General features: G+C 42.5%; 1 protein-coding gene across 1 annotated transcript; it reads right to left on the bottom strand.

The window, feature by feature from the left end:
* Positions 1 to 1,321: 1,321 nt before the first annotated feature.
* On the bottom strand, positions 1,322 to 43,612 carry ZNF638 (zinc finger protein 638). The gene is made up of 27 exons (XM_059818191.1): positions 42,866 to 43,612; positions 42,623 to 42,823; positions 42,177 to 42,547; positions 35,552 to 35,613; positions 35,229 to 35,267; positions 32,262 to 32,569; positions 30,516 to 30,856; positions 29,450 to 29,596; positions 28,937 to 29,068; positions 28,512 to 28,570; positions 28,286 to 28,329; positions 27,170 to 27,241; positions 26,515 to 26,682; positions 26,342 to 26,413; positions 24,430 to 24,482; positions 23,578 to 23,709; positions 23,291 to 23,419; positions 22,909 to 22,950; positions 20,972 to 21,112; positions 19,843 to 19,968; positions 15,723 to 15,772; positions 10,045 to 11,470; positions 9,351 to 9,416; positions 5,750 to 6,749; positions 3,514 to 3,606; positions 2,517 to 2,635; positions 1,322 to 1,634 (listed from the first exon to the last, which is right to left on the bottom strand). The coding sequence occupies exons 1-27, from the start codon at positions 43,575 to 43,577 to the stop codon at positions 1,575 to 1,577; spliced, it is 6,165 nt and encodes a 2,054-aa protein (XP_059674174.1). The 5' UTR covers positions 43,578 to 43,612; the 3' UTR covers positions 1,322 to 1,574.
* Positions 43,613 to 55,517: the final 11,905 nt, after the last annotated feature.

Below are 55,517 nucleotides of genomic sequence, written 5' to 3'. Positions count from 1 at the left end.
GGGATGGAGCACACAACCATTTTAATTGCCAGCAGCTCTAAAATAAACTCAATTTGCAGCCCGGTTAGGCAGAGGGGGAACTGAAGTGCAGCACTGTACCTTTGGGGAGCAACATTCAGAAAACCAGTAGCAGTAATAGTGTTTGCGGGGTTTTTTACCATATTTTTCCCAGATTTCTCTTTTTTCTGGCTCTGGGCTGGGAGCAGGCGAGCAACCGAGCAGAGCCCAGGGTTTCAGCAGAGCCAAACCCGGAGCTGCCGTCCCTCGCCCGCAGCTCTTGGCACTAAATTCCAGTCTGTACCCCATTATTTCAGACAGGGTTTTTAAATTCTCTTCTATATGAATCGCTACTAACCCAGCAGCGACTGGAGAACTAAGCGAGACTAATTAAGCAGTTAAATAACATCACAGCAATCTCATCCGTACCGCTCACAGCCTTGGAGCAGGGGATGGTTCCGTTTGTTTTGGCACTTTGCTGCCCCGCAGTCTGAGGACAGAGGATTTTTGTGCCAGCTGTGGCCCAGGTATGACTCGTGACATCCCCACCAGGTAGAACGACAGCATCGCTCGTTTTCCTCGGACATGCAGGAACACGTCTTTACTCTTCCTCCAGGAACGTAACTCAGTCAAAGCCAACTACCCAAAGTTTGAAGGAGTGGCAGAGGCAATGGTGGATTTTAGGAAATGGTCTTTTAAATAAATTTCTAGTGGCTAGGTGAAAAATAAAAGCTCAAAGCAGAGTCAGTCATGATCCAGACTGCCATCACCGTGGTTAAGAGGATGCCAGCCAGAGACCCAGACTCAGCAGTGAGCAACGCTCCGGAGCAGATGACGAAGTTCAGCCACGCAGCTGAGTGCTCCACAGGCTCTGACCTACAGCCTGGAACAAACTAGGGAAAAGTAACCCAAAATAAACAAGCAAACTCTGTCACCAAGGAGAAACAGCAAGGGACAGTGACCTCCCTGGCTGACAGCAGTAACGACAGGCACGCTAGCGCAGCGCTGGAAGAGGCTTGGCTCCCCTTGATGTCCTCAGCTTTATCTTCCCGAGAGGATAAAATATAAAAGAAGAGATCTCATGAGACTGCAGAGGAAGAAGACGGCTGAAGGGAGGATGACAATTCACAGGATCACTGCAGTCTTCACCACGAGGGTCACTGCTTTGGGGCAGTACGGAGCACAGGTAGCACGTGAGATTTCACCTGCCGAGAGCTCCGTAAAGCGGCACCGGAGAAAGATCTCTGGAATGAATCCCCTCCTCATCTCTACTGAGATCCAGAGAGTTGACAAAACACAATAAATCACGCTGAACGCAATCCCCTGGCGTTAACTATACAGTAAGAACATTTATTTCATGTCGACACTTGTAAAAGAAGTCTCTCCCAAGTCAGATGATTTGATATACAAATCAAAGCCACCATACAATTCTCTTTCAGTCTGTCCACACTGAGCGCAAATTTATACAACATGAATGCTTGTTTCTGAGACAGAATTACAAATTAAATCATAACAAAATACACAAAATTGACTGGACCCTAAGTTTAATTCACTGGAAGAGTTCTTCCTTCCTCCGATCACCTTGAACTCCGCTCTTCCCCGTCGTTATCCTCATCCTTCTGCTTGGCCATGAACTTCTGTGGAAATAAGGGTAGCCAGTTAGACACGGCTGTCATTCCTCAGTCCGCGACAAGATCATGCTCTAAAAACAGCGCAGGCTTCCTAAGCGCATTGGCCGAAAGTCAGCCTACTCCCGATACCAGCAATGTGTGATAGGTACCAAAAAACACTCGGAAGTTTTGCTCACGAACTGACACACACACAGTCTTCAAGCGGTGAAGCTCCCGAGTGGAATTTTTACAGGGCATATGGCAAGGTATCAGGTATCAGGAGTTCACATGACGACAGGGACCTGTGACTGGTCATGAAAGGTAACTCAATATTCACCACGGGCGGTGTATTTATTGTGCCCACCTTACAAAAGTCTACATCGGTAAGTATTTTCCCAGTTTTCTGCCTCTCTCATCAGCACAGGAAGGGGCTGCCTCTTCCCCAGCTGGGCACACGCCGTGTCCCTGCCGGCCGGCTGCACCCCCAAGACGTACTGCAGAGGGGTGCGGGGAGTTTTGACCCCAAACCTAAGTTTTCTGGCTGCCAAACTGACCTCTTGGTCGTTTTGTATCTGCAAGATATTTTAGCCAGTCTGCAGCTTCAGCAAGCCAGGAAATCTGACGAAACCATGTTTTCAGACACATCACTGCCCAGTTCTTAAAATCACTTCTTAAAAATGAAGGGAAGACAACAGCTATCCCCACGCCTTCCTAGGAAAGGAAGGCTTTATGCAGGCGATGAGCTTGACTAATTTAACCGTATCTGTGTCCGAGTTTAAAACTAAAACCCCTTGAAGTATTAATATGAGCTCCCTATGCCACTAGGAAATTATTAGCACTCGTTAAAGCAAACATTTTTAAAACGATGTTCTTTCCACCGCTGCGTGTTTGGAGAAGCTTCAGCAATACCTCCATGTTTTGCTGATGAAGCGGTGTCTTGCAGTGATTTTTCACAGACGTTTCATCTGCGTAGAACAGCGAGCAGATCTGACAGAAAAAGCCAGCCTTTGGAACCAAGTAATCCAAATCTGAAGAGACAGCACACATTAACATGAACAAAACACAGCTTTAAAACAGCCCATCAACAAAACACAGCTTTAAAAAAAAATTTTAAAAAATCAGATTCCTTTAGCCAAATCTGTAGAATTTGTTATTAACGGAAGGAAGTTAGAAACATTTTTTCAGTATTCAAAAAATCAGGCTTCTAATCTGAGTTGGTCACCTGCTCTACTTCAATAAACAGCGGAGGACACATTTTTCTGCGAAGAGGGCAAACGACCTTCTGGATCCGAAGCTCACTGCAACCACCTCAGCATCTGTTGGCCTTAAAAGTATTTTATATACAACTCATTTGCCAAGTGTAACCTCTGTCCTGCAGTGTGTTACACAAGCATTTTCTGTCACAGAGAGTATTACACAAGCCATCAGGCAAGGATCCGTATTTTCCTCGCAAGTTCTTTTACAGTTCAAGTGTTATCAGTAGTTTTATATAAAAGTATTTTAGATGAGGATCTTAGAATATGCACACAAACACATTTTAAAAACCTTGTAAGCAGTTCCCTCATTTCTATACATTGAGAGAAAGTTGGTAATAAAACTCGTAACAGGATTAGAACAGTAGGTAAGGTATTATACTGCGCTGTGCTAATCATAAATAAATTAGCCTATATTTGTAAATTAGACTTTAGGAAGAAAAGCACTTTCAACTTTGCTGCTGCTATTAAGCCAACAGCAGAAACTTGTTAAACATGCATTTGTAGCAGCCAAGATAAAAAACACAAATTATGAGCCATGACTTCAAAGTTAAACGTGGAATGAGGCGAAGGAGGCATTTTCAAACGGGCAAGAAAGCTGTCTTCCAGCAAGAAAAGTACGGAGCGTTTGGAGTGGGCTTTTCTGGTTTTACCTTTTGGAGTACTCTGCGTCTTTGATGCATCCGAAGAAGCCGTTTTCTTCCGCTTAGGCTCTGGTTCTTTATCTCCTGATCCCGGCTGATCCACTGGAGGCCATAAATGCACATTAAACAAAGGTATCCGCTGGTTTAAAGGTATTCTGTATCTAGCTGTAATGGCTCGTTACTGCTGGAAACGAACGCCATCTGTACAGCCCTTACGGTTTTCTACGCTATTTGGTTTGTTCTTTCCATAGAGCAATTCCCAGCAACTCCTGACATCAATCCCACGGGCAAGACTTCCAAATACAGCGCCGGTGCTGCAGTGAATGACCCCAAAAGCGCTCTCGACCACACGGCACTCTTCACAGACGTGCCACCACTGCTCTCAGCTGCCTTCCTCTACAGCTCTTATCAGCAGCTTCAAACCAACTTTGTGGTTATGGTCACAAAAATCTCAACTTCTTTCTAATACAAGCTACCAAGCTGTCTTGAATTAATCTAGCTTGAGGTCCAACAGCAGTATTTCAGCTTCATTACAGAACCAGTCAAAGCCTACTGAATGTGTTATCGGATTAACCAGCTCTAAGGAAAGATCAAAATCAACATTTTAAGATTTTTCTGGAGACAAGGAGTTTGACAGTCTCCTCGATTACAAGATAAACAAGGTATTTGGTTTTTAGACCGTCGAAGCAGTCCAACTGGCAGGTGAAGAGTCACACATCAAAAATACCTGTTTTCTTTCTAATTCTGTGTTCAAATAACCTAGATACCAATATGCGCTAAACAAGGTTAACGCCATGAATCCTTCCCCTTAAGAACAAAAATCAGGACACTGTCAAGGGAACGCAACAGACAGCATCACCGACGCCCAACGTTTCAGATTTGCCGTGTGGCTCTTTACCAGCTGCAGTCTGACTGTCATCCTTTGAACCGCTGGCCTGGGGCAATGAGCTGTTTCCTATTTCGCTGCTGGAATCAGATTTTAAGACTTGAGTAATATGGTTTTACTTGCTTTAACCTCTCCTTCCCAGTTTTCTTGTTCCCTTCTCAAACTCAGGAGGAAGTAGCCCTTTCCTAAGCCCACCTCTTCTGCCTGAGGTTTTTACTATACAGAGAGGAACTAAAATCACTTATTTACTGTGTATCAAATACACAGTATTTCAGAGGCAGCTCTTCTACTTCGCCAATTTTATCTGCAGTTAGCAAGGGTTCGGCTTTCACAGATCAGAAATCAACTCAAGGGCTTGGATATTAAGAGGTGTTTTTACAGCTAACTTGCTAACAGAACATAGAAAATGTTTTGCATTTTCAGTAAATGCTTTTGTTAATCATGGGAAAGCTTATGTTCTGTAACATTAACAAGATTAAAACAATATGTAACATTTAAATATTTTTGGGTGTGTACAGAGTCAACTAATCCCTTTCCTAGCGTTTATAGAAACTGAAGTTTAAAACACTGTTTTAAGCAAGACATCTGCTGATTCTGCAGCTCCTCCCTATCTGCACTACTCAGCTTGCCTCTGCCACGCAATAAGCATGGGACGGGAGAAAAGCTTTTCCAAAACACCAAACAAAAGGCGCTGTGTCAGTGCTCAGCTACATCAGCAGAGACAGAAAGAAACTCGAGACTGGTGGACTGCATCACGTTGAGCCTTAACACACACTTTGGCCAAAACTCTCCTTATGTGTCGGTTAGGTACAGCTCTCCAGGCATGGCTCTGTGTTAGGCTTTCTTAACCCTTTGCTAATTCCACACTATACATGTTCTACATTTTTTTTCCTCTAGATCCAGCTTGGAAGCTGTTACAGCTTTGCATCTGTGTGTCTATTTCATTTGACTCACCTGTTTTAATCAAGTTCGGCCCCATAATTAAAGACTATAAATAATCTGTACAGTGTTAGGTAGTTTACCACGCCTTGCATTAAAGGTGAGAAAAGAAGCTATTTTCCCCAATTTTAGCCACCATAACCACCAAATGAACACTTCAAGTCAACGTGCAGCTTAATTTTACATCAAAAGAAAGATGCACTGTAAAATGCATTAATAAAATAGCCTACCTTCAGGCTGTTGTTCACATTCGGTCTCCCCAGTTTTTTCCCCAGTATCTCTTTCATTAACTTTGTCAAAGATTTGGGGTTTTTCAGTTTCCTCTATTTGCTGCAAGGATCTCTTTGTGTATTCCCTGTGCACTGGTTCTAAGCATCGTATTTTCTATTTCCCCTCTGGAAACTACGAGAGGTTCCTTACCTTTTGACTTTGAGATCGCAGTAATTTCTTCTTCCGGACTCATGTCTCCTAGAATTTCCATTTCTTCTGGTCCTGCAACAGCAACAATATCCTCCTCTTCTGGTCCTGCAATGGCAGCAATTTCTTCTTCTTCTGGTCCTGCAACAGCAACAATGTCTTCATCGTCTTCATCCTCGTTCAGATTTTTCCCTGGGCAAGTAACATCATCTTCCTCATCCTCCTCTCCAACTTCATCTACTGTAACGAAGTTTAGTTCCTCTTTTAGACGATTGAAATCAGCCAGAAAGTCATCTTCATCTTCGTTAACTTCATCCAAAGTCACTAGAGGGTTATCTTCGTTGTCCTCCTGTATTTCATCTACTGTCACTAAAGCACTGGGATCATCAGGCACCTGGGAGGAAGCGCAGTCTCCAGTGTCCTCAGCAGCCGCTTTATCATCCTCCTTCTGTTTCAGCACATCCTCGATATTCAAGTCTGTAGGCTCGTTCAGAGGCAGCTCTTCTACTTCACCGATTTCATCTACAGTTACCAAGGGTTCAGCTTTCAAATCCTGCTCCTCAAAAACTGACCTAGGGACGTCTTTATGAGAACCAAGGTCCTCCTGTTCAGATATCTCGTCCAAAGTAACAAGTGACTGTGGATCCTTTACTGCTTCTGACATCAGTTCTTCCTCTTCCATCACTTCATCCACTACAACCAGGCCCTGCGGGTCACTGAGCGCTTCTAAAGTAGCAACTCCCATTAGCTGTGCAGTCACCTCCTCCTCCTCACCGATTTCATCCAAAGTGACAAAAGAGAGTTCGCTTTCAGCAATGCGTGCTATGGAGCTCTTCCCTTTCCTTCTCTTGGAGCTAGGCTCAGAAGAGGAGTTGTTTTTAGCACCATCTTTTCTCTTTCCCCTCGGTGGATTTCGCCGTGTTTTAACAGGAGACTCGATTTCCTCTACGACCTCATCCACAGTAACAAATTCATCCAGGTTAAATGGAAACAGCTCTTCTTCCTAGGAAGTGTAAAAATGCGAATATATCAAAGTTTAACATTCACCCAGCGACACAAACGCCTCCATCCACAGGGTGCCTAATGAAAAATATCTACACACTGAAGCTGGCTCAAGGGGAAAAAAGAAAAAAAAAATGCAACTTGACTTCAGGGTAGAAAAAAATTTTCAGGCCTTCAGTCTCACATGGAAGAGTTTTCATTATCAGCATTTGTGTTAAGTAAGCAGATTGAATTCAAAAACCCGAAGCATTTTTCAAAAACACAGCAGATGAATAGACAAAATCTATGTCTATTAAAAGCACCGGGCTGATACCCTGAATACTTATGTGTATTTTTGCACTCACTTGCAGGAAGACTAGTGAAAATCAGAATACGTCCAGAGTGCCCTTCAAAAATACTATTATCTTGTGTCAGTATCTCATTCTCTTCCCTAAGCATACACTGTTAGTCTCCTGTTTTGTAGCAGCGGCCATGTCAGATGTTTCAATCCAGCAAAGTCATTCTGTGTCCTGATGGCTACTCACTGTTTTATCTTGCTTCTTTGGTTCCAATCTCCTAACGGTTTCAGAGAGGTTCTCTGATGGCCCTACACTCCAGCTCAAGAAAAGGCTCCCCGTACGGGAGCCTCCCTTTGTTTCTCTAAAACAATCATGTACAAGAAAATCATTTTCTCCTTTCTGTTAAGGCCTGACTAGCCCCACAGACCCTCTGGCAGACTTGCTGCTCCTCCTGTGCCAGCCATATTTCCGCAGGGGCCAGGGGCAAGCTTTCTGGCTAACGCCTTGCTGTATTTTTATGTTTAAGATGACAGAGCCTGACCCTTTCTAATTCTCCTCAGTCAGCGGCATGCTCTTACTGGAGCATGTCTTGCATCTAAAACTTCTCCTACCCTGCAGTTTGACCATGCCAGCTTCCATCATGGCTCACACAATTTATTCTGGGACCACTGGCAAGAATTAGCAGCAATTTAATGACATATGTAGCTGAGAACATCTGGAGGAGGATGTATGTATACATGTTGAATTTAATAAAAGACTGAATTAACCCAAATTACTTTTAGGTTATACGAAAGAGAGCAGTCATGGTTTTGGAACAGAGCATTATACTTTATAAACATAGAGCTAGTTTACAGTGAACAATCAGGATGGTAGGATAAGGTGGGTAAGATGGGTACTTAAGTCAATTAATAAATTAATTTTAGACATTAAAACCCATCCAAATATCCACTACTCCACAAATTATGTATTTAATTTCTTCAATGAACGATTCTGAATTTTTTTTTTTCAAAATATTCCATCCTACCATCAAATACTGGATGGTATTTAACACAAGGAGAGTGAAAAAACCCTTGTCAAAGCAGAACTTTAAGGCAAAGGCAAGATGAACTCTCCTCTGTTAGAGAGTAAGTCTGCAGGTAAGAAATACTAAAAACAGTTCTCCAGCAGAAAAAATACTCCGAAATTCAAAGGCTACATGCCTTTTCTTCCCTTTCTTTTTAAAAAAAGCTAACAAATACTAGGAATAATATGTGCCTCCACCCACATTCTGATGCAGAAACTTGAGGAATATTTAATGCAAGGTGGGCACAGTGAAGAAAAAGAAAGAAAGAATCTGGTTACATTTCAACTGAAATCAAACATTACTGTATTCTTCCTCCCATGAAAAGGAGGACACAGATCCTGATTCTTATCAGTTGTATAACAGTGTAGAATAAAGGCGTAAAAAGTAATAAACATTGCAAAAACTTTTTCAAGAGGTGTAGAATTTGCTTTTGGGGATTAACAAATACATCTGGAACATCAGCTAGGACAGCGTTCTCTATTACCATCACTACCATCAACTCCACAAACACACTGCGCTGATGACGCAAAAAGTTTATGTGGAATAAGATTAATAAAAGGATTCAGGTCTCCAACTTTGTCTCAGAAATCCCTTTTCCATAGGGACCCACTACTTACCCGGTATATCTTTGATTTCATCCTGTAACGCTACTTCTACAAACTCATCAATACGGACTTTTATTACCTTCTTTCTGCTTTTCTTTCCCAATGGCCAAGCTATCTAAAAGAGAGAGAGAGGGTATCGCTTCTCACCTTCCTGTGAAAATGCAGACTGAGCAGTTGAGCCTATAGGCTCTTCTTCAAACCAACACTGCACCAAAAACATACAGTAATCCTTGCTCTGCTGAACAACACACTGGAAATATCTTTGCGTGAAAGAGGCACCATGGATGGAGATGTTCTCACTACCTCCTGTTGTACAAAACCATTTATAAAGAGCTAGAAGACTTCAGCCTTCCCTCCTCTTCTCACGAGTGTGGTAAAACGAATAAAGATCTCAAGCAGGCAACTGGAGATCCAATGAATTAGTTCTCTCTCTCAAACAAATTATATCAGAGACCAAAAAATACATCCTCTTAACACTCACTTCCTGAACTGAATTTCTCTTCCAAATAATTTGGCTTTACAGCTTTATGCCCATAGTCTGTAACAACTAGTAATACAAAAAAATTCCCTAGGGAAGGACACTAAAGATTCTTAGTACACACACACACGCTTTCGAGACAATCTGACTTCAATTTCAGTTGTGGTTACAACCTTACCTCCTTTTGTTTTGCACTGCTGCTAGCGCCACTTTTTGAAGTTTTAGTATTGCCACCAACAGCAGCCTGCAGAATTAGACAAAAGTTCACATGAAATCAGTTAAGCCAACTAACCTGTCCACAAGAGGCAAAAAATAATAAGAAAAATTCAGCTATTTTTTCCCTTAATGAACTTTTTTAAGTTGTCCAGATTGCTGCTCCTGATCACATGCTTGGCAAATACAGAACTAAGCCAACCGTCAGCGGTAGAGTCCGGGGATACAGTCTCTAGCAACAAGTCACAGGTAATACCTTGCTTAGTAGCCTCTTTTCAGTAACCAGTGTCTGTGCAGGACTTGACAAAGCAAATATCAGCTCACAAAAGGACAGAAAGCTTATTAATTCCCATTCAGAACTAATCCAAGAACATAAAGTTATGACACTCAATAAAGACTCGCTTCAAAAATACCTTCCCGCAATTTTTTCCAAGTAGCATTTTCAAACCAGTTACATACTTGCGTTGCACACACTGCATCTAAAAGCAACTGGTTGCCCGCCAGCTCGCTATTCCAACTCGTCTGTTGGCCCAAACCAGCTGAGTGATTTATGGAAAAGGGAAGGGGAACATAATCTCATTGTCCCATACTCAACATCTGAGAAGCATGGAGTTAGTTACTGATCAGGCACACTGAACCGGCCTTCCTGCCCTCCTCACCTTATTGCTGCTGTTGTCTTTCTTCATGCTGGATGATCTACTCTCTCCCTCTTGAGACTGTTTTGAACTAGCCCTAGATTCCACTCGTGAGTCCTTCTCTTGCTGAGATGAATTCCTCCCATTGCCTCCCTTTCCATCAACAACAGAACTTCTGCTCACTTTACATTTGCCGCTGCCATCTCCCAAGCTTGATCGGCTGCTACCAGGTCGCAGATGACCCTCCTCTTTTGATGCCATTTTCTTCTCCACCGCTGCTTGGCCTCGGGTCTCAGGCTTCGAGGGAGCTTTCTGCTCCCCTCCTTTACACAAGGAAGGCTCATTTCTCCGTACTGGAACCCTTGACTTTGATATATCCGGAAGAGAGACCACTGCCTTTAAAATCATTTTACCAACAGAGGAAGATTCCTTGACAGATAGAGAGGAGTTTAACGTAACTGCTTTGTGGGTTTCATCAGTTTTTACTGGTCCTGTTCCTTTATTTTGATGGGCTTTGATTAAACTTCCCTCGTTGTTCTCATCGACAGCATTTGCAGCATCTTCCACAGCAGCCCCAACCTTGGTCACAGATTTTTCGACTTTCTTCTCTGTCTCTGCCCCAGTCTTGATCAAAAGCTTTTCAGGGTTCTTCTCCGCAGCTCTTCCAACTTTGAGCGCAGGCTCTTCTGGTTTCATCTCTGCGTCTGCTCCAACTACATCCAGTTTCTTCTCCACGGCTGCCCCAGTTTTAAGGACAGGTTTCTTCTCTGTTATCGGAGTTACAGACATTTCATGTTCGGTTTTCACAGCATCAGAAACAGTATTTTTTTCAGGAGCATCCAACTTGTTGTTTGCTTGTGTGACAACAGATGACACCATCTCCACTGAAGCTGCATCAGAATCAGGGGGCACCACTTCGGGGACGGCCCCTGTCGATTCCCCGGCTGCCGGCTTCACAGCACAATCTGATGGCACATCTTCAGCCTTGCCCACGTCAGACAGTTCTTCTGGTGGTTCAATGGCAGGAGCAGACAACTCTTCGTCTTTCTCTTTAATGTCCTTCTCTGATGCAGATACAACAGCAGATTCAAACAACTCGGGTTCAGCGTTATCTTTAACTGCCTCTTCTTTCTCCACGCTGAAAGGTGGCGGCAGCATCTCTTCTGACTTCGCTTCAGATGATTCGGTTGCCGTGGCTTTGAGAGATGCCACAGTAGCTTCAACTCCAGCGCCCACTTTCTCCGCAGACGTTTCTGCCAGTCTTGGAGCAGACTCCCTTACTGTTCTTTCAAGATGGGACTCAGAGGGCTCTATCTGTACTGCTGACATCTCGTCTTTGACATTAGAGATGGAAATGGGTCCTTTCTTTGCCACACTAGGCTCTACTGGAGGATTAGCAGCTGCTGTTTGCACCACTCCTGATCCCTCTGGATATTTTTTCAAGCCAGAGCTAAATGCATTTAAAAAAAACAGAAGAAATCAAACTATGTTGAGAATTCTACAGTTACCAGAAATCTCTTGACGCCAATGGTGGGGGATTTCCTGATGCATTAGTGCTTAGCATTTGGAAATCTAGCCTATCAGTGTTAAAATGGTTAAAAATACCGAGGCGAATAGCTGATTAGTTTTATGCTTCTGTTTAATCCACCTCAGTACCGCAAGCCTCTTACACTTCCAATTACATTACTTGTCGTCAGACCTCTCAAGGTAGCACTCACTACAGATGTGACCTGTGACCTCAGCGCTGGCATGAACTCCTAAAATTTAGATCCCCTGATGCAAGGCAGACTGTGAAAGCGTACATAAAGCGAAAATAAAGCTTCAGTCTCCCTGTAAGGGAATTACCAGAGTTTTATCTTTGAAGACAGCAGACTCTGCAGTCGCCAACCTAGAGAACTCTTCCAGTAGCTAGGAGTCTGAAGTTGGGTCTGGTTTTTTTTTTTGGTTCGGGTTTGGGGGGAGGGAGGGGTTGCTTTGTTTTTAAACTGCATTGACCTCGCACAGTAGTGGGGAACAGAGTACATGCACAGAGGCTCCTTTTGGCCAGGCTCTGCTTTCACTGTATCATCCCACTGTCAGCTCCCAGGATAATAAAGCCCAAGATGACAATGCAGAGGATAGCGCTTTTCAGAGAACTTGAGTTACAGTAAGTGTGTTATTCTTCTCTGAAAGAAAATCCTCCGTAGATGATCTTGGGAGACACTGAAATTAGAGATGTCTGTGCCCCTTTTTCCACAAAGCTCGAGAAAACGAGCACCCCAACACCTCGTACATCTCTAGATGGAAAGGTGCCAAAATACTAATGCTGACAATCTCACTAAGTGTCGAAACAAACACAAAAGCAGCGAACACACATAATTAATCAGTGGTTATGCACAATGGAGCAGCCTGCGCTATGGTTTCTCAGAACCTATGTATATGAATAAAGGGTGAACATTTGTGTAAACCCTCATGAAAATAAACAAGAGCAGAGAAGCCTGCCATTTTGGTGACACTCCCAGCATGATGTCAGCAAGGAAATGGAAGACTAGATCAAACGGAAGTCAGCGCTGACAAAAATGTTAAGTCTTGAAGTGGCCAGATGTGAGAGTTAACGAGACGAAGACACAATACATGGAGTCAACAGAAAGATGAAAACAGGCAAACTCAGTTAACATCTGTGCTATGCAAGCACAACAAAAACACCGATCTCGAAGGTCTCTTCCAGACCTGAGGGCACTGTCCTCTGCTGCCACAAAATGCGAGAGGGGAGAGAAGAAGGGATATGAATTCTGCTTCAGAATCTCTTTCACAATGCCAATTTAAAATTGGCACAGACGTAATGTGTCATGACTACGCATCAGAAGGACACTTGCAGCACGACATGAGGGCACTCCTCCTCTAGCAAAGCGGCAGGACCGCAGCGTTTTGCAGCTTGGCAGGCAGCGCTGGCAGGAGCGATGGAGTGTGCATGCTCCCAGCGGGGCCCCGCAAAACGCCGGGAATCTCCCTCAGAGCCCAAGCGGCTCAATTCACAGTAACGAAGTCTTATGAAAGAAAAGCAACCTCACTCGTTCCTACATCCCGCTCGTCTCTAACAGACTTCTCAGACCTGTAATCAATGTAAACTTGTTACTTGCAAGTGTTTTGGGGTAAGTGTGCCTCATGAGTGAGTGGCTCAGCAGTCAGGGCTGATCTGCTTTTTTCGCCACAGCACCGGTTTACTCAGTCGCAACACAGAAGATATTTTGACATCAATTAAACATTGTTTATGTTTCAAAAGCAAAAGCAATTTCAGTTAATTTTCTTTTCTATTTGAGCATTCTACAGACCACTGAGATTTATGCTTCACGTGTCTGTGTAGCAAAACACTACCTGGATAAGTCAGAGCACAAAGCCCAGAAGTGCAGCTCTGAAAAGCCAGGTTCGTCACTGATGCCAAGAAAGCTTAATTAAACACAAGCTCTAATGCCTTGCTAAACTGTACCCCAAAACCTCTGTTTATATATTGTTTTGCAGGGAACGGAAAAATGTCAGTGAACGCTGGAACCATACACTAACTACACAGCTTACAACCAGTAGCACACATATATTATCCTCTACACAATGCAAATGAGGTATTAGCCTCTGAATCCTCAGGACTTTATGCCTCCTTTCATGCCAACACCCACTCTGTGCCTTCCATAAAGCCCTGGTCTCCAAAACACTCTGATAGATTCAAACCGGACTGTGAAGCAGTGGAAGGAGAGCTCTGCAGAGGCAGTAACGCACAGAGATAAAGATGAGTGAGCCTGATGAAGCATCAAGGTGCTTGAAGTAACACTTTAAAAGACCTGTTAGGCATTGGGAAAGAAATAGCACGTAGACCTGCAAGACAGATTACCTGCACAGAAGTTAGCGTAGAGGGCAAAACCAACAACACCTGGTGCGCAGTTTCTGCACGGGACGTCCCCACGTTAGCTGCCATACGCAGCCATTACTGCCTGAGCTAGCGAGGGAAAGGCTTGGAGAGTTCAGTCCGAGAAATGCCAGAACAGAGGCTGTGTCACAACGGAGACACAACCTGCTTCCTACACATCAGCTCAGGATTAAAAGGAGCAGTGGGATAGTCCTTGATTCTTAGCCTGGCCAAGGAAAGCTTCAACTGTTTTAGCTGAAGAAAACAAATCCCAACAAAATGCATCAGCATCCTTGAAAAGAGCAGAGGCATTCACGTAAGCACGACGGTCACCTCAGCCACAAGGTTAGATGAACTACCTGCTCGGGCCGGACAACAACCGAGCTTCCAGAAGCATTCCAAAGTTTTTTTCAAGATCATCTCATCATCCCAGGCAACCCAGAGGGCAGCCCCTTACGCTCCCCAAATTTTGCTACTCCTTCCCTCCCCAGAAACATGTGACAAAGTCTTCCCGTATAAATAATATTGAAGATATTTTCTGCTTCTCATAAAATGTAACTCAAAAGACTAACTGGTCAGGTCACAAAGGCTTACAAGGAGAAGACAGTTGCCTCAGACAAGGAGAATACGTGCACTGTTATTTGTAGGGGAAAATGCCAGTTTTCCCATCTGTTCACCAGCCACAGCAGGATGCTGGGCAGCAGCTGGGATTCATGCAAGAGCCACTTGTTTTGATTAATTACCACCGCTAGCTAAAGCCCACCAGTCTGGAATCAAACAGGTTACCTGTCTGTCTGCCTACATGTGAGCCAGAGACAGTAGAGAAACAAAATGCTTCCAAAATTGACTACGGCCTGAGTAGAAGTTTCATTAAATTAGGAGTGCTTAACTTAACTTTTGAAAGAAACAGGTTTTAGAAATATCCTAACAGTCCATGATAGTATAATGGCATTACTTGAAATTGAAGTTTAGGACCATTATTACACAACTGCTTTTTTTTTTAATGATAAAACTTATCCAGAAATATGGACTTGAGTCACAGAAGGTGTTTTAAGTCATATTTGTTAGCAAGAACTCTTATAATGATCTCTCCCTTTATAAAAGTATTCCCAAAACATAAATCAAGACTCTAAAACCAACAAATACTTACTCCACAATGAGAAATTTTACTACAAGCAATGTTCATAAAACAATTTTAAATGGAACATACCAAAACCACCATTTCCCATTTCTAGGTTCTGATGTTAATATAGCATCTAACCATTTTTTTAAATCAATTCAGGGACCTATATCACAGCATGAAGTTCATGTTAATAAGTTAAACAAGGAAGTCTCAGTTTATTTTTAGCATTTGGAAACAGAAACAATAGAGCCAGGTGCTCTGACAGAGGAAAGCGCTGTAGGACAAAATAAAGCAATCACTTCTGGTTAAATACAACAAAAAAATTGTCTTACCAACACGTATTTCCAAACATACTTTCCAGGACCTGTGGTAAAATCCTGGCCAAATTAGTAAAACAATAACAACTCAACGAACTACACAGAAAACAGGATTTCACCCCATTTGTCCACGTTCTTTGAAAGCCCCGGATTTCAAAGAAGTCACAAACATCACAGCTCTACAGCAATACACTACACGTCCTGCACACACAGAACACACAAAAGCTTGAAAGAACTAACAGCAGGTAAGAGGTGATGGATCTCACAGCGGGCTTTGTATCAAGCTTAGTTAGAGAGATGGCTCAGCAATCTGCTTAATCTTGGATATGCATTCCAGGAACAATACAGATATATAAAAAAACACTTAAATACTTGAAAGGCATACCTTCCTTTGCTTGGTTCCTCTTTCTTCGCTTCTTTTTTCACAACTTCAGCCTGAAAGGCAAAAATCAGGGTTCAGTATCGATGAGTTTCAGAAGCATCAGCACATAATTTGCATAACCCAGCTAATTAATAACACCACAAACCAAATTTAGGCATGTATCACCTGAAAGATCAAATGACAGTGAACTGCTCTAAAACTGTTCCCCACAGAACACGTATTTTATAAAGATGACAAATAAAAAAGTGCATGGCAGTGTCAGAGATTCTACTAAAAGTTTGCTAGACAGAACATGTGGCACACCACTAACTGTTCTTCAAAGCTGTCATGGTTTTTTGAGCAGAATTAGCTTTTGGTCTGTGAAATATTCGGGGGAGAGGGATGTTAAACACATCTTTTCCCAGACAGCACCTTCTTCCCTGTACTGGTGAGGATGCTAACGGCTGCAGAGCTCAGGGTGAATACAGTTAGCCCGATAGGTAAATATTATACAAAAATCAGTGTCACACCTTGTCTAAACACAAATTGTATTCCAAGTCAAGCAATTCTCTACAGAAAACCCAAGGCCAGATTCTATTCCTTAAAACCTGCTAATGCAGCATTCATTTCTTGTAGGATGACTACACCTTTCTGTTTTCTGTTATGTAGAATAAACTTGTAGAATAAATGTGGAATGAAATAATGTCTTCCGAAAAAAGACAACCACAAACCACGCAAGCTCTGCAGCTATCACAGTTAGTAGTGTAGGTCTAAGCAAGTAAAAAAAAAACTTTAGAAATTCAGTGTTGATCTCTGTCTCTTTTCTGAAGGCTTTCTACAAACTAATTTGAAGACTATCACTATTAGAAAGAACATCAGATAAATTCAGTGCACGTAGAATTCACTTTCATCTTTTATTTATGCACATAATCCCAAAGCCTTCAGTCTTCCCTTTCTAAAAACATTTCTTCCAGAGATAAGTGCCAAAAGTAATTTGAACATGTTATAATGAATTAAAAATGATTTTCTTTTCTCTTCAGACTGGCTCGTGAATGAAAGGCTTCTAGAGAAAATAGCTTACGGCAAATGGGGCTACAAGCTTAATGTCCCTGCGGTACCTAGGCACATAATGCAGATTCTGGCAGCATAACCGAGAAGACGGACAGGAGGTAACAGACCCAAAATGCAGTGAAGGAACAACAGGTGGAAAAAACTCAGTTTTCCCCTCTTACCAGTGTGAGCAGGCAGTTTTCTCTCCACCTCAGGTATAGATAAAAATAAAGCTTAGAAGAGTATCTCCAAAGTACAGATTTATTTTAACATTTGTGCAAAAGCTGTGACAGTCGCATTGACAAAGACTGAATGACACCAGTTGCAGCCATGCTGTGTGATGCTGTATTCCGGTTGCACACCCTCCTTCACCGTTACAGCAGTTTCCCCATATTTTTGTTACTTCAGCAGTATTAAATTCAGACATTATCAGTAAAATTACAGAAACAAAACTGTAATGTGATTAAGCGAGCACTTACATTACTGCTGTTACTATGCCACTGGCATCAGTTACTGCTATCTGGCTGGTCAACCTCTCTAAATGAGACAAGCACTCTGTATCACCCAAATGTGCAGCTGGAAAGAAATATTATTTTGAAAACAGAGTGTGAATGCCATTCTTTGTTGGCATTGAACTCTGCTCTGATGAAACATTTATAGTGACAAAGGCATGTTATTCTGTTGCTACACAAGATATAGGGAAGGGCTATAAAAAGCAGATTTGAATCATAAAGTGTTCCCACAATGCATCCTTGACATACATTCCTTAGCACGAGCACTTTAATGAATGATATTTGGCTTATTTTTTAGTGCTAAGGGACCTTATTACTTACATTTTCTAGACTTGAGGAAAAGCTCATAAGCCTGAAGATTTGGTTATTTTCTTCATCTACAAAGTTAGTCTAATAAAAGATATTAATCTTAAATGCAACTGACAAACACAATTATAATTTATGTTCTTTAAACAATCTGAAGTTCACTATATGAACTGAAACTCAAAATAAAGTGGCTTGGAAGAAGAGCATATTTTGTCCCATACAAAGAGAGTCAGCAAAGGGGAGAATCACCCCTGCAATAGGGAAGAGGCGAGAGAGAGAAAAACTCTTGGAACATCTAATCCAGGCTCTTGCATCTAGCAGAAGAGAAAAAGAGCAGCCTATGCACCCGCACTCACCAGATTTTAGCGATGAGCACTTCACCTGCAGTGGGTCCCCACCCTGCATCAGCGGTCCCGAGGGATGCATACCAGCCCACCTTACCCTACCCCTGCCAAACCGACAGTCCCACGCCACCACCCTCATCTGGTAGAGATGCGGTGTTCAGAAGGAAAGTTAAAGCAGTTCTCTGAATCAAAGATGTAATTAAAAAGCATTTTCAGTGTTGTTATATTGACTCTTAGGCTAGTAGAAACCTTCACGGGAGGGTCACTCCTAATGAACTAACAGATGCAACTCAACAACTATTGCAGGAGACCCCCACCAGAAACGTACACCTAAAAATCTCTATTGACACACTATGTCTTTAAAAACGTGAATCCTAAACACCGTACAGTTATCCTACAGACTTCGTAACTAAGGATGCTGTTCAGTAAAGCAGAAGAAATTGCCAATATCATAGAGAACAGACTACGATACAAGCCAAAGATCAGTACACAACCTATTCTTTAAAAAAAAGTTGAAATTCATTGTGATGCTCAGCACAAATACCACCGACAGCTTTGTCAGCACGGTGAGCAGAAGTACACGTCTGGATGACTTTTTTTTCCTCCCTGTTGAAGTAACAGACCAATGCTCTTGTTAACTTTAGGCACCTGAAGTTCAACTTCCCTGTGATGAATAAAAGTGAAGGGAAAAAGCTACGATGCCCTGCCCCTCCAGGCACATCCTCTTGTTTGAATGGTATCCCAAAGTCACGCCACTGAAAAGGAACAGCAACACACAGGGAATGAGAGCTCCAAGAATGGAATTCACATGGATAATCACTAAAAAACCAACAAAAAAATCTGAAAAAAACCAACAAAACAAAAACCAGAAAATACCTATATACATTTTGGTCTCAATCTCGACCGTATACAGTTCATGTTGAACCAATTAGTTGGTCCCTGTTCTCTCAGCTATATATGAACTTTGAAGAACAAACCTAGCTGGAATTCAGAGGAATAAAAGCCAACCTATATCCCCCTGCAATAAACATAGTTTGGAAGATGTGGCAAGAGATGGAGAGTCAAGCACACTGGACAAACATTAAAATTATTTTGTTGGGTCAGGACATGAGAAAGGAACTGAAAAATGAGAAGGCGAGGGCATGCAGAACTAGGGAAATAAAAAATCCTCACGTTCAAGTGCTGAGTCAACAGCACTTTACTTCCACACTGCGAGAGGGACCACGTCGGGATTTACATGCTCCGCTTTGGAAGCCAGAACACTATTAGCAATGTGACTAATGTTTGCATTTCTTGCTTAAAGCTCTTTACCTACCCAATGCGACATGCACTAAGCTCCTTCCTCTCCGCTGTTCAGCTGCTGCAGCTTGCTGTTCCTTCAGTAAATCACCAGAAGTAAACTGGGAGCTGCTCAATACTGCTAGTAATTTCACTTGTAAGAGAGAAGATGGACGCGGCTGTGGGCGCACAGACCAATGCTGACATAGCAACTAAGTCTGGAATCAAGAGGACTAAAGCAGATGAACTCCTAAAGATGATTCAGACTAGATCAGGAAAACTCTAATTTCAATTATCAATCCTTTTCTACTGGTACTAAAGAGTCGCTTTCCTCCTTTCTTCCTTTTTCTCTTCATCGTCCATTAAGAAATACTTTCATCAGTGGAGATGAAAGAGATTCCATACATGGTTGTAAAATATAGAAAGAGACAAAAGACAGACACACACCACCACACACTTTCACACCTACGCCACATCCCAGAACACAGACTAGGTGATCCAGTTCCCAGCTGTTGCACAGTTTTCACTTTCCTCCACAATGACAGCAAATAGCGAAGGAAATACTGCCATTGTCACCATTAACTGCTCTTCAGGGAAAGGTGGTTCTATTCCACCAAAATAATACATTATTGAGAAGAAGAAATCAAAACTTACCTCAGCAGACTCTCCATTGGGTGACAATGTACAGGTCAATGTATGCTCACCCATATTATACGGATACTGCTTCAGGAAGCTGTACATTGCTCTGGCTGACTTGGGACTATCCAGCTGCAGAATTGCCTAAAAGCAAAGAAAGCACAAGCTTCAAATAACTGTTACTTCATCATATTTCTGTATTGCAGAACAGGTTTAATAAATTAAGCTGGTATAGCGCGGGGTATCCAGTGTTCCTGAAGGGTTTCAACACCTTCATTATAAATCAGCAATATGCAGTATTTTTTTATTAAATCCTGTGTTCTTGCATATGGAGAACAGAGGACTCTTCTTTCTCAGAGGCTGAAGGAAGAAATCTCTCCTGTTTGGAATTATCTTTAGAGCTAAATAAAGACATCACAAAACAGTGGAGCCTGGAGCTTCCCTACCCACATGTGTCCAACCTTCCGGCCACAGAAAAATACTATCTTTTTCTTAAAAGCATCTTCAATTGTTTTATTGTTTACTAGCAGCTGGACACTTAAAATAGCTCATAATATTGGGAGCACAACAGCTTTTTAATAGTTAAAATACACACGTACACACAGTGATTTAAATCTAGTTCAAAAAATAAAAATCCAATGTTCAGTGCAAAACCAGCCACATTAAAAATTAAAATATCAAAATTTAAGAAATTGAAAATCAAGTCACTACATTTTGAAGTGTCCCAAAGAAAAAGCAATTTCAGCAATTCTGACATTTTCACTTCTCATATCAAAATATTTTTTTCCCAAAGTTTCCTACAAAATGGGAACTTATTTCCCCCCCACTTACACCTCTAATGTCAAAGGTTAATAAATTTTCCAGCCATTTGCAAAGCTTTACTTTCAGTGCTTAAAAAACTGTTCTTGTATTGGTCAGGCTAGGTAACAGCTGAAAGTTTGCTTCAGTTGGTTGGGTTTTTTTTTCCTTCCCCACGGTCCCCAACAAACAAGATGAACTATTTTCTTGTTCAGGATGAGTGGGAGAGAGTCAGAAACTCTGATCTCTCATTAGAACATTCCTGGTACTGGGAGATGAAAAAACTACTTTTTTTTTCCTTAACATGGTACTTTGCACCACAGGGAAAAAAAAAACCACACAAACTTACCTTGTTTTTATTCTTCAGTACAACATAATGATCTACTTTTCCAAATCGAAGTCCCACACACACTACTTCAAGTTCTCTGTATCCATCATCTGGCAAATTCCCAAGATGCACAAAGTGATTATGTATAGTTTCAGTATTTACCTAAAGAAAAGCGATGACAAAACTTACTTTAACTTTGTAACACACTTTATTAGCAACTACTGAACAAGGTTAGAAAAGCCCCACAGAAAGCTTCTGTATCACTCAGATCTTACCAAAAAATAGCATTCACACACATCCAATGTTCACTTTTTCAGATTCACACCAGATTTTCCAGTTTTCTATGCCATATATCAAAAGAACCAACTATACTTCCTGGTAAAGAATAACAAACTTAAAAGGATTGGGTTGAGTGTTTTATTTTAAATTATCTTTTTAACTAGTAGAAGTCTCTTTAAGAACACTGCAAAATATAGCTGAAGTTTAAATAAAACGTGGTATTTTGAAAAGCCGACACTAGTCAGATTATAAATTGGTCAAGGCACAGAAACCTATGCAAAAGACTCCAATCCTGGTTTTTAAGTTGGAGTTTGGTTTACTTGATCAGTTTGCAGTAACATAAAGAACCTCGGTCAAATATAATTTCTTGTGTTTCTCAGTTTTCAAATGGAGTTATCACTACCACCACAGGGACAGGCTGACAAGGAGACCAACAAGTCTCTTCTAACCAGGAAGGATTCTGGTGCAGAGCGTACGAGCGGGCTGACAGCAAATGGAAAGCTACCATCAGCCACATAGCGCCAGCAGAACCACAGACTGAACCCTGGCACCAAATATTTTGTTCAGTATCAAAGAGAGGGCCCTGGGACACAAAGTCCAAAGGCGCTAGTAGACTTCTGGAATCTTAAACAAGTCTTTTCTTTGAATACTTGAAAGCTGTGTGTCTTTTAGAAACACAACACTCACTCCCAATAAGGGAGAGATTCCCCCCCCGCCATAGGTCTGGTATGTTTTTCTTGCATTATTCACGACTTTACCAGGAGCAGAAAATAAATACTCCACCACAAGCAGATCAGAAGCGTAAGTAGGATATGGCAGCAGGGGTGTTGGCCGTAAGTACTCAGATGTGCCTGTTAGTGCCAAATGACGATCATAAGGAGAAAGCAGATATCCCCCAGACACATTTGCCGCTGGAAGGTCAAGCCTCTTGGGGTTTCTTGGAAAGTGACTTATTGTTGGCAGGGCTCTTTGCAATACGCTTGTTAAACAAATACAATTACCTTCTGACACTGCTGTTCTTAAAGTCACTCTTGCATAGTTCTTGTGTCAACTGTTTAAGCCCAGAGACACACATTCAGACCCAATGACTGACCCTCAATCAAGAATATCCTGAAAATGTTTTTCACAGAAGCAAGACAAAATCTGTAATTTCATTAACCTCTGCCTACCTACACGGCATAAAAATCCTTTGTACGCCAATTGCCAGCTTGCACTGTGTGCAGTGAAGGAACAGGAGGGACAATAAGGGAGACACACTACACTGAACAAAGCACAGAGGTAGTTTTGGTAGTTAAACCAAAATATCTGTCTACAAAACACACCGGAAAAACGGGTGGCATTATATGCAGGCAAACACTGCATACTCTCCAAGCTATAGTGGTCAGCAGCTGGTTGTTACAACATGAAAAAAACTGAACAGAAGGAGAGGGCCTCAAAGGACTCCTATGAAATGTTTAATTCCTTGCACTTCATGCATTATGGAGCTTAACTGAGCAAACATTTACTCATTCTATTCCCTGTTCATTCGCCCATGAAAACATATATAAACATTTAATTCAAGAGAAAGCTTAGATAACAACTCAATTAGCTAATATTTCAGTATGAAGGACACTAATTCCAATTTAAAGTAATGTATTTTGATAGCATGTGGAAGAACAGTTAGATTGCTAGCAACTTACCTTAGGGTCAGAATCTTTAATTATAGCAGTAAATATTGCTTCCTTTAAAAAAAAAAAGAAAAAAAAAGACAGACATTGTAAGATTTGAACTGTAAAATATAGCTTCACCAGCAGCAGCTGACTGGCAGTCACTGACTCCCAACAACTTTTCAGTTTCTGCTTTATTAATAAAATCAGCAACATCAGCACTTCTGACATCTGTGTTATTCTCCATCAGAAGATCAGGACCCAAAAAGACATTTAACAGAATCAGTCCTCAATAGGACACACCATCAGAATGTATAAAACAGGCAGTGTATAGAAGCCAGCTTAAATACAAAATCCTGCTCTGTACTGAAATGTTATCACATATCTTAGAATTTCAACATATTTTATTACTTACTTCATCTTTTATACTCTTGTACTGAGGCACCATGTTGATGCAGAGCTGATTTCCATCCAGTGACATTGGAAAGCAGGTGTAAAATTTAACCATGGAATCTGCAGATTTTCGATTTATTTCAAGATATGCCTTTTAAAATAAAGAAAACAAAAATTTTAAAAAAATTGTAATTCATCAAAAGCAACTTACATCAACGCTTCCTGCATTACATTCTCCCATTTGCATTTGTTAAAAACACATTTGTTGCTTCTCTAGGTAGAAACACTACTAAATACCAATTAGAATACCTTCTGATGAGATGATAAAATTAGCACATCCCTCAGTCCTCCAAATGGCTTTGCTAGGTTGGAAACTTCCTCAACAGAGTATCCTTTCTCAGGCAAGTTTGAAATAAGAACCACACATATATCATCAAGTTCCTGCAATCAAATGGAAGTAAATATTACTGATATTTCTTCAACTCTAAATCAAAACTGCGTATTACTGAAGGGAGCATTTATTTTTACTATGTAAAACCACCATTAAACTGAATGAAGCACTTGCTTAAAAGCCTCTTATAATACTCACAATTAAGTCAAAACCAAAGATCATTTAAGCCTTTTTAGGATTTAGTAGCAAAGCAGATTAAACAATATTTTTTTAACCCTCTTCTCTAATTATGTCATGTAATCACCTTAATTACTGCTTAATTGTGGAAGTATCTACAGCTAAGCTAATCCGGCACAAACCTCAGGCTGTCCCATGCTCTCTCATCAAAAATTTAAAGCAAACCAAAACCCCGTATAATTATGCCACTACTCTATACCCATGACATGCCCACACATCAAATACCACAGGACTGTATGTGGAAATACTGCACCTAAAGAGAAGAAACCCACAGTAGCGCAATATAGATGATCAGAGCATAAAGGAGCTTTGCTGTAAGGAACAAGCTCTCAGGAAAAAAAAGCCAGAAGAATGAAGTGGTAGATGTCTCAAATCACAAACAGCAAGGAGAAAATAAACGATTTGCTATTTCTCATGAGAAATTAACAGGCAGGGGATTTAAACTGGAGGCTTTCAGACAGCACACCAATGCCTGGAAATGGCACCAAGCACGTACTTACAACTTCCACAGATTCAAGCACCTTCAGACTGACCTTGCTTGCTGGTTCTGTTGATTCTTCACTCTTTGTAGTCGCTATCGTAGCTTCTAAAAAAAAGGGGTGGGGTACTTCAGTAGTTCAGCGGAGTTCTTTAAATACTGCAGAGCTTTAAAGAACTTCTTGCATTACATTTTATCACCACTGTCATTGTGAAAAATGAAATATTCCTTTGCTTAACTTACAGCGACAAATGACATTGGTGAGACACATACAGTCTTATATAAATGCTTCCAGAAAGAATGGTTTTAAGTAGGGATAAAAAAAAATTAACATCCCATAATTAACATGCAAACACTTCGCTGACATTAAGGCCTTATCAGCTCAATAATCACAGCCACGAGACTTTCTTGTGCGCACACAAGGACTATGTAGGTGCCTAGCACGTGTCCACACAATCTTTCTTTTTCTTTCTTTTTCCTCAGAAAAGTCCACAGCAATATGTGAGAGACTCAGAAAAATACAGACAGCAGGAAACAGGAAAACAGCAATCATACCGGATAGGCAAGCACAGGTGAAAGAGAATCACTTCTACGTAAAACATTTATATCCAACTCTAACAGGTTCAGCAACTACAACCTTGCCACAGGCTCCACTATCACATGCACAGTAACTGAGAATTAATACACACTTAGGCTATGTTTAAAACAAAGTCTGTTATTAATCAGTCTGTTATCAATACAGCTGTATCAGCGGAATGTTCACAAGTCCATGGGGCCTGATGGGATTCATCCCAGAGCTCCAAAGGAGCTGGCGGATGTTATGGCAGCATCCCTCTCGATCATCTACCAAAGGTCTTGGGAGTCTGGGGAGGTCCCTGCTGACTGGGAGCTAGCCAACATTATCCCAATCTACAAGAAGGGCGTGAGGGAAGACCCAGGGAATTACCTGTGAGTCTAACCTCAGTTCCTGGAAAAATTATGGAGATGATACTGAAAGGCATTTAAAGAATAATGCAAACATCAGGCACAGTCAACGTGGAGTCACAAAGGGAAAGTCCTGTATAACTAATCTGATATCCTTCTAGGATAAGGTCACCCACCCAGTGTGTGAAGGGAAGGTGGTGGATGGAGTTTTTCTGGATTTTAGTAAGGCTTTTGGTACCGTCCCTCACAGCATCCTTCCGGACAAGTTGTCCAACTGTGGGATAAGCGGGTTCACAGCGCGCTGGGTGAAGAACCGGCTGGATAGCAGGGCTCAAAGGGTTGTAGTGATCTCTTCTCCCTGGTACCCAGCGATAGGAGTGTGGGAATGGCTCAAAGCTGCACCAGGGGAAGTTTAGACTGGACATTAGGAAGCATTTCTTTACTGAGAGGGTGGTCAAACACTGGGACAGGCTTCCTGGAGAAGTGGTCGATGCCCCAGGCCGGTCAGTGTTTAAGAGACATTTGGACAGTACCCTTAACAACATGCTTTAACTTTTGGTCAGCCCTGAAGTGGTCAGGCAGTTGGACGAGATGATCAGTGTTGGTCCCTTCCAACTGAAATAGTCTATTCTATTCAGTTATAAAATATGGGGAAAATAACATCTATTGAACCAGCTCTAGCAGGCATATAAAGCACTGAGATTAAAAGAATTAGTGGTGGAGCTGCAAACAGAACATGCAGAAAACTTGAAACCTTTGCTCTAATGAGCTGTAAATAGAAGTCCCCACGTCGCACTGAAAAGGTCTCGGTAAAAATATCATGCCTGCTGAAAGTTGTAAATCTTGGATGTTTTTAGCCACTTCAGTCACCATAATGAACTGGTGGTTTATGCTTCAGTCAGTGAACTTATGTTAACAGACCTTCTTTTCTGATATCCTGTGTCATCTTAATTTCCCGGCCTCAAAAGCACTCTCATTTAGTTCACAATAGCCGAGAAGTTTACGACAGAAATGAGAAAAAACCCTGTCAGTTTGCAATTTACCTCGATCAACTAAAGCTTCATTAAACTCATCCAAGTCCAACACTGCCACCTGAGGCATCTGTGCAAGTTTCTCTGAAAAATAAATACATGCGAGAAGACATCACAATGTTAAACTTCATGTAACTTACAACAAGCAAAGTAACTCACAAATGGCATTATTGTATCAGAGTTACCTAGTACAGGTGCAGGATTAGTCACTGCTTTGGACTGAGTCTCTACTGTCTTCACAGGCTCTGTAACTCCGTCCCCTTCTGTAATGTTCTTTGGGTCTGACAGCTTAGTCTCCCCAACTTCCATTTCAGCTTCTGTCAAGATCTGAAGGTCTTCATCTATAGATTTTGCTGGTAGGTAACAGCAGAAAAAATGCATTCTTCATTCCAATATATTAAACTAATCAATTTGCAAAAGAAGAATGAACTACACTATAAATTTTTCTGCCAGGTATTCAGAGGCCCCTATCACATGAATTGCTGCTCCTCGTTACAGATGGGCAGAAAATGTACAGGTAGGAAAAGCTTTGCAAAAAAAGCGTATGCCTGTGGTTATGTGAAAGGGTCTGCTTCCCCAAACTCAGCTCCTTTCCCTGGTTCTTTGCTATTCTAGATCTACAAACAGCACTAATTATCATCGCATTAGCCAAGTCACAAGGAGCAAGAAGGGTGCTTGCCTATCTAACAATCTACTACATTGACAAGCCCAGTAAAAGGTGTGAAAAGCTTGGACTCACTATCTTAAATAGCTGTTCTGGAAAGCGGGGGAGGATAGGGGGAGAGAAAAGCACCTGCCTGTGTTTTCCAAGTAAAAAGTAAAAGTTCTTATTTGTCTTACCCACAGGATTTGAAGTTTTCTTGATTTTACTATCTCCTGTCATTGGCGATTTCTTAGTCCTTTCTTTTTTACCTGCATAAAATATCCAAAACCAAGGAAGTCAGTAGAAATGCTTATTTCTTAAATCTTACATTTGTGCAGTCATGAAATAGAGTATCTTTCGTGAATTTGTTGAGGATTCTGGTGAGAATACCTTGCTTCTGTAAAAGAGTTTGTGTTCTCTCTCTCAAACGACTAAATAATTCATGGTTTCCATCTGTGAGACAGCTCTGAAATGCACCGCTACATGAATCTTAATTCCATTCTGGAAACTGGATTCAGAAGTGACCACACTGATGAATGAATCGAGACCAATACCTCTTTAAAAAGCACAACTTCCCATCAAAATAACGTCTGGTCCCTAACTTTGCTTAGAAGAATTGCTCATGAAAGCCAATAAAACAAGCAACAGAAAAATGATATGGCTGTTATTTCCAATGTCTTAATAACACCAAGTTTTTGTAAAGTTTCACTGGCTTTTGATGTATTTACTGCAGTTTGTCCTGTTTTCACTGAAGTACTAAAAAAAAGGTTCTTCTCTAACAGCATGACATACAAGTTTTTCTGCCAGACCAAGTAATAATAATAATTGAAATAATTTCTGTCAGGATCAATAGAAGACCAGGGCAGAAACTGAAAAGCATATGGAAGGTACAAGGAACACAAGACACTGAGAAGCGCTAGCAATAACTGTGAAGGAGAATATTAAATACATTATACATTAGGCTTAAAGTCAGCTTGAAGAATTACACTTATTTTATGGAGCCCAAAGAGCCACGTTTATCTTCAACAGGTGGGGCAATCATTTAAAAATACGGAGTATAAGCACAGGCCAAGGTGGGGTTTTTGTATTGCTACTTGAGGGTTGGGTTTTGTGGGGTTTTTTTAAAGAAAGAAAGATAGGGTCACATGAAAAGCAGGGTGTTTGAAAGTATAAACCAGTTGTTTTCTTGTAGCTCTCTGAACTGGCTTTCAGTCACTATTATGAAAAGCACTCACGTAAAAACAAAGAAATGGGAACAAAGAGGGAAGGCAATAGCAGAGGTATCATCAGATAAAAGGTAACCAAAACCTTACCTGTAATGGATTTAGTTGTCTTAGTGGTGGTGCTCTGATCTTTTCTATTACGAGGGGGGGAAAAAAAAAAACCACCAATAAAAATCAGGTTCAAAGACAATTGATGAATATCAAAACAGCTAAAAAATGCTCAAACCCAGTGAAACACAAGAAACCAAAATGCTATGAACCCATTCGGTTTGCAGTGGTTATCACTAACACTAATGTATGTGATGGCAACACTTACTTTGTACTTGGTGCAACTTTTTTAATATTCTGAGCCCGGTTTTTTATATTCATTTTGGCCTGGAATGGACAGAAAGAAAAATTTTTACTGCATCATTTTTACTTAATTTATAAATGTATATATACACACATATGAAAATAGTACTAATAATTATTACTAGTAATTAAGTATATATATTAATATAGGTTGTATCTTTCATTGTTTGCTAAACTTGATAGTATTCACAAATATCAAACTTAACCAAGAAAAATGAAAAACTGGAATTAGGAAGTGCATTTGCACATTTATTTGCAACTGCTGTTTATGAAAAGGAAATCAAAAGTATATTACAACTACCAAATCTATTGTCCTGGAGAACATCAAGTTTTGGAACAAAACACCAAGCTAACCAAAAGTATCACGTTGTTCACCACCAGGCTGCTTACCTGGCCAGGAGATGCTTTTGGCTTCTCTGCTACACTTATTTTCACCCGTTTCCCATTTACCAGCACTGGCACAGTTTCACCGTATTTCACAGCTGCTATCACGGCTTCTTTGTAGTTCATTTCCAAGAAGGCCTAAATAAATGGCACTTTCAGTCTTTATTACAGACACAAGATACAACTCACTGCAATTTTTCCTTAGCAAATCTGCTCACAACAGAACTGCATGTATTTCTCTCTCTAAGTTCACGTGGAGTTTGATGGAAATGTCTGGATTTCAGTATTATACAAAAAGCATCCCATTTCCTCTAACATTGGAGACTGATGTCGCAAGCAAGACTGTATTTATAAAGTTAAGATTCCCAGCTACTCCAAGATTACATATGTGATCTTTAATGACAAACTGTTCAGGAAGTCTCACCCTATGTTCAGCTGCGGATCCAAATATTACACTTTTTCATTGCTTGACAGTTTCTTTTGCATTCTGCCACAAAAACTTTCTACAGGAAAACTTACCTCATTTCTAGAGCGAAGTACAAGGAGATCACTAACTTTGCCAAACGGCTGAACAATTTTTTTAATATCTTGATCTGAAAAGCCATCATCTGGTAAATCAGATATTTGAAGGACTGTCCCACAACTCAGCAATTCCTCTCTCAACAGCTACAAATTGAAACCAAAACAAAAATAAATACTTTCCAACTCAAGTCCAGTAAAAGGAAGAAAAAAGAATCTGTAATAAAAATTACTTCAGAGTAGACAGACTGCTTAGTTCACAGTGGTATTTTGAGGTTTTTTGCTTTTTAACACAAGGACAGAGCCACAATTTTGTTGTCCTACTACTGTCTCAATCTTCAGTTAGTAGAACACATGGCATAGGATTACCAAGTAACACAATAAGACCTTTTTGTTTTTATCAAGTACTACAGGTCTATGTAATTCCAGTTGTCTGTGCTGTACGGGTAAGGAGCTGCACAATTCCACTCCTTTCCTTTCAGTACTATCTATTAGCTTTCAACAGCACTAGGCAACGTTCTCTTTGCTTATCATTTAGAGGCTACAAACTACCAAGGACTACCTGCCATAACTAAAATACAACCTGGTTTATAGGTGGTGTTTCTAAGAGATCCCAGTGGTCGGTATGATGGACTAAGACAAAGCTGGCTTAAGATCCTTCTTACAACAGCAGTAAATTTCTCTGCCTCATCTTTTCTGCTTGCCAGGGCAAAATGAACACTCTCTGCCTCCTATCCATTACTTTTATTTACACAATAAGCTCCTCCAAACAGAGCTCATCACTCACACTTCATACAAACGAGCGCCCAGTAGAACGAGGACCCAAATTTAATGGACTTTTCTTTCTGCTGTGGGAGAGCACTAGGGAGGTTTTGCTTCACATCTGTTAAAAAATCCTTGCTGTGTAAGTTACCACGCCTACTTGCAGTCAGCAAACCTTTGCATGAAGATGGCAGTATCTATTGCACAGAATCAGCAAACAGAATGGTTCACCTTTCCAGAAGTGATCCCCCTGAGATACTAACTGCATTCTTAAAATCACAGAGAAAAACATTAAGCAGCTCACCCTATTATAAGGTATAGGACGAGGTCCACTCGTTCCTGTGGATGAGTCTTCCTCATCCTCTTCCACTTCTTTGCTTTGGGGTAAATCATCAGTTTCAGGAGATGAAGAACTTGACCCAGGCAAAGAAGGCACGTCTTTCTTCGAAGCCTTTAGAGAAACACTTGTTTTCAGTGGCTTCTTCATATTTCCAGGCAACTTCCCTAAGGGTCCATGAGAGGGTGGTGATTTTCCCGATCCTGAAGATCCTTGCCCAGCTGCTTGAAGTGACTTATGTTTATTGAACTCTGCTACAAAGCCAGGTCCCAAACTTTTCACTACTGCCTCCAGAGCTGCCTTTCTGTCTGTGAGCGGAAGGGAAAAGAAACTGGCTTTTGTTTGTTTGTTTTTAAAAGAAAACTTACATATATGGCTGTTCAATTTTCTACAGTTTCAGTTTCACCACCCACTCCTAATTCAAATCTTGAGACTCACTGAAGTTAGAGAACCTTAATCACACTCTAGCAGAGATGGCCTATAAATAATAATAAACCTCTGTACTATTTTCACTGTGCTGTTGTGTCACTCGACATTTTTAGTTAAACCGACAACGTGACACTGGCAACGATATCTACAAAAATCCTGGCTGGAGCAAAAGAAATGATTGTTTAATTTTGCATGTCAGGGAATGTAAGAAAAGAAGTTTTCAAGACTTAGATCTTCCTCTCACATACTGATGCACAGCAGTACTTACTATCTTGATGCCGTCTGCTAAATTCTGTATCCTTCTCCATCTTGCTCTTTGTCCTACAGACTGATGTTTTGGTTTAAATTATTCTTTAACGATCTGATACAACATTCATTTCCTGTATGCTTTCTTTCTGTGGAAAATTTATGTTTTGGTTATTAATTCCCTCTTCCCCTCATACTTCTACATTAAAATGGCTTGTGTTTTACCCTAAGAAGATCTCTTTCAAACTGCCTGTCCCTTCACAACTTTTCCCCTAGACTTCTTTCCCACAAAAGCTCAGTACCTCTTAATTTTACAAACAACAATACAAACAACATAGCCACAGCATGCAGATCAAAGAAAAAATTCAGAATTTAGAAAGAAACAAAAACTCCAAACAAACTGGTATTTCAGCTAGAGACTGAGCTCAAGATGAACTACATGGAACTGACCGAGTTTACATAAAATTTCCTAGACCTGCAAACTGGAGGAAGTAAGCTGAACAGAGAGTCACAAAATGGTGCAACGAACTTAACTGTTACAAAGGATGTTTTGCTGAAAGCCTTTCACGTACCACGCTCTTATCTCAAAAAAATTATTTCAGAGCACTATGCGTTCCCTGTAAATTGCACCTCCATTCAATGCAGTTTCTGAGCATCGCATTTTTTTTCTCCTCATCTATACTGCCTTTGCAGAACTACTTTTTTTGATGCTGAAGGAAGAAAGTTGTTGTTTCAATTCTCGACTATCCCTACTGGTTTAAAAACTGAGTGCACTTGGAACAGACACTTGTTCAGCAGTTATTTGATACGATTAACCAATTCCTGTCACTAGGGAAGGAAGACTTCAGACCTTTCAGAATGCCCATTTTCTTCTAAACATACTTCTCACAAAGCAACAGCAAAAGTTGTTTTTAAAAAATCAAATTTTCCTATGAAAAATGCATAGGTGACACCTGGACAGATAAACCTCTTTAAATCAACTCAGATTTCCTGAAATTAAAGGAAGTTTCAATTTGGCAGCGTGTATCCACCCCTTACCTTGAGATCGGGTCGACCTCCTTGATGACCAATCATTACTGGAAGACCTCTGAGGTCGTGGACTAGTTCTCAGCGGATTTCTCGATCGCTGCGGTGACCTTGATCTGTGTCTGGGGCTAAGCCGTCGCATCTGTCGCGGGCTTCGACTTCTTGGCCTCGTTGCCCTGAAGCGGCCAGGGCTCCTGGATCTCGATCGTGATCGGCGAAGACCATAGCCAGAGCCTGCGACCCTCGAACGTCTAGGACTGGGACTGGCAGAGTTGGAACGACGCTTCGGGGTCTGGTTTTCTTTTCTGTCACCAGCATTTCTAACAGAATAAAGGCATATAACGAGTTTTGACAAGGCAGAAAAGAATTATTAACCCGAGACTTTCTGCAAAAAAGAACCAAACCTGACAAAGTTTAGAGTCTATAATTTGTTAACAAACATACTTTACATACTGGTAACATGTTTGCTATATGGATTTAGGATATGGAGACAGAACTGAAAAGAAGCAAGCAGGAGAGAAAAACCTGCACGGAACAAGAGAAAGCTGCAAAGAAAACTGAAGTTACAAGCTGCAGCGCTATGAAAACATAACAGGAAGAGGAAAAGGATACATGAAAGAGTAATGCATTAAGATACTTTCCTTGCTTCTTCCAAATTTAGTTTGGATGTAAGCAACCTTGAGACACTATGTCTAAAAGATTGACTGAGACTGAAAGAGAGATTTGAGAAGACTACAAAAATACACATCCACTGCATATTTATGCTACCTAGAGATGTCAAATTGATGAAGAACATGGAAAGAAGTACCGGTGAAGAGATCCAGGAGAGAAACAGTCCCTCTTAGAGATGCGGGAAGTAGCCAGGCATAGGAAAACCCTGACAGGACAGATCCCAGGAGTAAAAGGGAAAACCTCGAAAATGCACTGAGTATATGCTTAAATATCTAGAACTTTTTTGATGAGCTTGTCAGATGGCAGGCCGGTGTGTTACAGCCAAACACTTGTCCAATTTTTAGCCCATACAGAATTCTTTGATGCCAAAGATACACTGCACCAGTACTCAAAACCGGGTAGAGCAGACACAGCACCTTTGAGATCCTAAACTGGAAGAAGCCACTGATGTAGCATGTCCTTCAGCTTACTCACTGGTAATTATAGCAGCAAAACTAACAGGGAAATAAAAACTGGGGCAAAACTAACACAGGGAAATAACTGACATGGCATGTGTGCCCAGTACAACTAGAATACTGACTGGGAAGACTCTATGCTGGACAACTAAAATGCACAAGACTCTTAACACAACATGGAAGAGAAGCTCACATTCAACTGAAAAGTGTCTAAGTTTGTTAAAGGTAATCTAGAGCATCAGCACTTAATGAATCACCATGTCGAGCCCTATTATCACTGTTTAAGACTGAATAGACAAAGTTCCTCTGAGGTGAAATAGGTTGAGGAGAGAGGACTGACAACTGGCAGACAGGAGAAGGGGATGAGAAGCAACTGAGGAAGCTGCTGCCTGACCTTTTTGGCCAACAGCTAGATGAGGACAGCCCTCAGGTCTCCTAAATGATGTTCCAACACACCCCACATAGCAATGTCTCACAGTGTCACTTCATTTGCAAGTTTCAAACATCATTAAAAATTCATATAAATCCCATTACTCCTGTGCCCAATAGAAACATTTGAATATATTAACAAACCAGGGCAATTTATAAGAAGCAAAGACTGTGAAGTGATTTACCAGAGTGGTAACAGCACATAGCGTGCTCATCGACCTTGCCCCAAGACTGCACCCAGCAGCTCTGAACATCTGTGGTCACGGAGAGCCTACAGCTGTATTCCAACCCTCCCAGCTGGAGACATGCTGTCATCTGGAGGGATTCAAGAAAGCACCACCCGAAAAGACAATTCTTGCCCCACCTGCAAGCACAGACGATCCCTCACTCACTTCTCCGATTTATTAAGCTTCTCCAGCTAAGAGCAGTTTCCTTCGCCTGGCTTGTATATAGCACCCACAGCACTCAACAGCAATTTCAGTTTGAGGTTTTAATATATCATTATTCTCCTCATGAAAGTTTCAAAAGTTTATTTGCTTTGTTTCTCTCTTTAAAGTTTTATTTCTCCTCATTTATTAACACGGAGAGACCTCAGATGCACTCTGCAAATTAACCTGACCTACATATTCAGCTTTTAAAAAAAAAAAAAGTTACAAAGCTGAATAGTCAGCTTCCCAGGAAGTATGTCAAACTAATTAGTGCAAAGTCACAGGAAAATCCAGCAAAAATTAAAGTCATATCACTCCTATCTGTATGCAAGTTGAAATATGTACAAATGTTGAACCAGTAAAATAATCCAATCTTGCTGAGATTCAAGTAGAATTAGTCCACAGGGTGTGTTTTTTTTTTTTAAATTAATAGTAAACAGGATACATTTTAAGGACAGAACATGAGTTCATGAATTCCAGTGTTTTTTCAGCTTGTGATCACATAGCTCCCCAAGGGATCTATGTGCTGAGAAGGCTGTGAACTAAGAGCTAACACTAGCATGCCTATCGTCAAACAGGTTTCAAGTTGCAAACAAGAGCGGCTTAACTGGAAAAAAGATTAAGTCTAAAAGTCAGAAATCACTCAGGCAGTTTAATCAGTGATCTAACACTGGTCACAGTCTCGCTCGGTTACTATTATATCACGTCCAATAACTTACAACTAACCGAAGCACGGTTAGGGGAGACTGCTGACAATATCAATCTTCAGACTTTTCTACAGACTTTACTGTCAACCTTGTGAAAGAATTTTAGACACTATGCCACTTATATTATTAAGCAAACTTAGGACAAAATCCACAAAAGCACCCCACACAATATTATAATGAAAATATGACACCGCTAATAGAGCTTGCCAGTGAGCAAAACAGGAAAATTAATTGCTTTAATTAATAATAGCAACACATTTAAAACAACCTGTAATCAAAAGCCGTTACCTCTTTGAGGAATGAGACTCAGGGTTCCAATCGGGATATCTGTTAAATGATAAAAATACGACCGTCAGTGAAAAAGCTAAATTTGCCATCTGAACACAGTTTTCGCTTACATGCAGTAGCTTTTACAGATAAATGTTCCCTTTCAGGACTCCAGGAACGGCAGGTGTCAGTTCATGTTTTACCCTAACGGCCTAAAGCCAATTTAGAATAGCGCTCAGATACCGACAAGCCTCATTAAGGAAATCTGAATCACTTTCACAGGCTACATGCATGCACAGAAAACACTTTTTACACTAAGTGAACTTTTTAAACAAATTCCTTACTGTTGACGTAACTGGCGGCAGCTTTCAATGTGAGACGGAGTGTTCTGATGCAGAATCCAGTCCTAATTGGAGAAAAGACATCCAGAGATGTTCGATTAGCGTGTAAAATGTTAGCATTTGACCACAATTTCTAGTTACGTGTTGTCATATTTTACCTTCCATCAAATTTTGCCTAACAAATGATCTTACGTCAAGGTCAAATTTCTCACTTCAAATTATTACTTTATACAAAAGAATAAAATACTTATTCATTACAAAAAACTATTAAAGCACAAAGGAATCTAAGTGGAAGTTGAACAAAATGCATGGTATTAAATGAATCTGTTACTTCCAGCAACACACCGGGCTGTTGCCACCACACTTCTAACGCAAAAGGTTGATCCAACAGCCAGCTATATTAAAAGAAAGAAAACTATTAGCAGTCTTCACAGATTGTCAGACTGATGAACACATACACAGCAAATTAAGCTGAATAAATCAGAGAACCCGACACAACATGGTATTCCTTAAGTCAAGTATCATTTCTACAGAGGCATGACTTTTCATGCCTTAAGCTGAAGAACATTCATTCCTAACAACGTTACAGCTAAAGGTCAGTCAAAAAGTCTGAGGACATTTTTCACACACACACCCTGATTTCTTTATATTAAAAAAATCTTAACAGTTTTACTTGGGAATAACTAATGGGTTAAGCATGAGACAAATCCAGAAGTACAATGCAAGCCCTCAATCTTGAAAATTACTTAAGCACAGGTTTAACTGTAAACACAGAATCAGTCCCCAGCATGGGAAACAATGCCTGAAGACTTTATTCGAGTACTATTATTATGAAATAAACTGACCTGCTAGTGAAAGCAACTGCTGTAGTCAGTTTGCGATTGAGAAGAGATATTGCATGGTCTGAAGCTGTAAGGTATCATACGTCATCAACAATAATTATTAAGCATCCTTAAAAAAAGCAACTCCTAGCTGCTTTAGTATTTTAAAATAGATAATAATGGCTGAATAACACCACTGGCAGGCAAGGCTTCATAAAGTAATTTGCAGCTGTGAAATTACGTATCGCTTTTTCTAAGCGCATGCTGGTTTATAACACAAAAGCTTATAAAATGTGTAGTTGGCAGTATCAAACCCTCTTGTTTATTGACAGAAATGCTGAACGCACTGGTTCAAAGAAAAGCTCGTGATGGTTTACTCAAAGCCTATGAGATAGAAGAATTAATGTAGCCAGGGCACAGCTAGTTCTGTGCGTTTTGGCAGCACAGAGAATGTGGTGAAAAGAGCTGTTCCTTGCGCTTACACTGTCGGCCTGTCAACGCTACAGTGTGCTACAAGACAGCAACCCAAACTATTTACACTCCACATATAAAAAACATGGGTTTTAAAGAAATTAAAGTACATTTTAAGCACAAGACTTATTATAATTTGCTGAAGAAACAGATACGCTGGTTAACCAATCTCAGAAAGGCACTGAAAGGTTTTACTAGCTGTATTCATAAAAACATTCTAACTGTTCAAATAAAGTCAGAAAAATATTACTCAGAAGACCCGTTGCATTAGTCTCACTAGCTGAACCAAAGCATATTAAGAGTTGAAGAGCAGACCGATAAAACAACTTGCAGCTGTAGAACTGCATGCACAGCAAATACACAGCGTGCACACAAGTAAAGAGCAAGCAATTCACTGTTAGACACTTTTTTTTTCCTAATAACATGCCATTACTAAGCAATCCCATTCTTAAGAATGCTATTTTTCTAGAGCCTCCACGTTAGACAGGAAAAAGAAAAACTATTACTGAAGGGCTAAAACAAATGAGCTTGTGGAAGTGAAAGGAAATTGGGCTTCGGGTCTCCCCCTTCCACGGTCCCAAACGAAGAAAGCGCACACAGTGCCCGCGAGGGCCGAGGGAGGCCATTTGGCTTCCAAGTCTCTTTAGCCACCGGTCCAACGAGCATTAACGAGACTGGCAGGCCTACAAAGAGATATTCTCCTCCCTAACAAGCACAACATTCTTCTCTTCTTCAACTCTTCATTTTGCCAATGCCCTCTTGCATTTCACAAAATTACAGGAGTCTCCATTTATGCATATTTCTCCTCTTTGATTAATTCCTTGCCCTTCTCAGCCTTCAGAAATATTCCACTCTGGCAAGTCTCTCCCCAAAGATGGATCCTTCCCCCCAAAGGACAGGATCCCTTCCCAGCACACACACTCCATCGCGTCCCGGTAAGAGCAAGGAACTGCTGCTCCACGACCCGACACCCCCCAGGGACAAGCACCTTGATCGCTGCGTTATCTGATCCTGCGCCACTGGCAAATCTCCTCTTACTTGTGGATCGCCACCAAAAAGGTCCTGAAGAAGCAGCTGACAGAGCACAGCGTCTCCAGTCTCCAAACTCGCCTCCTCTGCCAATAGTAAGATAACAACAATACACAGGGATAGCACCTGCACTTGTTCGTGCTGGTTTCACAGCGAGGTGTTATGTAGGAAAACTAGGAGTAAAATGGAGCAGAGCACATTTTGTCCCCTTACTTCAGCAAAGGAAGCGAAAGCGGAATTCCCTGTGTAAGACAATGAGTCCCCATGACTTCACGCAGTTTAAAGCCCAAGAAGACATCACCCTCACTTTAAACCTAAACTAGAAAACAACAATTGTCATACACAGTAAATATGATCCCTCGTGCTGGCAATATTGCAAATCTACTTTGTTCCACAAGTGACACGTGTTTGAAGACAGAGAAATCACACTTTATTATTCCAATACATTCACCACTTCCAAGTTGAAAATGAAGCTGCTCTGTGAAGTATTCATAAAATGTTTCGCTATATTGGGGATTTTGTAAATCTATTTGAAAGAATACAGCACCGAGGGGAGATTCCACCTAACCAAGGGCAAAACTGGGCACTCTTCCCTAAAAAAATGTTGCAGGACACAAACGCACAAGTTTTTGAGAACACCTTCCAGATCAGCAAGTCACCTTAGCGTCAATTAATTTTCCACAGTAACTTTTTAAAGCTCAAAAAGCCCACCTTTCTTACATACCTTTTCTTATAACACAGTATTGTGTACAGCCATCCCTGACAATGCCACAAAAATCTTCCTAACACAGGATAAAAATAAGGGCAAATCTTGCACATTTCTGACGCAGCTCCAGTAACAGCTAGCTTTGAAGCCCATGGTAACCATCATTTACCACAAGCCCACAATATTTTAGAAAGCCAAACAGTCTGTTAGAGAGCCGACACCTGACTGAAGGACCACAGATAGCCAAGCCTGAAGTTGCACTGTTGATTCAAAAGGCAGGACTTCTCCCAGCTCACCTCTGAATACCTCAGCAAGACCCAACCGAGGTGGCTGGAGGCATCATCAAATAATCGGGGCTCCTGCCACCTATTGCTAAAGATCCAGTGAACAGTTTTGATAGGAAAATAAATGAACAGAGTCTTTCCAAAGTCTATTGCATGAAAGAGCTGGAGTATTCTTCACATTCAGCCCTGGACTGCACACCACTTATCATGCAGCTGCTGACCTGCCAAGTATCACTGCACACGAGGATTATCCACATGCCTTACAAAAAAGTTTCAAAGCTTGAAAAAAAATACATTTTTCATGGACAGATCAACAATAGCTATGCCATGCAGATGGAAGATATTTTAACTTTTGACTTCTGAACAGTGTATTAGCAAAAAAAAACCACCTTCAAATATCTATAAATAGTTCTGCAGAAGAGGTGTTCAGGACTCTTTTCAGATTACGAAAGAACTAGAAAATACATGCACTTGTTTAGCTGGCACTCAAAACAGAACTCTGTATTTTGGTATACTGCAGACATCTCAAGGCCATCTTCAGCTTTGATTTCATCAGAGCTCATTAATTAAACAAGTTAGATACTTAAGAAGACAGACCTATGGGGAGAACCGATTGGATGGCTTTGGGGAACAGCAGAAGCATTTTTCACTCCAAGCCAAAACTCAGCCAACGTTTCACTGTGTTGATGGGAGAGCCAAGGTGAAAGAACAAGGGGGGTACAGTTCAGGTGATGCAAATACATAGTTTTAGCCACTAACGGTGACTTCAGAGGTAGAAGGACTCTCCAAGAGCAGGAGCTGGGTCTCACATCCAGCTGTAATCCTGTCATTTTAATAAACTAATGCCAGGTAACACACTTGAATTCTCTTCCAACAGGCAATGCAGCTTCTGCTTCAACCTTGGCAAGAGAATGAATCCTAGATGAGTTTGTACTTCAGGACTGGATTAAAAGTATCTACAAAAAAAGACAGCTCATCACCATGAATAATCCGAACTTGAAATCCATCATTTCAACATCATTGAAACTTTGTTTTTCAGATATCCAGTATCTTCAGGCGTTGGATAAAGAGAAGGTTTTCCTCATTTGGTACCTTTCATCATCTTCATCCATTCTTGTTCCACGTTATCCACTTTGCTTGCCTAGTTTCCAATTTGCCACATTACAAAGACATCTGTTTATAGCATTCTTAAACTGCTTGTTACAACTCAGTACTACTCACCAGAAATCATCATATCTGATCACTTTGACCTAAAACCAGCTCTGAAGATCCACTTTATCTACAGGTGTGTTAGAGAGACCAAAGGTCTATCTAGCTTACCTAGCAGCTCATCTCCCATGGCATGCAACAGGGGATGGCTAGGGAGGTAAATAACCAGGCAGAGCCACCCCCAGGCACCTGCTCACCAAGGACTTCTTGAGGCATGAGAGGGTCTTTGCATAGCCTCTGAAGGATTTTCTTCCATGAACTTCTTCAGTTCTTTTTCAACTACGATTTCACAACATTAGGGCAAACAGTATCTATGCTCTGTGTGAAACAACCATTTCCTAGTGCAAGTCATACCACACGACTGTCAGTTTCTACTCTATTGTTTCCCCACCACTTCTCTTCTAGTTTGAAGGTGCTGTTTCACATGCTTCCTCTATAACACTTAGCTCTGTAACTTTAATGACAAAAATCTGAATATCTAGGTCATCTTTAACCATGCAACTGAGACAAAGAAGACAACTTTATTTGTAAAACCAAACTGTAAAACTGAAAGTAAGAGGAATTCTTCATTCCTTAGAATTCACAAATACACAAGACTGACATTTCTTAACACAAGCTTTTATTTTTTGTGGTAAAAAAAAAAACTAACTCTTCTGGTTATGTTGCAACACTGTTGTCTAAACATGGCTTGCCCCATGAGGTCTCAAAAGAGTCTGAACTGCCTACGCAGCAGAAGGTGTACATAAACAGAAAAATACTATTCAGAATAAAGTTAATATCTGCCAGAGGTAGAAGCAGCCACGACAGGGAGAAAAGGTTGTGTAGTCGCAGTAGGATCGGAACGTCTGGAGGACACGTGCTACACCGTAGTGCCATTAGGGCAAGGAGTTATAATCTTTAATCTCCCCAGAAAACTTCATAGCTAATTTGTCAAGAAGTATTTTTAGTAAAAATATTTGCTTCATTTTAGAAAGCACCAGTAAGCAAGCGACTGAACAACTCACATTTAAACAGATTACACTTTTCCAAAGTGCTTCGTCCGTTTATTAACAGAAACCCAAATTTTTGCCCTGTTCAATTTTACACATTATTGTTTTATATCAAACTTCCCTTTAAAGTTTTCAAGTCTGCCCAAACAGCTGCACTTCTCCGCAGCCTCCAGTGCTTCCAGTGTAGAAAGTACTTGAAAATTTGTTTTTACTCTGAAGCCCCTAATGCAGCTGTCACCATCATAACTATTCATTCGCTTTTTTAATACACAGCACAAATAGGGCCCAGCAATCTTGCATGATTTTACCAAATTGCAAAAAAGCACTCCCCACAGGCTTTCCACATGATTGTTGAAGACTACTTAAACTTTAAACACAGGAAACTAATAACGCATTACTCATTTTTTTAAAATTACTTTCTCCTGTATTTTTGACATATCAAGGCTAGCTCTTTCAAGAGAAATCCACAGCTTTCAGAATGCTTTTCTCTCCCCCAGTATTCACCAGTTCCTTCCTTTTCTTCCTTCAAGAGCTGAAACTGTTATTTGCTTCATCGCTGAAAGCTCACTCAGATGAATGAACGCATTTTGTGTGTCCCTCAGTGCTAGTCTTCAGTCTCTGGAATAGTCAGTGTCACACAGACCACATTTGGAAGATTAATTTTTTGCAGATAAATAGGCTGCTTTGTTTTAATGCAGACTTTGCAGGAGGGGGGCTGAATACATGAACATCTCATCTACCCTACCGAGACTCAGCATACAATTTTGGCACACATTTTAGCCACCCAGACGACGTTAGTATTTTACCCCGCTGATAAATGGGTTGTTTCACCATTTGAAACCCACTGCAGAAGATACAAATCATTTTTAATATTAAAAAAAGTAAAAATCAATGTGCATGACAACTTTGAAATGCAATTTGGAACAGAACACGCTGTGCAGCAGTTAGAGTAATTTACTAGCACTGTTTCTAGCATTTTGCAATTTGCATGTAAGCACTCAAACTGGCGAACAGCATCACAATTCATTTAATGCACAGTAAAAAAATTAGTTCCTAAAACAGTGCAGCAGGTAAGATGCCGAGTACAAGTTTATGCAATAATCTTTGAAAGACACTCACCTTCATATGAGTGCATTCAATGTTACACAGAGAACACATATGTGGAAATATTCTCGGAGATGTAGCATAGTAGTCATTCATCATTGAGGGAGTGGGCAATCTTTTTATCTTCTGGGCATCAGACTGTGGAAACACGGGAAGCCACGATGCTTTCACAATACCAAAAGGAGATTTAATTGGCCCCTCAGCCTGCGTCTGGAAGGGCTTCTGTCCCGCTCCTGAGCTGCCCTGGGCATTAGACTGGCTTGTCCCAGACTCATGCTGAATTCTTTCATGCTGGCTTACAGCTGCAAGAAGTTCAGCTGAAAAGGGTGGCTGGGTCATCGGTGGCATCACGTGCTGGGTCATAGGCTGCTGGACAAGAGGCGGCATGACAGGTGGCATCATGGGCTGTGCCAAGGGTGGCATTATAGGTGGCATCATAGGTGGCATGACAGGCGGTATCGCAGGCTGGGATACAGATTTCACCACGGGGAGTCCAGCAGGTGTTGCACACAATCCGGACGCCTTTCCCGTAGTCTCAGCTGGAAAAAACGATCGAGTATTTGAGGAATCATTCGGGAATGCCGTCGGTTTTATTAAATCTTCAACTGGAAACACGGGATTACACGTGACACTAGATGACATATTCTGCTCTCGTTGGAAGTCTTCCCTGTTCTCACCGCTCGATGCTTCAGGATTATAGCCACGTGCTTCAAGAGGATCTTCGGTCAGCACTTCAGGATTATAGGCATGCACTTCAAGAGGATCTTCAGTGTAACCGTATTTGCTTGCGTGCCCGTAATCAATCACTTTACTCTTGACTGCTGTGCCACTCGTACCACCAATCGTTTCTTCTCCTCGGCTCTGAGAATGTAAACCAGACAAAGAATGACCCATCTTACGAATCCGTATTTCTCTCAAGATTAGCGGCATGTTTTCAGGCGTTAACTGATCATCTGGATAGCGACTGAGTTCCTCCAAATCTTCGTTAGACAGCCCGAAACTCGCTAAAATACTGGAAGCGCTTTCTGGCGTGTAGCGGTTCTGGGCGTTCGAATTCTGCTCCGAGATCCGTGCCGAGGCCGATGGCTTTTGCCCAGTTGTCCCAGCCGAGCACGGGCTACTATCCCAGCGACTTGCACGAGGCTCTCCCTTCTGCTCCTGGTGTAGGTTCGTCTTCTCCTTGACCTGCCGTGGGTCAGTCCTGTGCAGAGTTACCCGAACGTTTATCCTCTGTGAACCCGTCCACTGAAATGTCTCCTGTCCCGAAAATCTTTGCGACATTCCTTGAGGTGTTCCAGGTGCAGGCTTTCTCTGAAGACCTGCTGCACCTCCTCCCCTAAAGGATCCTGGAGGCTTTGTGCCAGATGGATTAGGTCCTCTCGGCCTCTGAGGTAAAGTTCCTCTAGGGCTAAACATTGCGCTTTTCAGAAGTGCCTGGTTTAACCAAGCATGAGGAGGTGCAGAACTGTTGGTAGCAACTGAGGTCAATTGCTGAAGAGCCAACTGTGTCTTAATTTGTGCAAGCTGTAAAGGAGGAGGGCCCAACAGAAGTGGGCTTGCAATGCCAAGGTTCAAGGAATTCACAAGTGGTGCGAAACTTTCCAAGAATAACACAAAGCTGAAAGTTAAAAGACAAGTATTAGATTATTTTATCTTTTCACCTACTTTACGCAGTGGATTCTATAACCGGTGAGAAAAACAACTGAAGTCACAAAACAGTATTTTAATGACAGTTTAAATGGTACTTCTGAATTCGAAATTCTGTTGAACACAACCGTTTTCTTTTGTTGCATAAAATCTTAATATGCAGAGAATAGATAACAGATAATGAAGTAAATGAGCTTTACCCAACAAGTTCAATGTCACAGATAACCTGGTGATGACACTCAACAGCATTTTCTAAAACCTGACATCTCAGTTTGTAATGACAACATAGTTTGGATTTATTTACAATTAGAGCTATTTTATGAGCAATAAACCAAAATATTAAAACCCTCTCCGAATGTTTATAAGGTATGAATTGTAAGTGAAATCATTATGCAGAGAATTCAAAACAGTTGCAACTTGGATGTCAAATCATCATGGAATCAATCCGAAGACAGCAGAACAGTTTTCAAGAGGGACACTCCCATGACCACTCTCATGGGTAAACTACTACACCCTGAAAGTATTCACAGGGTGTGACAATATTTGAATTCTGTGGCTAGAAAATTTCCCTTTCCCAGATGTTAAAGGCAAGATCTTATATTGAAACAACTGTGAACAGAAAGGTGTAAAATCATACAGAAACTGAAACCGTCTACATACAAGCATAAAAATAGCACAACGGCAGTGGGAACTGCCATCTTTTACTTCAGCTGAAACCACTGAGAACTCAGTCCTGTGAGGCAGTAAAAGAACGTAGGAGTACAGGTAGAATAAGACAAAGCAATGCTCACGCTAACAAAAACTAAATACCACTGAGTTTTGGAAGTGCATTCTTGTAGCATACTCAGAGGAAGGTGCCTCATCTGCCCAGCTCTGCCTGCACTCCAAAACCACCACCAGCACAGTCAGAGGGATCCCAAGAAGTCCTCACTCCACCCCTTGTCAGTCTGCTGCCTCCCAAAACTGGATATCCTGCTGTTTTAGATCTTCTTGCTGCAATACATCAGGTTTAAATGAGTATTACTAGCAGATTTGCACTAAGCATAGGGCTTGCAGACATTCCTAGTTGTTTCAGAACTTGCATGCTGTATTTCTGCAGCGTTGAGGTTCTCATCTCACCAACGCTAACTTCATCACAGGTTTTGTTTTCAAACCTCACTTGAGTTGACTCTAAACAAAAGTTTTTCAAGTAAATGGAGGTGCCTGTCTCATGTTTGCCACCTGTAAGGACTGAGGTTCTGAAGCTTGAGAACCACAACTCAAAATATAAAAATTACACACAGCTATAGCTTCAGAGAGGTGACCCACGTACAAGCTGCAGAAGACTCAGATTTTACGGCTGAATTCCTGTAGCTTGTTACTACCCATACATTAAGCATTCTTTTAAGTTCCATTAGCAATTACTTATTTTTAACTGAGTACAAGCTGAAGTCAGGCCAAGGAGAAACAGTAGCTATAGAAACATTACCCATATCTCTTCTCCATTACGAAAACATAGGAAGCCATCGTAAAGAAAAGATTCCCACCAGACAACAATCCCAGAACTCTGGCCTCTCATCCAGGACTCCTTACCCAATATCCCTCCTCCCTCAACAAATTAAATCATATTTAAATGGTAACTGCATGTTAGGCCAAGTTCGTTCAAGACAGTTTCAAAACAGACTATTAAGCAAACATCCACAAAGCGATCTCTTGCCTTTCAGTTTTGCTCTTCTCTGGAACTCTCATCACTGGAGGGCAAAAAAACCCCTCTCAGCACATTAATTTGGAAAGCAGTTGGAGAGAGAACAATATCAACGCCACCCGTGACAAATAAGAACATATTAGTAAAGCACATTTTAAAAGTAAACGTGCTGGTTTGCAAACTGAACCTTAAATCAGTGGATTAGGAATCTCCCAGGGGATCTGTTCAGGAGCAAACCAGAATTTCAATGGGGAGAATTTTTGCCACTCATTTAGAGATTTTCCATCAGGCATGCTCCCACCCCAGCATCCTGAACCACTGCCACAAGCCATATGCCTCTACAAACCTCTCGCCAGCGTTCGCACACCATCAGCCTGGTCAGGGATGGTGATCCGGGAATCAGCAGGCAGAAAAAGCCGACCAGCACATTGCCCGGTCAGTCCCGTATCAGAAGGCCACAGTGAGATGTCTTCTGGTTTATGACAGTTTTTAAAGCTATCGCTCCAGCAAGCTCTGAAGGTACACAGTCGTGTTCAACAGGGAATATGGGAATATACTCACTTTACCCCAGAGCGCACTACTGCAATAACCTATTTAAAAGCAAAAACAGATTACATTTCTTTTGCTTTTCAGTGAATATTCTAAACTAAAATTGAGGATAACTTTTTCCCACTTTGTTTTAGCAACAGTACTCCAAAATGAGGAAAAAACATCTTCCCTTTTGGATACCAAAAACATTAAAAATAGCCTTACCGAAGCAGAACAGAGGTCCAATATCCTGTGTTCAACAGTAACCAATACCTAATGCTACAGACCGTGCTGTAAGTTAGGTACTTTCTCCTAAGTCCTGAAACTTTCTTCAGTTAGCAGTCTAAAAGTTGTAATGTCATTTTATCCAAGATGTTAATTAAGCAAAATAGTCAAACAGACTTTTCTCGGAATCAACGAACAAAATGCTGCAATCTGTTCAGGGCATGGTAATACTGGGCCTGCTAACTTACCCTCCAAAAATGTTAAAAAACAGCCTCAGGAGCGGATGCTCCTTAACAAAGAGGACCATGAGAGCCACTTTCTCAGCCATGGTGGAGTTGGAAGACACACACCAAAAACAGTCTCTTCAGGTAAAGAGAAGAGACATGGCACCACCATTTAAAACTACCTTCCTGGGTCAGGAAAATAAGAGAACAGATACTAAGAAATTATCTCTCAAACTAAAACTGTTAGGTTCTCCATCAGTATTAATAACTGAAGAAATACAAAAGACAGTTTTGGGATTTCTGTGATCAAAAGGCTAGTTCATGAAGGAATTCAGAATGTAAGTACAGAGTAACCTTGAAGCCGAGGTTTTAAAAGGCATCCATATTTGCGCTGTAGAGCCCTTCATGACTCTGAAACCTATCTGCAGTGACACATTCAGGGCTTTACTGAACAATACAAATATATTCGAGCACATCTAAGACACTAGTTTCCTCGTCACCTGGCTCTAGCTACACCTGAAGTTGTAGGAAACAGAGGCCAGACATTTAAACTGCATTTCTCTCCATGGAATTCATATGCTCAAATTCTCTTCTGACACCCAGTCAAGTATTGCACAGCAGCAAGCGCGCAGGGAAGCCTTCATCGCGCAGGGAAGCCTTCATCGGCTGCGTCTCAAGACTGACCTTTTCAAAAGAAATGCTGGAAGTGACAGTCAAAAGATAAAGTGATGCCAAGACTAAGTAAACAATGGTCTGGACATTTAAGGCTAGACTCTCACCTTCCTCTTCAAAAGCAGCTTTGTTTGGGGTGTGTCTGTGATCCTCTAGATTGCTTTTTCCGGTGCAGTGACATCCTGACTAGTCTTACAACAGTGACGAAGCACCCTGATGATGCTCAGTCGCAAGTGAACGAAAAATAGGTGGAATTCCCCAGACCACTGTGCTCACCTGACTCCTGGTGAAGGTAGTCCTTGAAACTTAAAATTTCAGAGTATCACAGAAAAGCCAAATGATACCCTTCTTGCTTTCCCATCAACTTCATCAGTCCATTTTGCAAAGCCTCCCAATATCGACAGATAAATTAAGAGTTCTGGCTACCTGCTTACACACTGGAGGGCCTTAATGACAACATTTGCCCATGTGGTGAATAGAGGATGGTCTTACACCTTCCCTGGTTCGAGGATACAGCCAGAATAAGCTTCTACCCTCTCCCTGCAACCTTCCTCCCTCCCTAGGGGTCCAGCTGCCTGTGTTTCAAGGATCCAAGGTCCACCTCTGGTGCAGCCCAGCTGCATAACCTTGGCCAGGCTGCAGAGAAAACTGCTACAGCTGTAGGAAAGAGTTCTGGTGAAGTCTGTAGAGAGAGTTAAAAAAAAAGGCAGGAGGTGGGGGGGATTACAGGCAGACAGACAGGTGTCATCTGCAGCTCAAGGATTCAATAGGAAAAACTCCAACTCAGAATGGTAAAAAGAATCCAGAAGAAAAAAAACAGGGAGGCGGTGTTGATGGATGGATGACATCAGCGGATGACAGCAACCTAACAATGCTGAGGAGCCCTTTCAGGGAGCAGCCAGTCCTTCTCTTCCCAATGCCCATCGGGTCAGCAAACACCCTTTGGCTGTCCGACTGGGAGCAGCGAGCATGCTAGTGCTTAGACTAGCAGCCTGCTAAATCCTACCAGCCTTACTGCGTGTTTAGCAATCAAGAATTGTTTTGCGTTTCTAAACTCTCTCTAGCCTGCTTGCAGAGTCTCTCTGTGCAAGGCTAATGTCACCTAACCAAAGTGGCCCAGAGAGGGATATTAACAAAGCTGACAATTCACTAAACCAAACCAGAGGCAAGCAAATAAAAATACGTAGAAAGCTCCTCTCTCTCACAGGTACAGGAAACAACAGTCAAAAGCAGAGCTGAAGCAAATACGAGAAGTCCTGCAAGCAGAAAAACGGAAATGCAGCACTGACCAGCAATACCGCTGAGTTCAAGCTCTTAGTGTTGAAGGCGAAAAAAAAAATGGTACCTACACCTTGAAGCTGTCCTATTTCAGTGGTCAGCTGTCTTTTGACAACAGAAACACCTTTAAGTCAGCTGTGCAATGCAAAAATCAATCACAAACAAAACAGGAGGTTTAACTTACAGGTTTGGCAGTAAGACCTCATAAGAATGTGGAAGCTGCTTTCTCCAGTCACAAGAGAAGGCTTTCTCTGGAGATATAGTCTCGCATGGTCATTAAAAGGGTAATTTTCTGCTGATTTGTCTCTATAAATGGTACTGAATTTTCTGAATACGTGCTAATTACAGAGTAGTCCTTCAATACAGATGCTTTCCTTCAAACCTACAAAAACTTATTAAACAGACTACTTCCATTTGAAACAAATACAATTTTATTACGTGCATCCTATTACACGCCCTATCAGTACCCAACAAGCACCTCCCAAAAAGCAAAATCAACTAACAGCAGAAATTCAAGAACAGGACTGCAGAAACCTGAAACGTTAACTTGCAATTCACTCCTGCCTCTGTATTTTCCTCTTTAGCAATATTGGGAAAAAAAGTCCTAGAGCTGGAGCAGACCACTGCTAAAAGACAGTTAACCAAGACATTTATCACTGTCTGGCTACAAAAGCGACTACTGAATGCTCACCCTCCTTGCAGTCAGTAATACTTGCTCTTGCTGCCCAGGCTGAATTCAGTGACAGAGGACAACTGCACCATTTCCTACCTTCAGAACAACCCAGCCACCACAGGACAGGTCACTCGGAGCGCTCGGATTCAAAGCGACTGCCCCCAAGTTCTGCCCCAATGCTAACTTTAGTGAAAACCAGAATTGAGCTCTGTGAACTGATTACGCAAACCTGATGCACCAGATGAGCAACTGCGTGAGCTAAACATAAAATTAATGTTGTTAAGCATCAGTAAGACGCTGACAGAAACCATTACATAGCTATCTCAAATATGAAAACACCTAGAAAAAAGTAACAGAAGCTAAAGTTTCCTAAATGTAAACAACCAGGAGCAAAGCAAAGGCACTCACCTCCTCCCACAGGCAGATGGATGCTCAGCCAGGCTCAAAAAACACAGAACTTTGGAAGTCAAAAAAGCCCTTTTCTTCCTCCTCTACCCCGGCTTTTGTTGCCAAGCATGACGTTACACAGTGTGGAACAGCTCTCTGGCCAGTTGGGGCTGGCTGTCCCAACTATGTCCCCTCCCAGCCTCTTGCTGGGGGAGGGCAGGGACGAAAGCCTTGATGCCGTGCAAGCACTGCCCAGCAACACCCAAACCATGGGTGCTTACCTACACTGGTTTAGCCACACACCCAAAACACAGCACCACGCTCCATCCCAGCGGAACCCAGGACCACTTAATCCACTGAAATATTCCCGATCCCTGGAGAGGCCTCAGGTCTCCCCAGGGGTTTTCTCCCCGAGGCTCCCGGGGAGGCCACGCTGCAGAGCACGCTCCTCTCAGCTGGTCCTGTCCGGCCTGGCCCAAGGGCGACCGCAGCAACTATCTTCTGTTGGATCTGTTCCCAGGCCTGCCGCAAGGCCCCACTTGAAACAGTTCTTCTTTTGGGTTACTCAACAGAGAGGACCCACAAGCTGACTGCAACCCAGAACACACATTCTCCAGAAGCCCACAATGCCTAGGAAAGCTGCTGTTTCTTTTTTGTTAACTGGCAGGGACGGGGCTGTTATGTTATTGACCACATCCACACGGATGTGACGATGTCCGTCTTTCCACTTCAGTCCCAAGAACTGGTGTTCAGGGGCTTCAGCCTGTTCCAGCGCTGCCTGTATCAGTCCGTGGCAAAAGGCACAGCTGTGCTTCCACCCCAGGTTAACCAGCTCCAGGTGCATGGACACCCCTCCATGTGAAAGCAGCCGAGCCCTGCACACGGCTGCCCAAGGGATGGAGCACGTGTGGGCAGCACCAGTTGTGCCATACCACCTGGCTGCCTCAGGCTCCTGCTCGTGCTGGAGTGCAGCACGTCCGGCACAGCAGCATGACCACCTTCACACCATGACAGTCCACCTTCAGCCTCCACCCTCCGTCAGACTTTGGCACTGCCATATGGGACCTACTACAGGGTGAATCATGCCTGAAATCCAGAGAGATTCTGCCCCTGTACCCTGATGACACTGGGGTAGACACGGAGCCTTGTGCTCCCATGGGTCCAACGTGCCAGGCCATCGAATCCACACCGTCCAGTCGACCCCACTGTCCCTTTCCTCCACCTGGCCAGAGACAAAGCCACCCTATTTCTGGTCGGAGCACTCATTATCTGACTCCTGCCGTAACAGACCAGACGTCCCTTCATCAAGATCAGGAGGAGAGGCGTCCTCAGACCTTCTACTGCATCCAGGGAACTGGTCGACAGCAAGCAGAACAGTAATCCTCCTGGATGGACCCTTTTTAGCTGTTCTCCCCCAAAATTCACACAGGCAGGATCTAGGTCTGAGGTGGCACACCACTCCAGTTCCTCACGTGCTCCTCACAGTTGCACAGACAGAATCAGCAGGCGACACGTGGAATGTGCCTGCAGGTCCTTCTCTCCAGAGCTGGGGAAGGCTGACTGTGTGGCACCCTTCACAGCTGAGACAGCAGCCTGTAGAGGTGAGGAGGATGAGATTGGAGTTGGCGGCACAGTTTCTCCACAGCCGGTGCCTTGACATCCAGCCAGCCCACCATCACCCAGGCGCTGCTGTACGATACCGGTGTGTTCAACACTAACCTTTGCCACGCGGTCCCTGCGCACTGGATGTCATCTGGATCTCTGGAAACCCAGTTGTTGTCCATCTCCACCACCTCCCTCAGGTAACAGGCGGGGTGGTCCCCTTGCCACCACAGCCTACCAGATCGTCCTTGAGGTGGTACTTCATCCTTGACAGGAGATGCCTGCACTGAGTCTCTGGTGTAGCCATGGTGTCCATTTGTATCATCCTTAGATCCAGGGACCCTCCAGCTCCTTTGAGGGTGCTGAACACAGGCCTGGTAAATGTAGGCCAGGTCCCAACACAGCACTAGAAGCCACTCTCTCTTTTTGGCAGAGACACGGCATCCCTCTTTCAGGTGGTCTGCCATTTCAGCAGGATTACAGGCCTGTTCAGGCAAAAACTCCCAGGCTGTCGGAGGTGAAAACCGCTCTAGGCACCTGCCCAAATTCTCCCACACGCCGTGCCACCCAGGAGCCAGCTGCCGCAGGGCACGTTCCCGTCTGCCGTCCCAGGCCAGGTGGTTACCGGAGGATCCACCAAGATCTGGATTGGGATCAGTGGATTCAGAGTCTGATGAGGTGGCAGCATGTGCGGGGCACTGGTGGCACGAGGGCACTGTTATTACCATTGCAAGTAACAAGCAAAATCAAAACCAGGTTCACAGTACACACCGCTATTAATGTTGCGGTTATGCCAGGATGTTCAAGAAACGGAGGAGCCGTGGCAACAAGGCTGGCAGAATCTGTCCCAGAAGAGGAGGAAGGTGTAACTGCTGTTTGTCTCCAGGGGATGGTTCCCGGAGTACGGGCATGACAGCAATGCAGAGGCCAAATACCAGACCAGGCTCAAAGCACCGCTTTTATCATAAGTTTCCCAGGCAAAACAAAACACAGCAAACAGCAAAGGCTGGAAGCTGCCATTTCAAAGCCCTACCAAGTAGCAGCTAAACAGCAGTAAATTCAGTCTAGCACGCTCTGATCAAATCTGTCATTAGATCTCGATCCCCCTCGCTGAGCTCCAAAAAGGACTGTGGTGTGTCGTCCCCGGCCAGCAGCCAAACACCCACAGAGGCACTCGCTCACCCCCAGTCCCCACCCCAGCAGGACGGGGGAGAGCAAAGGACGCACAGAAATGAAAAAACTCATGGGTTAAGATAAAGACAATCTAACAGGTGAAGGAAAGAGGGGGGAAAAAAAGCCAAGCAAAGGCAATTATTACTCACCACTTCCCCCAGGCAGACCAGTACCCAGCCAGGCTCCAAGCAACGGCCACCCTGGAAGCCAAAAACACCCTTTTCTTCTTCCTCTAGCCCAGTTTTCACCACTGAGCAGGACACTACATAGCATGGAACATCCCTTTAGCCAATCCAGGTCACAGCTGTGTCCCCTTGCAACTCCTTGTCTACTCTCAGGGGTGCAGGGGGGAAAGCCTTGACACTGTGCAAGCACTGGTCAGCAACAGCCAAAACATCGGTGCATGACCAACACTGGTTTAGCCACAAATCCCAAATGTGAAAACAGTTAACTCCATACCAGCCAGAGGCAGTACCGCTCAGTAAAATAATTCACTGAAATACTCCAAAAAGACTCCATTCCATTCCAGCATTCATCAGGTTCAATGCACCGAGTTTATATACAGACGCACAAAAGAAAATCAGCACAAGTCTATCAGCAAGTAATTCTTAAGACAAAAAAGGGTATTTCTGCACCTTCATGGGATATTAGCAGCAGATATCTACTGGCCTTTTTCAGTTTTCACTTTCCATGTCAAATTTTAGAGCAGTACAAATCCCGCATGCTGTTTCCTAAGTACATTTATATGCATGCAACAGCTCTGAGGCATATGGAACTCTGCACACCTGATGTGGAGATGCACCCGAGAGCACTGCGGACAAAGAGTAAATACTAATACTTCTGCCTAAATCTTATTAAAGAAACCTAAACTCCATTCAGAATACTTAACTTGATGGCAAAGAAGTAAGAAAACATTTTATTTACCTTCAAATGTGAAACACTGAAAAAAAACCCAAAACTTTTCAATGTTCTTCCCGTTTCACACAGAGAAGAGCTCCTTGTTTGGTAAGGACTAACACCAGTACGGTTCAGCTTCCACTCAGCTCAGCCCCAAACCAAACTGCAAGATACTTGGAAATGGAAGAAGGGAGGAAAAGGAATCCAGCGGTATAGCAGGGAGCAGCGAGTTTTCTAACCACTTGGAACCCCACCCTTGGATAAACATCACTCAGTTATATCAGTTGTCAAAGACGACATCGGTCTAGTCCCTGACGTCCTCCACCCTTCGAGCCAGCGTGATTGTTCTGTTAGTTCCGGCAGAAGATTTTTACTTTTTTTTAAATAAAAAAAAAATACAATTAAAGATACTTCTTGTACTCGAAGAGTGCCTTCTCAACAGGGAAAATGATTACCTCACTTTTATATCCACCCTCTTGAAGACCTCACAACGTAGTTATAATTTAATATTTTAAATGTCTAGTGAATGATCACATACCAGAGAGAATAACCCAAAACTGAACACACATTTCAACAGCAATTCTGGGCTATAAACCAGGATGGAAGATTATTTAAAAAAAAAACAAAAACCACAATACATTTTAATTAGTTATTTAAATACTTTTTAAAATAACACTATATAAAATAAATTTTAAAAAATCAGCAACCTGTATTACATTACTGTATTAAAATAATTGTAACTGAGCAAAAATACTAAAGCAGTAAGTGTCTAAGCTGCAAAAAAAAAAGGTCAAATCTCCAATGTGAGGTTCCTGGGTAAGCACTATGAACCAGATTATGCTAAGGTGCTAAAACGCTTTGCCTTGGGTGAAAATAATTTTTGTTGTTGTGTCAGTTACCTTGACCAATTCTGATCAATTACTACCTTCTTCAAAGTCAAGAAAGCCAGTCACAAAAGGAAGAAATGGGAAAGCTGTCTTTCTACCCCCAACACACACGTCTGAGGTGCCAAAAGACATGCCTACGTTCTGAGCTCTCGAAGGATACGGTGATGAAAACCAATCTCTCCAGTTAACCAGAGAGAATATTACTTCATTCAATAGCCAGTTTTAAAGCCAAAACCGCTATTCCCAAACCGCCAGATAACTTTGCTTCAATGTAACGGGCTAAATTTATGGATTTAATTAAAGGCCTGAGCTTTCACCAAAACACTGCCAGATACAGACAGAAGACAGGTAACAATCAGAAAGCAAACGCTGCATGTCCCTAACTTAGCAAACATGTAAAAGCTGAGATTGAGTAAACACATGTTGTACTATCAAACTTGTTAAATCAACACACACACTGCCAGCGTGCCAAGACTTCGGCTGCAATGCAGATAAACGTTATGCCGCTGTCTACAAGCGCGCCTTTATTCATCTGCCTTTTGCACTGCGAGAAAACACAACCAGCCGCTGGGTCGCTGGGGCAGGGCATGCCCGGGTTTGCCCGCAGCGCCTGCCAGGGCGGGAAGCCGCTCCGTACCCACCGCCGCCGCCGTGCTGAACCCCCTCGGTAGCAAAATAAATAAGTAAAGGGGCGGCAGCCGCCAGCCCAAATGCCCTGCAGCGCCTGTACCCAGCCGCAACATCCCCTTATCAACCGGCTGCGCGGAAGCGCCTGGCAGCAACCAGCGCAGAAAGCCGGCGAGGCCGTTACACCGCGGCCACCCGCCCCTCCCCGCGGGCAGCCCACACCGGCGCTGCTCCCGGGCCCCGCCACGGCTCGGGGGGCCGGTAGGCGAGTGGGGCCGGGCCCGGGGGATGGTCGTTGGGGCTGACGGAGGGCGCCGTCCCCACAACCTGCGGTGGAGCCCCGGCCGCCCCCACCCGCCGCCATTTTGTGCGTCCCCTCAGCCCCCACTGCGCCGCACAGGAGCGGGGGGCGGCCGGCACCGAGCTCCTACCTCTGGCGGGGCGCGGCCGAGCCGCACTGCTCACAGCCGCCCTTCCCTCCACTTCCTCCACCGCTTCCCCCCGCCGCCGCTCCGTCGCGCCCAGCCGGGCAGGGCCGGGCCGGGCACCGCGGCCGCGGAGATGCAGCCCCGAGGAGGGAGGCAACGGATACTGCGCCTGCGCGCGGGCGGGGCGGAGAGAAGGGGCGGAGCTCATCCAGGGATTCGCAGGACGCATGCGCAGAATAGGGGCGCGAGCCGCGGCGCCGGCGCACTGAGCCCCGCGAGGCCACGGTGGGTCCAGTCCTTCGGTATGGGCACGGTAGCCGCAGTGCGCATGTGCAGTCGCCGGCGCTAGCCTCTGGGGAGAGCTGCGCATGCGCCGCGTGTGGAGTCGGGGGGCAACTGCTGTTGTCGCAGAGCATGCTGGGAG

This window comes from Gavia stellata, chromosome 5 (assembly GCF_030936135.1).
Source record: "Gavia stellata isolate bGavSte3 chromosome 5, bGavSte3.hap2, whole genome shotgun sequence".
Classification (NCBI taxonomy): Eukaryota; Metazoa; Chordata; class Aves; order Gaviiformes; family Gaviidae; genus Gavia; species Gavia stellata.
Note: the sequence above shows the minus strand (reverse complement) of the source record. Positions and strands in the feature narration are given on the sequence as shown.

Coding starts and splice junctions, on each gene's coding strand:
- ZNF638 (XM_059818191.1), bottom strand. CDS start 43,577: ATGTTTAGCCCTAGAGGAACTTTACCTCAGAGGCCGAGAGGACCTAAT. Junction 28,330..28,511: donor AAAGTTGCACCAAGTACAAA/GTAAGTGTTGCC, acceptor CCCTCGTAATAG/AAAAGATCAGAGCACCACCA. Junction 11,471..15,722: donor GAGGAACCAAGCAAAGGAAG/GTATGCCTTTCA, acceptor AAATGCATTTAG/CTCTGGCTTGAAAAAATATC.